At 47.0% G+C, this 60948-nt stretch overlaps 1 long non-coding RNA gene across 1 annotated transcript; it reads right to left on the reverse strand.

Moving 5' to 3' along the window:
- Positions 1-41296: 41296 nt before the first annotated feature.
- On the reverse strand, positions 41297-60651 carry LOC115892755. Its single transcript, XR_004052641.1, has 5 exons — positions 60372-60651; positions 54297-54379; positions 50754-52152; positions 50372-50497; positions 41297-49572 (listed from the first exon to the last, which is right to left on the reverse strand). It is a non-coding gene; the product is annotated as an uncharacterized LOC115892755 (long non-coding RNA).
- Positions 60652-60948: the final 297 nt, after the last annotated feature.

The following is a 60948-nucleotide window of genomic DNA, read 5'->3' on the forward strand; positions in this document are numbered from 1 at the left end:
CCACCACCAGGTCATCAGAATTCAAAGCCTGTGTCCGGACAACAGGGACAACAGGAAATGCTCACCGAGCACCTCCTCTGTGCTTCTGGCTGTGCCGAGAGCTTCCTGTGTCTTACTCCAACTAATATTCATCCCATGATGGAGGCACTGTGGTTGTTCTCATTGCACAGATAAGGAAACTGAAATTCAGAGAGGCCCTCCAATGACACAGAACGGTGCTGAAATTCCAGCCCGGGCAGTGTGGCTCCAGTGCTAACCATGATTCCACACTGAGCCTGTTGACACCCTCAGCATTTATGCCTAATGGGAGATTGTTTGCCTGCATTTCACGCCTTTGAACCACCTCCGATTTCTGCATCGCTGTGGCGCACCGTTTCACGCAGGCTAGTAACACTTTTTGCAAGAAGCAGCCAGAAAACGACTCCACTTTTCTGCCTTAGGGACTTCTCCAAAGATGCAGAAGCAGCTCAGTTCTCCACTAGGTGCAGCCAACAAGTACAAAGCACTCACGTCCCCAGGGCTGGCCCTCTGCTAGGGGATGAGGAGTTGAGGGATAAATGCCCCCATCCCTCAGGGAGGCAATTCTGAGGCACATTCTGCAGGGCTCCTCAGAGGACGTCTTGCAGGCTAGAGTCCCAGTTTCCTCCAGTGATAACCAGCTACACATGCCCTCATAAGGTAGCCTGCTTTTCTTCCTCATCTCCCCACTCCCTCACTCCTGCTTCCTGCGTCTCCTTCCAATCGACCCTCCTGCATCCAAGCCCTCCTCTCAGGCTCCACTTGGCAGGGATTGCAAACTAACACAGGACACCACCTCAGTTAAATATAAGAAATGCAAGAAATAGGACCAGCTAAACAAAGACAAACTTTGGGGAGATTGCATGGTAAGGAGATGAAAAGGGGGTCTCTCTCTCTCTCTCTCTGTGGTTTTACAGACACCTCTTTTAATGATTTAGCAAGATAGTTCCTTGTTTGTAACACATTTCTATTAAAAATAGAATATGGCATTAAGACTGGGTATGGCGGCTCATGCCTGTAAGCCCAGCACTTTGGGATGCCGAGGTGAGTGGACCACTTGAGGGCAGGAGTTCGAGACCAGCCTGGCCAACATGGTGAAACCCCATATCTACTTAAAAAATACAAAAAATAGTTGGGCGTGGTGACATGTGCCTTTAATCCCAGCTAGCAGGGGAGGCTGAGACAGGAGAATCGCTTGAACCTGGGAGGCAAAGGTTGCAGCAAGCTGAGATCCAACCTGGGCAACAGAGCAAGACTCAACTCAAAAAAAAAAAAGAATATAGCATTAAAATGGGAGTATTTGGGCCTCTATTGAGGTAGTCTGCATTTATATATAATTTAGAATAGGATAAAAACAGAGCGATAATTTTAACTTCACTTTGTTACAATAATATGGTTTCTCTTATTCTCTCCAATTTTATTCCTCTATCGAGAACTTAAGAACTTTGGTCAATGCCTTTCCCCATCCAGAGAAGTGCTGGGGGAAATGTGTCTGTCTTTCTTTGCACCTTTGACTTTTTCCTAATTCTGCTAATGACAGCCTGACTCCCATGAACCCTGACATCCAGTTGGTGGCATCGCCAGTCCTCAAAAGCCAGAAACCACCTCTACAGAGGTGACTCCATCTTAAAACAGAGGAAGACTCCATCTTAAAAAGAAAAAAAAGTATATATATAAATATATATATATATACACACACATACACACACACACTTTATATATATATGTGTGTATATATATGTGTGTGTGTGCATATATATATATAGCTACAAAGAGGAACCAGAGTAGATTTGTTGAGTACAGATACAGAAGAGCCACATTCACCTCCAGATTTGCTCAAAACTGCACAGCAAAAATATGACCAAGTCTCTAGGAGCCCATCTGAGCCTCAGTTTTCACATCTTTGAAAAAGAGATAATACTATTCACCTCAGTGCGTTGTTGTTGAGATCAATAATCATAAACACTGTTTGGATGCAGACCCCATTCAAAATTTGATTTTACAAATATTCTACAAATGAAAATGACTACTGGTCCCACTAGTAGAAGTAATAGTGATAGTGGTAGCAATAAAAGTAGCAACTGCAGAGGTGAAAATAGTAATCGTAGTAATAGTACTTATTGAAACAATAGTAGCAGTCATAGTAGTATTTAGTAAGAGTAGTAGTTGCAGTAGTATCAGGTCGGTGCAAAAGTAATTGTGGTTTCTGTCATTACTTTTAATGGCAAAAACCACGATGACTTTTACACCAACCTAACAGTAGCAAGCGAGATATTGCTATTGTGGTATTAATACCACATGATATTAATAGTACTAGTAATGGCAGTAGTAACAGAAGTAGTATTAGTAGTGATAATAATATGGCAGTAGTAGCAGAAATAGTCGCAACAGTAGTACTGGTAAAAATAATAGTGACAGTAGTCACTGCAATTAGTGCTAGTAGGAATGGTAGTTGATGTAGCAATAGCAGTCATAATAAACAGAGTTACAGTAGTAATTAGTAGTAGTAGTGTCGATAGTAGCAGTAATAGCAAACAAAAGATTCAAGTGCAATCATTTACTAACGAAGTGCTCCCGGGAAAATCAGTAAGAGAGTGAGATAAGCAGGACGGGAAACAAAAAAACACTAAGTAAGGATGGGACGTCATGGATCAGCCTCAGCCTGGTCCTGCAGGGAACTCAGGAACATAAATTGCACATTAGAGTTTGACTTTCCTTGAAGCAGAGGTTAGGCCCCCACATCTCACACTAGTCAGTCAACAGCTCTGGGCATCCCAGGGGGGCTGTAAACTCCAAGGCACCTGCTAGCCATAAGCAGAAAAGCATACCAGAGCAGAGACGGGTATGTGGCCCTGGTAAAGGCGATAGGAGCAGATCTAGGTGGACTCCAACATGACTGTGCTACTAAAATGTCAGAGGGACTTAATGCACAATAGACATTGGTATTGTGGGAGAACCTACCTTGAAGGCGATTACAATCTAGAAAGACAGCGCGTGTGCACACAAACACACACATGGACTAACGGCAATCTAGACCCACTGAGGCCACGGTACAAGATCACATACACACTGGTAGACTCATTCTCTCCTAAGGATGACAATTATAATTCTAGTTAACATTTATTGGGTACCTACTATGTATTAGGCATCGTGCAATGTATTGTATCATCTCATCAATTCCTCTCATAGATGGAAAAACTGAGGTTCGAGAGGGTAAGTAACTTGTCCAAGCTCCTGCACCTAAGAAGCAGAAGAGCTGGCTTCAGACTCAGGAATACTGTGCTCAGAACCTGTCTCCCTAAGCACCAGCCAGCTCCCCAGGCCCCCCAGATACACCCATGTGTACACACATGGAGACTTCCACCAGTGAGCACATGTCTAACAAGATGATAGTCGAGGCCTCAAGAATTCAGAAGAGCAAGTCCTCACTAAAGTGGGTAGAGGAGTACAGAAGGATTCTGGGAAGAGGTGACACGTAATAGTAATTTTTATTAGTGGTGTGAATAGCAGTAGTAATAGCAAGCAAAGATTCAAGTGCAATAATTTACTAAGCAAGTGCTCCCAGGAAATCAGTAGGATTTGGGCCTTGAAGGATGTGTAGGAGCTTTGAAGGATGGGCCTGGGCTTTGAAGGATGTATAGGAGTCTGGCCAAGCAGAAATAAGGAGACAGAGCTAGGGGTGGAAGGAGGGGAAGAGGGAAGGAAATGGAAGGTGCCAAATAGATAAAAATGTGGACTCTGTGTGTGACCTCAGGTAAGTGGCTTAACTCTTCTGAGTCTCAATTTCCCTTCTGTGTAAAATAGGGAGGAAAGTAGATACCACCTTCCCAGACCTGCTGTGAGGATTCAATGAGCTAGTGCATGTAAAACACTTGGCACAGATCCTGGTGCTCAGTAGGTGATCAGTTTCAGGCACGATTTTATAACCACAGTCACTGTTACTACCAATGGCTAGGATTGGGACAGCCACCATCTTGTCGCCTCTTCCATGGCTTCTCCCCACCTGAAGCCTCCCTCCTTTGCCTGGCCTCTGGGATATCCCATCCTCAGTCTCCCCAGCATTTATCTTTAGAAATCAAAATTGGGGCCAGGAGTGGTAACCCACACCTGTAATCCCAGTACTTTGGGAGGCCAAGGGAGGCAGATCACTCGAGGTCAGGAGTTCAAAACCAGCCTGGCCAACATGGTGAAACCTTGTCTCTACTAAAAATAAAAATAAAAAATAGCCAGGCGTGATAGTGGATGCCTGTAATCCCAGCTACTCAGGTGGCTGAGGCAGGAGAATCACTTGAGCCTGGGAGGCAGAGGCTGCAGTGAATCAAGACCGTACCACTGCACTCCAGCCTGGGTGACAGAGTGAGATCCCATGTCAAAAGGAAAGGAAGGGAGAGGAGAGGAGAGGAGAGGAGAGGAGAGGAGAGGAGAGGAGAGGAGAGGAGAGGAGAGGAGAGGAGAGGAGAGGGGAGGGGAGGGGAGGGGAGGGGAGGGGAGGGGAGGGGAGGGGAGGGGAGGGGAGGGGAAGAGAAGAGAAGAAAAAAGAAAAGAAAAGAATAGAAAAGAAAAGAAAAGAAAGAAAAGACAAAAAAGAAAATTGGGCCAGGCATGTTGTTGTGCACCTGTAATCCCAGCACTTTGGGAGGCAGAGATGGGAGGATTGCTTGAAACCAGGAGTTTGAGACCAGCCTGGGCAACATAGTGAAATCCCATCTATACCATAAAAATTTAAAAATTAGCTGGGTGTGGTGGCACATTCCTGTAATCCCAGCTACTTGAGAGGCAAGGCAAGAGGATACCTTGAGCCCAGGAGTTGGAGGCTGCAATGAGCCAAGGTCACACCACTGCACTCCAGCCCAGGCAACAGAGTGAGATCCTGTTTAAAAAAAAAGTTCCCTCATCACCATTTTCTGGGAGTTCACCTTCACCTCACTAATTATGAGTTTGGGGTCTCTGGCAGTGCTTCCAGAATGTGCCAGGTCCCGTGGTTCCTGCACTCCACCTGGAGCTATGAGAGAGCCGTCAGACAGTACAAGTTGTTATTACACTCCCACCACTCCCTGAAGATTGTGATTTCCTGAGGCTGGGCCAATTTTTCTCACCAGGGCTTCTCACTGCCCCCCACAGTGGGTTCCCAGCAACTCCAACCCCTTCTATATCACCCATGAGAAATCTACAACAGACGCTCCGGACTGTGCTTCTTGGGGTGAGCAGGGTGGGGAACAGCAGTCGCTCTATGTTAATCTTCCTGCCAGAAGGAGACTCCATTAGGTTCCTCCGGTCACCATAATAATAACTGCCCCGGATCAGGTGCAGTGGCTTACATCTGTAATCCCAACACTTTGGGAGGCTGAGACAGGAAGATCGCTTGAGCTAAGGAGCTCAAGCCTGGGCAACATAGTGAAACCCTGTCTCTACAAAAATAATAATAATAATAATACAAAAATTAGCCAGGCGTGGTAGCATGTCCCTGTAGTCCCAGCTACTCGGGAGGCTGAGATGGGAGGATTGCTTGAACCCAGGGGTGAAGGCTGCAATGAACTGTGATTGCACCACTGCACTCCAGCATGGGCAACAGAGCAAGAACCTATCTCAAAATAAACAAACACAAAGTACCCCAAACTGGAAGCCTTAAAACACAGAAATGTATTCTCTCACAGTTCTGGAGGTTCAGAGTCTCAACTCCAGGTGCAGGAGGGCCATGCTCCCTCTGAAGCCTGTATGGGAGAATCCTCCCTTGCATCTTCCAGCTTCCGGTGATGGCCGTCAATCTTCAGTACCCCTTGGCTTGCAGTTGCATCTCTCCAATTGCTGCCTCTGTTATCATGTGACTGTCCCCCTATGTGTCTGTCCTCACGTTATCTTCCTTCTTCTTATGAAGACACCAGTCATATTGGATTAAGGGTACACCCTACTCCAGTGTACCCTCTTCTTATCTAATTATATCTGCAATTACGCTGTTCCCAAATAATATCGCATTCTGAGATACTGGGGGTTAGAACTTCACCATCTCTTTTGTGGGACACAATTCAACCTATGCCAGAGACTCGGATACCATGTTTTCAACCATCTCCTATATCAGATGGGGAAACTGAGGCAGTCAAAAATAGTGGTTAAAACCCAAAGAAACCTGAGGTCCAATTCCAGCTGGGCCACTTACCAGCAGAGTGACCTCTGGCAAGTAAGTCGCCTCTCTGAGCCTCAGTTTCTTTGTCGATAGAATAGGGGTTAATAGTAATCATGCCTTATTCAAAGGCATGTGGTGAATTCCTGTTCTCAGCCACTGCCTGAGAAATATTCTGTCTTGCATTTTCTCATTTCCTTCTTTACCATGAGGGTCCGAAAAGAAATCACAGCTTCAGCAAAGCATAGGTAGATTCTGGTCTTTGAAGTCAAAATGACTTGAGTTTGCAAAATAGATGCTTCCTTTCCTAACTGCGTGAACTTAGGAAAGTGACTTCACCTCTCTGTAAACTAAAGAGAATACTAGTCCCTCCCTCCTAGAGTCAGTGAGAATTTAAACAATTGCACATGAAGCTCCAAGCAGAGAATGTAGTACATGGTGCTTGATCAGAAGTAACCACTGTTGCTGCTGCTGCCACTGCAGCAGGCACTGTCGGTATCCCACCCACATCCCCTTGGTAACCACCTACTGGACAGCTTCCTATTGCAAGTACCTGTGATCTCTGCTGTCTCTGGCTACCAGATATCATCAGCTCACATACAGGACATATAGAAAGTGTCAGGGGCACTTCACTATTCACCCCACCCCCCAGCCCTCAACCGATGGCTGATAGGAGGTGGTGAATCAATACCTCAGCTCCCTCACATCTTGGATGCAACAACCAAAGGTATGAGGTACACTCTACACAGCCTCCCAGAGGTCCCCAGCAGGACTGAGCCCATTGCCCACCATGTAACCTGCTCCTTCATATACCTGCATTGGGTCCTTTTCTTCCCTGGCTAACTTCCCACTCCCCTCCTGTGGATCACCTCCCCTAGTAAATTACCTGCACTAAAGTAATTGTCTCAGGGTCTGCTTCTGGTGGAACCCAACCTAAAACATGTATTTCTAATCTAAGCTTCAGGGCCCCTCTGTCCCTGGCTTTGTGTCTTTGGAGTCCCTCTGAAAGCACCAACCTCCTCCTCTTCCAGTGCTGTCTTCAAACTTCCATTCCCACCTCACTAGAGAGGCTGCTGGGTGTGACTGCTTCAGGGTGTTGGTGCCTGGAAATGCCAAGTTCTTGATCTCCATGAACTTTTCTTTTTCTCTTTCTTTCTTGCTCTGTGCTTGCTTGCTTGTTTTTATTTTTATTCTTTCAGGATCTCACTCTGTTACCCAGGCTGGAGTGCAGTGGCCGAATCATGGTTCACTGCAGCCTCAAACTCCTGGCCTCAAGGGATCCTCCCACCTCAGCCTACCTAGTAGCTAGGACCACAGGTGCATAGCACCATGCCCAGCTAATAATTTTTTTGTTTTTTTGTAGAGATGGGGTCTCACTGTGTTGCCCAGGCTGGCCTCAAACTCCTGGATGGGCTCAAGTGATCCTCCCATCTCAGCCTCCTAAAGTGCTGGAATTGCAGATGTGAGCTACCATGCCAAACACCACTCCCTCACCATCATGAACTCTTTTCTCTGCTTACCACCTAGCCTGAGACCCACACGAGAGAAGAGCCACACCCCAAGTTGGACAAATGCCCACTGCATGGGGCATCCTCCTTGTATGCGAAGGTCAACCTTGAGGTTTGCGGGTTTAGGTCAAGAGGGAACACGTGAAGCTCTGGAATCATAATTTTAAGACTTAAAAAAAGAAAATCAGTGGAGCCCTTTTTACAAAGTAAGTCAAGGGAGGAACTTCAAAATACAAAACAGGTAACTTGGAGCGGTGACCCTGACCTTCATCCTCAAAGCTGCCTCCTTGCTTTCTACTATGGCCACTGAGAGCTGGAGGAGGTAGGGTTGCCAGTTAAAATACATGACACCCAGTTAAATTTTAACTTCAGATAAACAAGGAATCGCATTTAGTATGACTATGTCTCATGCAATATTTGGAATACACGCATGCTGAAAAAATTATTCATGTTTATTTGAAATTCAAATTTAACTGAGCTTAGAGTTTCATTTTCATTTGTTTATTTCTTTGTTTTTGCTAAATCTGACCACCCCACCTAGGATCCCCTGATACTGCTTAAAACCCCTTTGTCTGTGACTGTCCCTTAGATGGGCCTGGACTCTGGCAGTCAGATTCCTCCAAGACTTTTTTAAAGGGCCCACCCAGGAGAGGACAGGGATGTGGATGATGTCTGCATCCCAGTGGGGTCTTGGTCACCTTGAAATGGAGCAAAACTAGGGTAAATTTGAACTCCAGGCCTCTGGCTATGAAAACCAGCCTGACCCCTCTGGAGGTCACTTGATTCTTTTCTTTTTCTTTTTCTTTTTTTTTTTTTTTTTTTGAGACAGAGTCTCGCTCTGCCCCCAGGCTGGAGTGCAGTGGCCAGATCTCAGCTCACTGCAAGCTCCGCCTCCCGGGTTTACGCCATTCTCCTGCCTCAGCCTCCCGAGTAGCTGGGACTACAGGCGCCCGCCACCTCGCCCGGCTAGTTTTTTGTATTTTTAGTAGAGACGGGGTTTCACCGTGTTAGCCAGGATGGTTTCGATCTCGTGACCTCGTGATCCGCCCGTCTCGGCCTCCCAAAGTGCTGGGATTACAGGCTTGAGCCACCGCGCCCGGCCTGTCACTTGATTCTTTTCAAGCGATTCTCCTTAGCTGTGATTGCAACATCCTGGGACACAGAATGTAGAAAGAAACTGGATGCCTGAGGCATCACCATCAGCCAGCATGGTGCTAGGGGAATGTTTTTCTCTGTACCAGGTGGACTTGATCATGTGGGAGCTAGAGACGGGAAAGTGGGAGAAGTTGAGAAGTTACATGCATGTGAATGTGCCTTCTTTGGCAAAACATTGGAATGTACTAAGAACCACATACCCCTCCCCACTCACAGAGGACACAAGGAACATTCTGACTGAGGGAAGAATTTTTATGAACTCCTCATCTAAGAAGCATACCAATGAGCCACCCATCCACTCCTCCGCACATCCGTCCATCTATCCATTCGTTCATTCAACAAATATTTGCTGAGCACCTATTACGTGCCAAGTTTTATGCTGAGTGCTGGGCATACAAACCCTAAAAGGGACATACCTAGTCCTGACCCCACGGATTTCCCCTATGTAATGGGAAAAACAAAGAAGGATGTAAGCACCCCAAAATATAAATAAACTGATTACAGAGTACAAGTTCTTTGCAGGATTCATATCCTGTGATCCTTAGTTCACTTTTTATTAAATTTAAAAATGCTTTTGTTCATCCCCGTCTCCATTTCTGCCAGTAAAATTGAGCTCCAGGAACCAACTTTTTTGTTATAATATCAAACAGTGACATCCCAGGGCCTGGCCTTAACAATGTAAAAGGCTTCACAATTCACAGAGGAAGTCTCAAAAGACGATGAAGAGGAGAGTTCCTCTCCCCTGTAGTGACCATGGGGCAGATATCTTGCTGCTTCACAAAATGAGCTTCAAAGAATTCGATTTGATAAGATGCGAAATTGAGAACATTCTTAGGAACGTGCAGTCTCATTTTTCAGTGCCATATGGAGGTGTGTGTGAATATCTATAATTGTTAAGCAACTGGACCTAAAGTACACTGTGAGCAAAGGGGTCCTGAGAAATTCCTAAGAGTTTAGAAATTCTTAAGACATTATTTTCATGTCCTGTGAAAATAACGTTCAAAGAGAGTCATGGCATTCTCATTGATTACCTTACCTGACAATGGGCTGCCTGGTAATCATTGCAGTGAGCATCTCTGTGCTATCCAGACAGAAGTAGGTGTGGGAGAGTAGAGTCAAATCAGAAGAGGAGTCACTGACACTTTCTTCTTCTCCCTCGAGACTGATTGGGGGAAAGACCTATGACTCTAGTAGATTCCATATTTTTAATAAAAAGACTAGAAATCTAGCTCTCTAAATAAATAATTTTAATTTGGTGATTAGGGAAGATCATCTCTGATGAGATGGCAAAATGCTGAAAAGCTGAGACCCAAAGTTAAGAAATTCATCCGTAAAGAGTAGGAAGAGGTTGGGCACAGTGACTCATGTCTGTAATCCCAGCATTTGGAAGACCGAGGTGGAAGGATTGCTTGAGCCCAGGAGTTCAAGACCAGCCTGGGCAACATGACAAGACCCTGTCTCTCCAAAAAAAAAAAAAAGGTAAATTAGCCAGGTGGCACACGCCTGTGGTCCCAGCTACTCAGGAGGCTGAGGTGGGAAGATCATTTGAACCCAGGAGGTTGAGGCTGCAGTGAACTCTGACCTCACCACTGCATTCCGACGTACGTGACAGAGTGAGACCCTCTCTTTAATAAATAAATAAATAAATAGCAAAAATAAAATTAAAAAGAGAGAGCAGGAAAAAGAGCATTACAGACACAAGAAACAGCAAGTACACTCCAGCCTGGGTCACAGAATGAGATCCTGTCTCAGAAACAAAAAAGAAAAACAGCAAGTGCAAAAGCCTGAGACAGGAGTTAGGTCTTGAGCATTTGAGACACCTAACAAAGACAGCAGAAGTGGAACACAGGGAGGAAGCACGCGGAGATGAAGTGGAGAGGTCCATGGTGGTCAGCATTCAAGGCTTTGTGGAGCATGCATTTTGTTCTTCTGGTGATGAGAGCAAATAGATGGCTTCAAGCCAGAGAATGAGCTTTCACAAAGCAGGCTCAGTCGTGCAGAAAGATCAGAATGCAGGATTGGTCACTGTTGGAGCTGACTTTTCATTCTGCGTGCACACTGTGGCTCAGCATAGAAGGAGTTACCTTTTGACTTCTCACAAAATTACCGGCACTTTGTAAATAATCTGACTCCCCTGGTCCAATAGAAGCAGAAAGAAAAAGTTTAAAGCCAAAATAATACAAAACAAAAAGGAACCTGCTTACCCCTGAGAGCATGAGCATGAGGGACATGTTGTCTGCTGCCAGCATGGAGTGGGAAATGAGTTTAGAGTTGGCCCTCCACAGAGGGGATTTGTGGTTCCTTGAAACTGTCAAATAAATCACCCACATTTAGTAACTGTAATGTTGTTTGAGTATTACCTTTGACGGATTTGTCTGACACTCCAGGCGTCTTATTTCCCCATCCGTCAAAGTCCCACTCACCATTACACACCCAGCTGAATGGCTAAAGTGGAAGAAACTGACACCACCAAACATTGGCAGGGATGAGGAGGAACTGGAATGCTCATCTATTTTGAGTGGAAGTACAAAATGGTACAACCATTTTGGAAATTTTGTAGCAGTTTATTAAAAAGTTAAACATATTTGTCATGTGGCCCATAAATCCTGCCCTCAGAAATTTACCTAAAAGAAATGAAAACATATCTTCAAAAAATCTTGTGCAAGAATGTTTATAGCTGCTCTACTCGTTATAGGCAAAACCTGCAAATATCTCAGATGTCCATCAATAGGAGAACAGATAAACTGAGGTATATTCATAGTATTCAGCAATAAAAAAGAAATGAGTGGTCCAGCATGATGGCTCAAGCTTGTAGTCCCAACACTTTGGGAGGCCAAGGCAGAAGGATTGCTTCAGCCCAGGAATTCAGGACCAGCATGGGCAACATGGTGAAATCCTGTCTCTACAAAAAAATGCAAAAACTAGCCAGACATGGTGGCCTGTGTCTGTAGTCTCGGCTATTTTGGAGGCTGAGGTGAGAAAATGGCTTGAGCCAGGGAGATTGAGGCTACAGTGAGCTGAGATTGTGCCACCAAACTCCAGCCTGGGCGACAGAGTGAGATCCTGTCTCAAAAAAAAAAAGAGGGGGGAGGGGAATGAGCTATTGACATATGTTACAGCATGAAGAAATATCGAAAGCATTATGCTAGATTAAAAAAAAAACAAATGGAAAGGGTACATGCTGTATATGATTTCATTTACAAAAAGTTCTTGAAAAAGAAAAACTAACTTAACAGTAATAGAAATCAGATCAACGGTTGCTTTTGGGAATGAAGGAGTTACCTGGCACAATGAAGTTTTCTGTGGTGGTGGTGATGCCTTGTTCTTAATAGAGATATGGGTTGCACAAGTGTATGCCTTTATCAAACTGATGTAACTGTGTACTTGACATTAAGAATTTCACTGAATATAAAAGATAATTTAACAATTAACTCAAGATAGATTAAAGACTTAAATGTAAAACCCAAAACTATAAAAACCCTGGAAGACAACCTAGGCAATGCCATTCAGGACATAGGAATGGTAAAAGATTTTATGACAAAGATGCCAAAAGCAATTGCAACAAAAGCAAAATTTGACAAATGGGATCTAATTAAACTAAAGAGCTTCTGCAAAGCAAAAGAAACTATCAACAGAGTAAACAGAAAACCAACAGGATGGGAGAAAATTTTTGCAAACTATGCATCTGACAAAGGCCTAATATTCAGCATATAAGGAACTTAACCCAATTTACATGAAATAAACAACCCCACTAAAAAGTGGGTAAAGGACATGAACAGACACTTTTCAAAAGAGGACACACATGTGGCCAACAAGCATATGAAAAAAAAAAGCTCAACATCACTGATCATTAGAGAAATGTAATCAAAACCACAGTGAGATACCATCTCACACCAGTCAGAATAGCTATTATTAAAAAGTCAAAAAAATAACAGGTGCTAGGGAGGGTGCCAAGAAAAAGGAATGCTTATACACTGCTGGTGGGAGTGCAAATTAGTTCAACCATTGTGGAAAACAGTATGGCGATTCCTCAAAGACCTAAGAACAGAATTACCATTCAACCTAGCAATCCTATTACTGGATAGATATCCAAAGGAATATAAAGTTTTCTATCATAAAGTCACATGCACACATATGTTCCCTGCAGCACTATTCACAGTAGCAAAGACATGGAATCAACCTAAATGCCCAACAATAATAGGCTGGATAAAGAAAATATGGTACATACACTCCATGGAATACTATGCAGCCATAAAAAATGAGATCATATCCTCTGCAGGAACATGGATGGAGCTGGAGGCCACTATCCTTAGCAAACTAGTCCAGGAACAGAAAATAAAATACGGCATGTTCTCACTTCTAGGTGGGAACTAAATGATGAGAACACATGGACATACAGAGGGAAACAACACACATCAGGGCCTATCAGAGAGTGAGAAAAGGGAGAGGGTCAGGAAAAATAACTAATAGATTCTAGGCTTAATTCCTAGGAAGTGAAATAATCTGTACAACAAACCCCCATGACACGAGTTGACTATATAACAAAACTGCATGCGTGCCCTTCAACTTAAAATAGAAGTTTAAAAACAAAGAATTTCCTTGAATATAAAGGGTATCTCATTTTTAATGTAAAAATAAATAAGATTCTATTACCCTGGGCAGTCTTCTCTACCTTTTTGGTGTAGTACTACACCTCAGAGTTACTACACAAGGGGAGATAGCTGAGGTATTTATATACCAACTCCTATTAGTCATTGGATGAGGGCTGCTGGAAGTGGAGGTGTAATTCCTCAGCACCTCCAGCTGGCCATGAGTACCAGCAGAGCAAGCCCAGGGGGCAAAGAGCTCCTTTAGGGAAAAAAAAATGCAGAAATGTGGGAGTCAGACTGGCATGCATGAAACTGGCACCTACCAGGGTAATATGGGTGGGAACCCAACAGCATCCACCGCAGGCCCTGTTGTGTCTGCTCCTATAGCCTCCTGTGTGTATAACTGTACCCTAACAGTAGAAACAGCAATTAGAAGCTTGGGTTACAGAACCAGGAAGACCAAACCTCAGATTTCAGCTCTCTCACTTTCTAAGGGACATGTTGAGCAAATGGTGCTTCTTCCGAAAAATGGGGTTGATGCATTGTTGAGGACATTCAATGAGATAATCTCTGTTCTGGGCTTACCATAGCACGTAATATGAACTCTTATTATGGCACGTCAGAGAAACTCCAATAAACGCTAACAGCAACAATTATTTTTTTCTACTATGTTCACTCTATTTTCCAAAAAACAGTCAAACTCAAAATTCTTTCATGAAAGATTTTCTCCCTTAAATTATTTTGAAAATTTAATTGTTGAAAAGATAATACATTTACAAAGTTTGAAATCCAAATATTATTAAAGGATACACTGAAAAGGCTTTCTCCTTTGACATGCCAGCCACCCAGCTGCCCTCCCCACAAGCAAACGAGATTATCAGTGTGTTTGTGTATTTTTCCAAAGGTATTTGCAGATGGTAGTCTAAAACATTCTAGGTCTCCTTCTGTTTATCTACGGCTGAATCTAGTACATGATTCAGTGTTTGGTTTGGCATGAATAATATATGCAGGTTTTATTTTGAAAGCATGTTAGATTTACAGAAGAGTAGCAGAGATGATACAAAGAGTTCTTGGACATCCTTCACCCAGCATCCCCCAGTGCTACTATTTTACATAACCACAGTGCATTTATCAAAACTGAGATGGTGATGTTGGTACCCTGCAATTAACAATACTACAGATGTATTCAGACTTTACCAGTTTTTTTATGAAAGTGGATCTAATCCAGGATGGTGTGTTGCATATGTCTTGGCATCCCTTTAGGACACCAAGGTACCCAGTGCTCCTCATTTAAGAATTGCTAGCACAGAGGAGCATGGAGCACTTTATTGGTGTCACTACCACAGTGGGATTGGAAATTCAGGTCACCACCCTTGCTGTGTGTCCTTGGAAACTCACCTTTCCTCTCTGGGCTTTAGCCTCCCTTTCAGTACAATGCAGTAGTGAAACCCTATCAGCTTTTCTGAACTTGTGTGGTCAAAGCAATGTGATGAACTCCACACACTCTAACACCTCTTAGACATCCCAATGTTCATTAGCGTGTTAATGGTTCTGATAAGTCCTGCAACAAAACACCTGTTTTAATATCACTTAGCTCAGCATTGCTCAGGCACATTGGATTAGGGAGGCAATTTTTACCCTCCATATTTATCTACAGAAGTATGTTCTAGAGTAGAGCCTTTGGGGCATGATGGACTAAATGAAAATAAAGCCTGTTAACAGAGCCTCAGTTTGATGGAGATTCAAGAGCAAGCACACTGCCTAGAGAACGCTGGTCATGAAAATTTGGAAGGAGAGACACAAAGGGGAAGGCTGGCCAACAACTTGGCTGACTTTCCCTTGGCTTCCCAGCTCTTCTTAGCCAGCCCAGATCCTGGGCATTGTGGAAACCCTACAGAGCTGCATGTGGCAACCTCTTTGGAAGAAAACTTAGCAATGTACCTCAAATTGTCAGTGCACATGCTCTTGAGCTCAGTGATAATGTATCTAGATGCATCCGCACCTGAGCACAGAGGGGTCTGTGCAGGCTAATCACAGCCTCATGGCTTGAGGTGGCAAAAGACTGAAAATAATGGAATGTCCCATCATACAGGACTGATTACAGAAATGGCAGTCCATGCAGGCAGTGGAATTCCACACAGCCATTAAGAAAAAGAGTGTGTGTGTGTGTGTGTGTGTACATGCTCACATGCACCTCACATATACTCAGTCACAATGTACGGCCCATCTCAAGAAGGATAACATGACACTGAGAACCGTGGTTACTCCCAAATAGAAGAGCTGAAAGACCTGGAGACAGAGGAGGAAGAACTTGATTCTTCACTGACTCCTCCTCTGTACCTTCCTCCTCTGTACCTTCCTCCTCTGCACCTTCCTCCTCTGCACCTTCCTCCTCTGCACCTTCCTCCTCTGCACCTTCCTCCTCTGCACCTTCCTCCTCTGCACCTTCCTCCTCTGTACCTTCCTCCTCTGTACCTTCCTCGTTTTGTACCTTGCATGCATTGCTTACTTAATGAATTAAAATAATAATTTCAAAAAGAATGAGACATGGTTTAATTTATCTATAAAATGGAATACTGTACTAAATGCAGTTGTTTAAAAAGAAGGGAAAAAAAGAAAGAATGGGGAAGCTGTTTATGTACTGAAAATATCTACACATTTCAGTGAAAAAAAGCAAAATGTAGAAATATATATAGATTATATTATTCTTGAGTTTAAAAGAGTTTAAAATAAGATTATAGATACATTTTCTTGGATATATGTATATATGTAAAAAAATTCTGGAAGGATATTAAAAAGCTAATATAATCATATGAAACTAATCATAGTTATGGGGGACTGGCGTGGAAGCAGGAAATGTTTCACTCTATTCCTAGTCCTTCAAATATATTCAGATATATTACACCTTTATATATTTTATGTATTTGAACAATGAGCATATTACCCATTCAAAGTTACATAAATATGAATGCAGGAAATCTATATGGACAGATGCATAACAATTTTCCATATATAGGTAAACAGAAAAGGCAAGTTTACAGAATAGTATGTATAGTATCACTTGTCTACCAAAAAATGTATGTGTATATGTGTGTATGTGTTTATATACATTTATATACATACATATATATACATTTATAAACACACACACACAATTGAAAGCACACACTCTTCCTGGAAGAATTCAGAAAAAACTGCTAACAATGACTTCCCCTTTTGAGGGTACCTGGAGACAGACAGGGATTATTCACCCTGAAAAACTAGTTGAATGTTTACCACATATGTAAAATTTTTTTAATGTTTTAAAAACATCTGTGAAATAATGATCACCATAACAAAGTTTTTTGAGCAAAAATTTAGAAATAAATGTTTCTCCTTTGGGAATGAGAGGTATAAATTTCAGCCCATCCATACTCTAGAATCATCTTCAGATATGAAAATATTTGAAAAAGCAAATGTCAGCCAGGTGTGGTGGCTCACACCTGCAATCCCAGCACTTTGGGAGGCTGAGGTGGGAGGATCACTTGAGCCCAGGAGTTCAAGACCAGACTGACCAACATAGCAAGGCCTCATCTCTACAAAAAAATCGAAAAAAATAGCCTGTAGCCCTAGCTACTTAGGAGGTGGGAGGATCACATGTGCCCAGGAGTTTGAGGCTGTAGTGAGCCATGATTGCACTCCAGCATGGGTGAGAAAGCAAGATCCTGGCTCAAAAAAAACAAAAACAAACAAAAAAACAACAACAACAAAAAACTAAATGTATATTTATTTACACTGACCTGAAAAGAAACAATGTATTATTAAACAACGTATTATTGTGAAACAACATATTATTATGAAACAAAGTATTATTAAGTAAAATTTCAGAACCAAAAATATGATATAACCCAATTTTTGCAGTAAAGCCTCTAGGTACTTGTGTGTACACATGCATATATATTGTATTATATAAACAATATGTAGAAGATTCAAATCCTGACTCTCTTGCTTATTAGCTGTGTGATCTTGAGCTGGCTACTAAAAATTTGGGGGCCTCGGTTTTCTCACTTGTAAAATGGGTGCAACTATTCTACCAGCCTTGAATTAACTTATGTGATTATTCTAACAACTTAGAGCAACAGTCCTTAACCTTTTGGCACCCGAGACCAAGTTTATGGAAGAACTTTCCATGGACGGTGAGAGGGGGGATGGTTTCAGAATGATTCAAATGTGTTTCGTTTATTGTGCACTTTATTTCCACTATATTATATTGTAATACATAATGCAATAATTATTCAACTCATCATAATGTAGAATCAATGGAAGCCCTGAGCTTGTTTTCCTGCAATTAGACAGTCCCATCTGGGGGTGATGGGAGATAGTGGCGGATCATCAGGCATTAGATTTTCATAAGGAGCATGCTACCTAGAATTCTCACATGCACAGTTCACAATAGGATTTGCTCTCCTATAAGAATCTAATGCCACCGTTGATCTGATAGGAGGCAGAGCTCAGGCAGTAATGAGAGTAATGGGGGATGGCTGCAAATATAGCTGAATCTCCACTGGCTTGCCCCACAGCTTACCTCCTGCTGTGCAGCCGAGTTCTTAACAGGCCATGGACCAGTACTGGTCCACTTTCACACTGCTGTAAAAGAATACATGAGACTGGGTAATTTATAAAGAAGTGTAACTGACTCACAGTTCCACATGGCTGAGGAGGCCTCAGGAAACTTACTATCATTGCAGAAGGGGAAGCAGTCACCTTCAAAGTGAAGGGGGAAGACCGCTTTATAAAACCGTTAGAACTTGTGAGAACTCACTCACTATCACAAGAACAGCATAGGGGAAATCACCCCTATGATCCAATCACCTCCCTCCCTTCATACACGGGGATTTTCCATTCAAGATGAGATGTGGGTGGAGACACAGAGCCAAACCGTATCAATCAGGAAGTTGCTAACGTGTTTGATGTACATTACAGAGACAGGGAGCTGGTGGTGTTCACTGGCACACTCTACACTGATTACCCTAGAATGTGGGATTTGAGTGGGCCAGGAAGAACCAACACCTTCTATTTTATATACTGCTATATTGTTTGTTTGGTTTTGGTTTGTTTTTACAACAAGCATGCATTATTTTACAATTAAGCTAGAAGAAATAATACGAGAAAACAAATTAGTTGCAAGGAGGCAGACACTCTCCGACCCACAGTTGGGGGAGAGCAGGGGCTGCATGCAGTGTGACCATGCCTCCCATTTTGCACCCATAAAGCAAGGAGACAGGACCCAAGCAGCACACTGCGCATCCTGCAGCTAAATCTGTCCACCTTCCTCCCTTCTGCAAGACACAGGTGCCTCCAGAGTCAGAAATTACATCTGGGCTGTTCAGATTTGTGGCCACTCTCCCCAGTCATCCAGAACACGGGGAAATTCAGCCTCATGCCACCATTTTTCAAGCGCCACTGGTAAAGGAGGAGACATCAGCTCTGCACCCACCTTAGTCTGAGCACCCATCTCCATGGAAGCTGCTGGGAGAAACAGCATTTCTTCAAGGGCATTTGCAAAGGGCTTCAGTTAACAGAGGGCCTACAAAACCATTACCCATGAAATCCCTTCAGCACCCCCTAATGAAGATCCCCTGTGGACAGAACAAGAAAAGGGCTCCAAGAAGGAAAAGATGCACCCAAGGTAACACAGCTGGAAGGTAAAGGAGCCCACATTCAAACACAGATCTGTCCGTCCCAGTGCACATGCAGTTGAGGCCACACAGGAGCAGAGGTTGGATCCGCTGCATTTCAGAGAAACCATTCACTGGCTCAACAAAAATGGAACCAGGTGTTTCATGCCTGCTGCATGCCAGGCCCTGACCTAGACTCTGATAGCACAGAGATTTGTTTGCCATTCGACACAGGTTTATTTAACACCTACTGTCCTCCAGGAACTGGGCGAGGCACTGGGGCTACAATGGAGGACAAACAGGCATGATCCCTGCTGTCAGCGTCCCTGCTCTCAGATTCTTTTGCAAATAAGGGGAAACAGTTATTTATCCTAAAATGAAGGTAACTTAGTACCTTCTGAGGGGAGGTCCACAGAACTGATAACATGAATTTGAGTTAATCTGGGGAATCCAGGAAGGTTTCCCTAAAGAAGTGAAGCTTGCACTAAAATCTAAAGAAGAAGTAAAGAAGATGAAGAGGGAAAGAAAAGGCATCCAAGTAATTAAAACAGCATGTGCAAAGGCCCTGTGGTAGGATGCACCAAGGACCCAAAGGCAACCCTTTTGGCTGGACTAGAGAGATCAAGGGGTAGTGCCATGCAAAGTGACAATGAAAAAGGAGACAATGGCCAGGTGTGATGGCTCATGCCTGTAATCCCAGCACTTTGGGAGGCCGAGGCAGGTGGATCACCTGAGGTCAGGAATTCGAGACCAGCCCTGGCCCACATGGTAAAACCCCGTTTCTACTAAAAATACAAAAAATTAACCAGGCGTGGTCATGGGCACCTGTAATCCTAGCTATTCAGGAGGCCAAGGCAGGAGAATTGATTGAACCCAGAAGGTGGAGGTTGCAGTGAGCCAAGCTCATGCCATTGCACTCCAGCCTGGGCAACAAGAACAAAACTCCATCTAAGAAAAAAGAAAAAAGTAAAAGGAGACAATGAAAACCCATCCAGGTAAGGATCTGGTCTTCACCCTAAGGCAATGGGAAATCCTCGAAGAACTCTAAGAAAGACTGAAATGATTAGCTTCACCCTCTGGCAATCAAATTCTAAGAGAGGTATAAAGAAGTAATCACAACCAAAAAGATACACCTGAGACAGAATAAATTCAGGTAACTGCGCAGTCACCTAATGCAATTAGAGGGAGAGAAGCTTCTTAGAGGAGATACTCTAAATAAAACATTTTTTAAGCCCATCACAAAATCCTGAATCTGAAAGGTTCAAACTGGCTCCTTCCAACACAGGTGCAGGCCCATTTCAGAGATGAGGTCCAGGGACCCCAGTCTCATTGTGCCGGACCAGAGACCAGAAGCCACAGGACTCTCTCTGACTCCTTGCACAGTGCTTACAGGTTTGCCTGACTGGATTAAATTACTAATTTGTCCCTAAGCCTCAGCAACAAGCCAGAGGCTAAACAGGCCTGATGCAGGCAGAACCCTGGGCTCATCCCAGAGTCCCCAGAGTCTCTAACCCACCAGCGTGGGAGGTGAGACAGGTCTGGGGAGCTGAAAGCCTGTGCTTCTCCCGGAGAGAATCTGCTACTTCCAGCTGGAGAGCCCCCCACAAAGCCATCTAAGCAGCCCCGGGGGAGGTATTTAGGTAAGAGGACTCCAGGGAGCCTTCAGAGTAATTTTCAAGGAGGGCTGAGGCCAGTGAGAAAAGGGATTATTAGCTCTGCTCTCTGGAGGGAAGTTGATGGAGACAAGTCAGTGAGTGGGTTACTCAAAGGAAGGGGCATTATAGTCCCTTTCCTTCTAAGCAGAGGACATTCACGAGGCCTGGGGATTCAGACAGAGACCTGCTGAGGAAACCACCACAGCAGTGACAATAGCTCAATAAAAATAAATGAAGAACTCTTACAACTCAACAACTAAAAGACAAACAATCCCATTTTTTTAATGGACAGAGGACCTGAAGAGACATTTCTCCAAAGAAGATACACAAACAGCCAACAAACACACGAAAAATGCTCAATGTCATTCATCAGAAAAATGGAAATCAAAGCCACAGTAAAATCTCACTTCACGTCCCTATGAGTGGCTATAATTTAAAAAAAAAAAAAAAAACAGATAACAGCAAGTATTCTCAAGGAAGTGGAAAATTTTGAACCTTTATATATTGCTGGTAGAAATGTAAAATGATGCAGCCACTTTAAAAGATGGTTGACAGTTTCTCAATGACTTAAACCTACCAGCAACTCACCTTGTGTGTGTGTGTGTAGGCATATACCCAGAAGAACTAAAAACGAGTGTTCAAACAGATGCTAGTACACCAATGTTCATGGCAGCATTATTCACAGTGCCCAAAAGTTGGAAACAACTCCAGTATCCATCAACAGAAGAGTGGATAATCAACATGTGATATATACATTCAATGAAATATTATTTAGCCATAAAAATGAATGAAATACTGATACATGCGACGACATGGATGAACCTTGAAAACATGCTAAGTGAAAGAAGCTAAGCACCTATTGTACAATTCCATTTATATGAAATACCCAGAATAGTCAAATTGATAGAGACAGAAAGCTGATTAGTGGTTGCCTAGGTTTTTGGGGAAGGAGGCAAGGGGGAGTGACTGCTAATAGTTGTGGAATTTCCTTTCAGGGTAGTGAAAATGCTTATACAACCTTGTGAATGGACTAAAGGCCACTGAATTGTCCACTTTAGAAAGGTTAAAATGGCAAATTTTAGGTTATGTGTCTTTTACCGCAACTCTTAAAATCTAGGAACATAAATAAATAGATGGATTGGGAAACCTCCCAGTAGCACCTCGGCACACCCAGTATAAAATCCAAAAGACAAGCTCTTACCTACAAGGCCCCACATGAGTTTTCCTCCCCTCTCTCATTCAGCAACTTGCTGATCTTTGAACTGCTGATCAAGCAGGATCCCACTTCAGGGCCTTTGCTCCTTCTGTTTCCCTCTACTTGGCAGGCCAGGTCTCCACTCGGTTCACTCCATCTACCTCACATAGGCCATGGCAGATAGACTCAAAGGGGCTCCCAATGTCCCCCACCTCTCAGTATTTACCCATTTGTATAACCTCCGCCCTTACGTATGGGCAGGACCAGGAACTTGCTTCTAATCAATAGAATACAGTAAAGAGGACCCAGCACGGTGACTCATGCCTGTAATCCCAGCACTTTGGGAGGCTGAGGCAGGCAGATCACTTGAGGTCAGGAATTTGAGGCCAGCCTGGCCAGCATGGTCAAACCTGCCTCTACAAAAACACAAAAAAATTAGCCTGCTGTAGTGATGCGTGCCTGTAATCCCAGTTACTCAGGAGGCTGAGGCAGGAGAATCTCTTGAACCCGGGAGGTGGAGGTTGCAGTGAGCCGTGATTGCACCAGTGCACTCCAGCCTGGGTAGCACAGCAAGACTCCAACTCAAAAAAAAAAAAAAAAAAGAGAGAGAGAAAAGAATACAATAAAGGGGATAGGAGGCCACTCTCATGCTCTCATGACTACATCATATAAGACTGTAATTAATGCCCATCTTGCTAGGAGACTCTCCTTGCTGACTTTAATGCAGCAAGCAGCCACACTGGGGTGGGCCATGTGGCAGTAGCCTCTGGCCAACAACCAACTAGGCTGTGAAGGCTGCTTCCATCTTACAGCCAGCAAGAAACTGAGGCCCTCAGTCTTACAGCCCACGAGGAACTGAATTCTGCCAACAACCCCATGAGTTTGGAAGTGGATCCTTCCCCAGTTGAGTTTCAAGTGAGACTGCAGCCCCAGCCAACACTTTGACTATAGGTTTCAGATGAGATTCTGAAGCAGAGGACACAGCCTAGGTTCTTGGCCCCCAGACACTGTAAGATAATAAATACATGCTGCTTTAAGTTTGTGGCCATTTGTTACGTGGTGTTGGTGCACGGGTCCCTGTTCAAATGTCACCTCCTTAGAGAAGCCTTTTCTGAGTTCCCTTTCTAAAACAGAATTTGTCTGACACAGAAAGATAAATACTGCATGATCTCACCTATATTTGGAATCTAAAAGACTCAAAGCCTAGAGACATAGACTAAAATACGGTTGCCAGGGGTTGGAGGGACAGGGAAATGAGATGTTGGTCAAAGGGTACAAAGTTTCAATTAAGCAAGATGGATGAGTTCTGGAGATCTATGTATGGCAAAATGACTACAGTTAATAATACTATATATTTGAAATTTGCTAAGAGGGTAGGTTTCACCACAAAAAAAAAAAGACAATTATGTGAGGCGATGAACGTGTCAAATAGCTTGACTATAAGGATCATTTTACACCATATATGTATATTACAGCATCAAGTTGCAGCCCTTAAACATTACCCAATTATATTTGGGTATTGGTCAATCTATTTGTCAATTATGTCCAAATAAAATAGAATCTGTTCCACCATTACTTTCTACAGTTACCCTGACTTTTTCTCCATATCCCTTACTGCGACCTGACTCATTATATATTTATTTACAAATATATAATCTTGAGAGCAAGGACCTAGTCTGTCTGGTCATCTCTGCATCTCCAGTGCCTCTCATGGAACTTGGCACATAGCAGACATTCAATAAATAAGGAATGACTGAACAATCAGCCATCTTTATATAGGCTTCACTATGGGCACTTGCCTTAGTTGTCCTCACCATGACCCAACAAACTGGTATTTTTATTCCCATTTTATGAACGTAAAAAGTGAGGCTCAATGGTAAAGAATGACACACCCAAGCTCATATAGCTGGTAAATGGCAGAACCAACAATTAAATCCAGGTAGCCTCACCCAAAGGTCCACGTTCTTAACTGCCATGCAGGCAACCTCAGATGGTCACCAGCACCTTAGTTCCCATTTTCTTCCTTCTATGAAGGGGGTACTTTTATCCATCCTTGGTCAGTGGCAGGAGGGACTCTCCCCATCCCTTTCTCCCAGCCCTGCTGTCTGTGGACAGGAGCAGGTAAAGATCTTCAGAAGCCTTAAGCTTAGAAAAGATGAAGGAGCCCCTCTGCAATCCCCTGTGTAAACTGAAATTAAAACAATGCAAAACCGTAAAACACGAAATATGTGTATATGCTGATATTAAAGGAACTCTTTTCTAGATTTCCTGATACTGGTTGTTGAAATGCAACCGTTTTCATCCCTTTCATGACCTGACTTTCCTGGGGCTCTAAGCCCATCCTTAGCTGGCCTCCTGGAGGAGCTAGGTCTATATATGGAATTTTGAGTAAAGAAGGGAATGAGGGAAAGATAGAATACCCCCGGCAAAGAGAACAGCATGGATGTGCACAGGCTCTGGGGTAGAAATAATTATGGCAGAGACAAGGGACTGGAAGAAGAGTCTTAGACATCCGCAAAGTGCAGACACACTGTAGGCTAGAAACTGTGCTTTTACTTAGCCGTTCCACCTAATCTTCACCAGACCCCCATAAGGTAACTACAACTATCAATGCACTTCTACAGATGAGCAAACTAACACAGAGAAAGGCAACACACCTTGCTCTTTTGGCCATCTTAGGCTACATTTTGCGTGCTAACAGATGCCTTCAAAGGTCTCCGTGGCTTAGATAGCAACCATTCATTCCTCTGGAATGTGACAAACCCTTGTAGCTCTGTTTTTGCTTTTGCTCTCCCCCTCCTCCCTTCATTCCAGGATGAAGGTTAAAGAAGCAACCCCCTTATGGAAATCTGATAGTCTCGAGGCCAAGGTGAAAAGGGAAGGTGAGGCCCAACACTTGGGAAATAGTAAAAATTACCCATAGCATCACAAAAAGGGAAGGGAAAAGGTGACCACACAAGGGTTCTTACAGTATCTGCCAAAAAGTGGCACACATACCATCTCCACTCACTTTCATCCCATTGGCTGAAAGTCACCTGGCCAACCTGAAACCAGTTGGATGGGGATATGAAATCTCCTGTAGAGATGACCACATAGGAAAGGGTCCCCGTAAGGTCATATATTTCAGAAATACCCAGACAAGAATTCAAACCAAGGTGGATTTTTTCCACACATACATACATCCCCTGCTCCATTCCATCCCCTGGGCTAGGCACCTTAGAGAACTCTGTGCCCTCAATAACAGTAAAACTCTGTCCTTCCAAATCATGCCCTGGAAAGAGGAAGCTCCAGCAGAGGAGAAGCAGCTGGGCTAAAAAGATATGCTGCCTTCCCAAGATGCACCATGCCCTTGGGATCTTATATATCCTTCAAAACACAGCTCAAAAGGATGCTGCATTTCCAGGCTCCCCCAACTGAGCAGAAATCTCCCTCCCACATGCCCATCTATGAGCACTGTACGTTCCTCTCTCAAAGTTCCTGTTCCCCTCCACTGCACGATAATCTGTATACAAGTCTGTTTCTCTTATCAGACTGTGAATAACATGAGGACATAAGAATGGCATCTTGGCCAGGCGTGGTGGCTCACACCTGTAATCTCAGCACTTCGGGAGGCCGAGGCGAGCAAACTACCTGAGGTCAGGAGTTCAAGGCCAGCTGGCCAACATGATGAAACCCCATCTCTACTAAAAATATAAAAATTAGCCAGGTACGGTGGTGGGCACCAGTAATCCCAGCTACTCGGGAGGCTAAGGCAGGAGAATAGTTTGAACTCGGGAGGCAGAGATTGCCGTGAGCCGAGATCATGCCACTCTACTCCAGCCAGCCTGGGAAACAGAGGGAGAATCTGGAATCTGTCTCAAAAAAAGAAAAAAAGAAAAGAAAAGAATGGAATCTCATTCTGCTCTGAACACAGTGCCTAGATGAAGACACGCAGTAAAAGTCTGATGAATGAATAGATTGGCCAATGGATATATATGAGTGGATGGAGGTGGAGAGGGTGGAAGTCAAGTTTTGGAATTGAATTAGATCCCAGCTTTGCCACTTGCTAGCTGTGTGACTCTGGTTTATTTACTTAACCTCTCTGGACCTTTACAAAATAGAAACATAAGTGTGTCTCTCACTGGATTGTTAGATTGTCAGGAAATGGAAGGGTGCATGGTATGATCTGACTTTAAAGAGACTTGAATTTGAATCTGAACTCTGACACTACAAGGTGTGTGACTCTAAGAAGTTACTTGTGGCCGGGCGCGGTGGCTCAAGCCTGTAATCCCAGCACTTTGGGAGGCCGAGACGGGCGAATCACAAGGTCAGGAGATCGAGACCATCCTGGCTAACCTGGTGAAACCCCGTCTCTACTAAAAAATACAAAAAACTAGCTGGGCGAGGTGGCGGGCGCCTGTAGTCCCAGCTACTCGGCAGGCTGAGGCAGGAGAATGGCGTGAACCCGAAAGGCGGAGCTTGCAGTGAGCCGAGATCTGGCCACTGCACTCCAGTTTGGGTGACAGAGCAAGACTCCGTCTCAAAAAAAAAAAAAAAAAAAAAAAAGAAGTTACTTGTGCAGCATATCATCTACTTACCCCTCCTGATCCACTCTCCATCCTCCTCCAACCTGCCTACTCCCTAAGAAGTTGGTCTCTATTGACTGCATCAATAGGCTGTGTCCCTTCTTCCAGCCTCTTGTTAAGATCGGCCAATGGAGAGCAACCACAGAAGATGAAAGGGAGGAAGGAATTTGGTCAATCTACTTATTCCTCCATCTCCCTCCTTGCCAAGTCACTAGGGACTAGCTGTGTCCTTCAACCAAAGGTCCCAGCTTCTACTGGGCAGCCCTCTCCTTCTGTGTCTCCCAGCTCCTCATCTATTCAGAACCAGGGGTGGTAATCAAGTCCCACCATTGCTATCCCCAGGGAACTGCACTATTCCTGGTGGCTTCCCACATCCTGTCTTTGGAAGGCAGAAAACTCAACTGGTCACCAAGATTCTAGCTCCCTGGTGAACGCATCCTGAATAGCCCCCTCCCCTTGAGTGTGGCCTGAACTTGCAAATATGATGGGATTTCATACTGTCTTAGGTTGACTTCAAATTAATCAAAAGGAAGATTATCCTGGGTGGGCCTGGCCTAATCAGGTGACCCTGAGAAGTCAGAGAGATTTCAAGTGAGAAACAACCATTTGCTGGCCTTGAAGGAGCAGACGTCCATGCTGTGATTTGCCTGAGGACTGAGGGTGGTCTCTAGTAGGTAAAAGCAATCCCTGGACAACAACCAGCAAGGAAACGGGGACTTCAGTCCTGCAACCACAAGAAACTGAGTTCTGCCAACAACCTGAGAGAGTTTGAAAGAGAACCTTGAGCTTCAGATGGCAGCCCAGCCCCAGAAACACCTGGATTTCAATCTTGTGAGACTCTGAGCAGAAAACCACGCTGTGCCTGAACTACTGACCCACAGGACTATGACCTAATAGAAGGGTGTTATTTAAAGCCACTAAGTTGGTGGTTATTTTTTATGGAGCAATAGAAAACTAATACACTGTCAGCACCTCTTTGAATGCTACCTTTATTAAACTCTTCTTGAACCAGACTGATTTCTGTTTGGTTCTATCTATTTGCTGGTTTCTCTCTGTGCCATCTATTTGCTGCTGGGCTCTGATGAGTGCATCATTTAACCTCTGTGCACCTCGGTTTCCTCAGCTGTAATAGGAGATGATGGTAACAAAGCCATTGTGAGGATGCAGTAACATGGTGCATTTAAAGTGCCTTGCACTTTCTAAGAGTCCACCATGTGGAGAAAGATGGATGGACTGAAGCAACTTACTCTGACCAGACCCTCTTTCCACAATACCCAGAAGAATCCTCTGGGTCTTTTGGCCTTGTCATTGCGGCTGGAAAGTCAAAGCCCCGAGTGTGGGTGGTCCCACCCCTTCCTAACTCCCAGATGCCCAGTGCCTTTGGGATGAATACACCACCCTTCATGCTCTAATTGTTTTGACTGAAGATTAGTGGGATCTTAGTGCTCCTGGGGTGTAAAGAGCCATTGTGAATGGTTATGCATGCTGAATTTAACCCAATTTCCAACACAAGGGCTCGTTCGTTCTGCAGAGAAGCCCATTTAAATGGCCTCAGCACTGCTCCCTTCAATCCCCTGGTGGCTGAAAGGAGGCGAAGCAGAGAAATGGGAAACTCCTCTTCTTAACCAAATGTCTCAGGAGGGCTTGTACCTGGGGACCAAGTTTGTTAAGAGGCAGATCTCAGAGCAGTGGAGAAACAGCTCTGAGGAGAAGCAGCTGGACTGCTGGCACTCAGTATCCACAACTGTCAACCAAAAGTGGCTGTGCAGGTTTTCCTACTATGACCAGCTGCTTTAAATCTCTCTCCTACCCTGTTATCAATGTCCCTATTGGTGGGCAGAGGACCACGTCCCCTGTTCAAAGATGATTTTAAGAGACTCACTCATTTACTCAGACTCTATGTGGGGGATGTTGCAAATAACACAGATACTATTCTTGTCTTCAGGGAGAGAATAGTCCAATGCTATAAAATGGTAGGAAGGGCATGAAAAAAATCACTAGATTCGTGATACTAGTGTATAATTATTAAGGGAAAGAGTTGGTAAGCTCTCTGGGCAGTAGACCTTGTAAAAACAGGTATTACACCAAAAATAGAGAAAGAGGGACCTGTGTTTGTTTAACTTTGATAAACTCGTTCAATGAAATGTCATGGGTGTCTTTGTTGCGGACCTTTTAGTGCCTTTACTGTGATAACGTGCCTTGTGAATCTCTAATCCAGCTGGTTGTCAGGATTCTGTCTGAAGTTTCTCAAAAGGACTAACATGCCACAGGAATGAGAATCCCCAGAAGTCAGGCTCATGCAACGGCAGTGTTAAAAGACCTCCCGGCCGGGCGCAGTGGCTCACGCCTGTAATCGCAGCACTTTGGGAGGCTGAGGCCGGCAGATCACGAGGTCAGGAAATCAAGACCATCCTGGCTAACATGGTGAAACCCCGTCTCTACTAAAAATACAAAACATTAGCCGGGCGTGGTGGCGGGTGCCTGTAGTCCCAGCTACTCGGGAGGCTGAGGCAGGAGAATGGTGTGAACCCGGGAGGTGGAGCTTGCAGTGAGCAGAGATGGCGCCACTCCACTCCAGCCTGGGCGACAGAGCAAGACTTCGTCTCCAAAAAAAAAAAAAAACAGACCTCCCAGGCTGATTTTTGATGGTCAGCTAACTTGACCTAGAGATTAGAATTTGGGACTATAGGAATTTCCCACGGTTTCCTGACTCCTGAATATATCTGTTGGTACCTGCTGAAACTCTTCAGCATACATATAAATAATTATATTTATTTCCCTGTTGTAATCCACTCCTCACTGGAAAACCTGCTGGGGGAATCTCAGTTCAATCCAGATGTGTACATTAAGGGGAGCCTGGTGCACCTTTCCCCACCACTAGCCCAGTGTGAGAAGACAAACATCCCTGAGCGCTTCAGAGCAGATCATGCACCTTGGTCCACTGGGATTTCTCCATTGCAGAGCCTCTGTTGGAAGATCTGGTTTTGCCCTGGGTTTTCCTAAGGATGGAATGGCTACAGGGAATCCACTAATGAGATGTCTCCAGAAGCTGGAGCTGGGGCTGTCTGGGTGGGTCCTGGGAGTCCTGAGGCAATCCAAAAGCAATGAGTGGGTTCTAGAAGGAGATGGTCTTTAAAGGTGGGGGAGACTTGGCCAAGACTCAACTCTTTGTTCTGTCTGTTCTATACAGGACTTCAAGAGGCTGACCACCAATCTGATGGTTGTCTTCTTCCCACGGTCCCCACTGGCTACCTCATTATCTTTCAACAGCCTCATGCTGATATCTACAGCCAAGCAGCACACCTCTTTTTAAGAGACAACATGGGGTGCTCAGCAATCACGGAATTTGCCAAAATAATTACATACAATCCCCAATTCTTCTCTGGACAAGTTATCCAACATATCTGAGCCTCGGTTTCCTCATCTGTAAACTAATAAAATAAAATCTACCTCCCAGCCTGGTAAACATTAAATACATGACATTACAAAGCACCTAACACACAGTAGGCCTTCAATAAATGTGAGTTATTTTTTCTTCCTTGTTTCTTTCTTCCCCCAAAAGGTTTTGCATCTGAGAGTCAGCAGAAGGAGAATAGTTTTTCACTGGCCTGCAGTGTGACATTAGACATCTCTTGGGTTCGGCCGGGCGTGGTGGCTCAAGCCTGTAATCCTAGCACTTTGGGAGGCCGAGACGGGTGGATCATGAGGTCAGGAGATAGAGACCATCCTGGCTAACACAGTGAAACTCCGTCTCTACTAAAAAATACAAGAAAAAAACTAGCCGGGCGAGGTGGCGGGCGCCTATAGTCCCAGCTACTCAGGAGGCTGAGGCAGGAGAATGGCGTAAACCCGGGAGGGGGAGCTTACAGTGAGCTGAGATCCGGCCACTGCACCCGAGCCTGGGCCACAGAGCGAGACTCTGTCTCAAAAAAAAAAAAAAAAAAGACATCTCTTGGGTTCTAAATTCATTGGTATACTTTTGGTTGAAAGTAACAGACTCATTCAGATTAACCCAAGCATGGGAGGTCGGGGGAAGAATAATTATTATAAAAATGCAGGGATAACTCAGAGAGCCAAGGAGCTAGAATGCAGTCAGGTTTCAGGAGGGGCCTAGAAACAGGAACTGAGATGCACCAGGAAATCTAAGATGTACTTTCCATGTCCCTCATCCTTTCTCCTCTCTCAGCACCACTTTCATTCATAACTAGTTCCCTGTTTACAGTTACAAACAATGGCCATCAAGTCCCCTAAATACTCAAGCTGGCCAGTAGGATCCTTTCTCTTAAATCTAATTCCATATTCCTAAGGAAGATCTATATTGGCCCAGCTTGGGTTGGGCCCTACTCCTAGTCCAATCAACAACATCTGGGGTAGAGCCAAGAGGCTATCATTGGCTTGGCTTAAGATGGGCTCTACCCCTTGTCCAATGAACACTGTCCACAGGTGGAGCCGTGAGGCTTTCATTGGCCCAGTTTGGGTTGGGCCCTTCTCCTAATCCAATCAACCACATCCAGAGGTGGAGCCTTAAGGTTTTCGTTGGTGTGGCTTAAGATTGGCTCTACCCCTTGTCCAGTCAACAGTGTCCACAAGTGGTGCCATGATGCTTTCATTGCCCCAGCTTGGGCTGGGCCTTACCCTGGTCCAATCAACAACATCCAATAATGGAGCCGTTGGCTTGGCTTCAGATGGGCTCTACCGCTAGTTTAATCAACAGCAGCCAGGAATGGGGCTATGTTACACAAATATGGTGGCTTCTACTGTAGCTATGTGGATGGAGAAAGCAAAGGACAGTCTTCAGAAACGGGGAGCTGGGTGTGCCAAATAATAAGTGACTTGCTGAAAGCAACGGTAAATAATACCTGCCCTCAAGGAACTCGTAGTTCCAAGAGAGTTTCAGACTCAGAGACAGATAAACACCATTCCTACTCAGAAAAGGCCGTTACATGGGTGTGACCCAGAGACATCCACATAACCAGGGTTTGATGGGAGAAGTTCCCAGAAGCTGCACCAACTGCCACCCCAAAGCCACCCTAGGACCTGATAAGCTAATTAATCACAATTATTATTGATGGCAGTGCCAATCCACCTGCTCGTGTCACAAGACATTAGTTATTGCCAGGAATGATGAATCCCAGGATGTAGAACATGCTAAAAATATTAATCTACCAGTGAAAATGATTTTAATTGGATTTCGCCCTTGGGGTTGTGTCAGGGGCCCGCTTTCAATCAGACTTCTCCAGTCAGCAAAGCAGACCCCAGCCTTTCAAATTGAAACTGTGATTCGCTGGCAGAGGTTAATAGAAATGTTGGGAAATAAATAGGTTATTGATTGATCATAACAATCAGCTGGCTCCCAGCTTACCTCGCTGACCTCGCCCACCCAATTTTACGGCAAACTCGGTTAGCATCTAATTATAGATCACTTTTACAATACTGTGTATTAATGAGAAGATTATACAGTGGGGCATAGGGGAATTCTTACCAGAGAAGTTTCCCAGTGGCAGAAAAATATGGTGAGACCTCATGTCCAACATGGGGACCATCAGCGAGTGTGGGGGATTCTAGGAGGAATAAAGTGACTCTCCCCACATCCCGGTCTAAAACCTCATTCATTCAAGCAACACACATTTATTGAGTGTAAGATTTGCACAGGGGACCATGGTATATGGTGCTGTATCCGATGCAGTCCCTCTGCTTAGGAACTCACTCTGTAATGCAGTGGTTCTAAAGTATCTGTGAGTCCAAGAATCACTTGCCGGATGAAACACAGATTCAGCCAGACATCGTGGTCACACCTGTAATCCCAGCACTTTGGGAGGATGGCTTGAGAACAGGAGCTTAAGACCAGCCTGGGCAACATAGCAAGATCCCATCTCTACAAAAAATAAAAATAGCCAGAAATGCTGGCCTGTGCTTATAGTACCTGCTATTCAGAGGCTGAGGCAGGAAGATCCCTTGTGCCCACGAGTTTCAGGTTACAGTGAGCTATGATTGTGCCACTGCACTCCAATCTGGATGACAGAGTGAGATCCTGTCTCAAAAACAAGCAAAGACACAGATTCCTGGACCCACACTGAGATTCTGATTCAGAGGGGTCTATAGTTTTAACCTGTTCCACCTTGAAAACTAAATGATGTGGTTGGAGGGCCTCATTTCGAGACACATTGGCCTGATCGGGAAGAAAGATCCACACAAAGAAAATTACAAATCAGTGTCTTGGATGTTTGGATTAAAGCTTATCCAGAGTCCAGCCAGACACAAGGAAAGTGAGGTCAGCTGAACCTGGAAGTCTTCATAAAGCAGGTGAGGTTCAAGCTGAGTAGGAATATCCAAAGTGAACTGGAAGAACAGTTTGCCCTCATAAAAGGATACTTTTAATGAGCACTAATGGTGTGCACAGCAGTGTTCTCTGCCCCACCAGGGAGAGAAGGGGTGTCTGTCTACTCTCTTTCAAGGTACTAGCAACCTGGCTGCTTTCTCAATTCCAAGTGGCATTTCACCATGCACAAACCCTTTACTGGTTATTTTTTTTTAAAGAGACAAGGTCTCACTCAGTCACCCAGGTTGGAATCAGTAGCATGATCATAGCTCACTGCAGCCTCGAACTCCTGGGCTCAAGCGATCTTCCTGCCTCAGCCTCCTGAGTAGCTGGGACCACAGGTGTGCGTCACTATGCCTAGCTAATTTTTTTATTTTGTAGAGACAGGGTCTCACTGTGTTGCCCAGGCTGGTCTTGAACTCCTGTCCTCAAGCGATCCTCCCACCTCAACCTCCCAAAGTGCTGAGATTACAGGGGAGAGCCACCATTTGTTGAACGAATATGGAGAGGCGGTGAAGGTGGCAGAGATGGGAAAACCGGGTACAATGATTTGCCATAGGTCACACAGCCCTGGTACATCTAGAGAAGAACACAAGTCCAATGCCAACACACTGCGGTGTTGCTGCCACCTTATTTGTGGGGACAGCCCTTCTGAAAAGGATGGAGTTGTAGGGGAGCTAGGGCACAGTTAGGATTGGAGGGTCTGAACCAATGGTTCAATCCCAGTTTTTAACATAGTGCTGGGAAGGCCTCACTCAGGCAGTCAGGCTGGGCTTCTGAAAGACTTTCAGGACGCTGAAGTGAGTCTGTGAAGGTAGATCCTCACCTCAGAATTAAGGAAGGACTGCCTTTTAAAGAATAACAGACAGAAGTGTCTGGAAGTCACGGGCACAGGGTAGCAGGGCCACAGCGGAGACAGAGGAGCCTCAGCCCCACAACACCTGTGTGGATGGTGTCTTTGATAAATGCATTTCTCACCTGGACTCCTCCACGGCCTCTGCCCCAGGCTTCCTGCTCCCCCGTCCCCCTCCAATCCATTCTGTACCCAGCAGCTGGAAGCCAGTGTTTACAGCATAAATCAAAGGGTGTCACTCTGCAGTACAAAACCCTCCGATGGCTTCCAAATATGCTTAGAGTCAAAACAGATTCCTTATTGCGGCTCAGGATTATCCAACCCCGACTTGCCCCTTCAACATTACATCCCACCAGCCTCTTGTGCTCTGGCCTCACCTCTGTCCCTTCAGTATGGAAGCTCATCCCCACCTCAGCGCCTTTGCCCCTGCTGTTCCCCCGCTGACACTTTCTCCTAATGTCGTATGGCTGACTCCATCTTAACAGTTCAAATGCCACCTCCTCCGAGAAGCCCTCCCTGACCACCACCTGATCTTGCCCATCCTCCACTCCACCTGGGCCACCCTGTCCCACTGTCCCGCCGTACTTCTTTTCATAGCAATAAACAGTGGTAGAAAGGATTTAACTTTCTTGTTTCCATGTTGAATATCTGTCTCCCCCACTGGACTGAGAATTCCATGAGGAGAGATATTTAGTTTCTTCTCGCTATTCTAGGTGCCTAGCACAGAGCCTGGCACATGGACAATGGCCTATGCATATCTGATCTACTGCTGAATCCAAATCTAAAGTCTAGATGGGGGAAAAAAAATTAACAAACAGGACCGCTTGCCCAGAGACCAAAGCAGTGAGCAAACTCACTCAGGCTTAGTCAAGGAGGGTGTTATGCATAGGCAGGATGTAGTGACCAGAGGGGTCTTCTCCTGGGCTTATGTGGGGAAAACAGGGAACAGTCTAGGGAAAGACAAATGAAGGGCTCAGAGACATAGCACTGGAGGTGGATGAAACTGAACCCCGATGATTTATCTTATTCTGTACATCATTTGTATATCAAGATTCCCGTTCTCCCTATGAAACTGCGAGGCTGGTGAGAAAGTTGCCACAGCTGTCCAAAACAGAAGGCTGGTGGTTTGCACTAGGGCTAAGTCAGGGGGGTAGAATAAAGTGAGAAGAGATATTTAGGGCCAGACATGGTGGCTCATGCCTGTAATCCCAGCACTTTGGGAGGCTGAGGCCGGCAGATCACTTGAGGTCAGGAGTTCGAGACAAGCCTGGCCAACATGGTGAAACCCTGTCTCTACTAAAAACACAAAAATTAGCCAGTCACAGTGGTGGGAGGCAGGAGAATCGGTTGAACCTGGGGGGCGGAGATTGCAGTGAGCCGAGATGGCACCACCGCACTCCAGCCTGGGTGACAGAGTGAAACTCCCGTCTCAAAAGAAAACAAAGAAAGAAAGAGAGAGAGATTTAGGAGGCAAGATGACAGGACGTGGACAATGACTGCGACACAGATTGAGGAAAGAAAGAAAGATGATGGTCTGGTTGCTTTTTCAAGCAGCCAGAGAGAGTGGAGCTCTTTCCTGAGATGGAAAATGCTGGAAGGGACTAGGATTTGGGGAAAAAAGATCCTGAGTTCAGCTGAGACAGAAGCAAAGTTGTTTGTTCAAAGGAACTGTATCCTTGTTTATTGCTGCATAATGAATCTCTCCAAGACCTAGAGGTTTAAAACTACCATCATTTTGCTCAGGAACCTGCAAATGGAGCATGGCTTGGTATGGACAGTTTGTCTCTGCTCCATGCAGTATCCACTGCAGTGACTCAACTAGAGCTGGATGACCCACCTTCAAAATGATTCCCCCATAGGATTGCCGGGAGCTCAGCCAAGGCCATGGGTGAGCGTCTTGGTTCCTCTCCATGTGAGCCTCTTCAAGCTGCTTGGGTTTCCTCACACCATGGTGGATGGGTTCCAAGAGTGAGTACTCTCCTCCCTCACTTTATGAGCTACCTTTGGAAGTCACTTAGCATCGCTTCCACCAAAGTCACAAACCCACCCAGATTCAAGGGGAGAACAGTCAAAGTCACATTATAAGAGGCGTGTGTGGGATGGGAGATATTGTTAGCCATTTTTGTAACAATAATAATTTCTGTTTATGGCACTGGGAACATGGGGGTCTTTCACCCTTGTGAAAGGGGTGATACAGAGGCTCAGACAACTGACGTGACTAGTCCAAGATGACACAGTATGGGAATCCAGATTTGACACTGGATATGTACCACCTCCAGTTGGCTCAAACAAGAGCCAGCTTCAGTTTTCTCTGTACTTCAGTGCCCAGCACAGGGTCTGGTCCCGGATCCAGGGGTGCAGGTGCTGGGCAAGAGGCTGAAATCAAAGACCGTGAGAGTCCACGGGGCCTTCATCACTCCAGCCTGAGAACCTGGGAAAGCGTCAAGGCGGTTGAGGCCTGACCCCAGTGCCAGAAGGTGATGTCTGATATGAGCTCCCTGGTGGCCTGGCGTCCCTGAGATGGCTGGGAAAATGCCCCCTCAGCCCTGTGCCTCCAAGACGTTCTCTTTCCTGGGGCCTGGGCTGGAGGCTCTGTCACATTCCTTACATTCCAGAGCTTTCCTCTGAGAGGAAGCCTCCTTCACACAGGAGAGGCCTCTTGAGTAAAGATTAGGAAACCACTAGTGTTTCAGGCAGAACAGCACCAGCTCCCCACAGGGGTCTCTGTCCCCCTGGCTACATGGCTCTGCCCCTGTTGTGGGTTCTTTGCAGGGGAGGATCTGTTTACAGGCCATGGGCCAGCCAAGAGATGACTGTAGGGACTGGGCCACCATGACTGTAGCTTCTTGGGTGCTCACCCCAGGCAGGCTCAGAGTATAAAGAGGCCAGAGCTGCCGGCCAGCTTGCTCCATGACTTGGTCCGGTTGCTCCGCCATCTAACCCTCAGACCACTCCGCCTTCCCGCGACCCTGTTGGCGGTCATACCCGCCCAAGGCCAAGAGAAACCTTCAACACGTGAAATAGGAATTGAGATCCCATTACGTGTGGACACTTTGCGTATGCTCTCTTGTCAAATCCCGGTAGCTTCATCGAAAGGGACACAGTTGGGCCAGGCATGGTGGCTCACACCTGTAATCCCAGCACTTTGGGAGGACGAGGTGGGGGGATCACCTGAGATTGGGAGTTCAAGACCAGCCTGACCAACATGGAGAAACCCTATCTCTACTAAAAATACAAAATTAGCTGGGCGTGGTGGCACATGCCTGTAATCCCAGCTACTCGGGAGGCTGAGGCAGGAGAATTGCTTGAAACCAGGAGACGGAGGTTGTGGTAAGCCGAGATCATGCCATTGCACTCCAGCCTGGACAACAGAGTGAAACTCCATCTCAAAAAAGAAAAAAGGAAGGGGACACAGTTATTCCCATTTTACAGATGGAGAAACTGAGGCTCAAACAGGGGAAGTCATCAGCCCTAAGTCACATAACCAGTGAGGGGTGGATCTGGCTACTCTCTAATTTGCCTGGACACCACCCACTAGAAAAGCCCAACTGGCTCTTGTTTCATTCATTCAATAAAATGTTGTAGACTCCCAACTTTGTGCCAAGTGCAGTACTGGGTACCCAGGGTACAACTGTGAAGCAGGCAGGCATCGTCCCTGCCCTTGTGGTGCTCACAGTCAGGGGAGCAGTAAATGAGCAAATAAATACGAAATCACAAACTGTGCTCAGATCCCCGAGGGCAATGAACACCCTGCAGGGAGAAAGAGTGACAGGAGAGAGAAACCAGCATAGAGAGTAACTGGGTTCGATCCGACAAGATGGAGTCAGCATTTTGGGGTGATGCAGCCCCATGGGTGTGGGGACCACCTTGAATCCAGGTTTCCCCATCCTCCAACAGTGTGTCTTTGGGTGAGTTTCTTCACCCCTCTTAGCTTCAGTGCCTCCCCCTATAAAACGGGGGTGGTAATGAAACTTGCAAACTGTTTCTGAGCACTTCATGCATCAATGTGTCCAAACCATTCAGCACAGAGCCTGCATGAAGCAAGCACTCAGAAAACAGTACCGGCCACATGAAGTCAATCCAGGTGAATGAAGGTGTGTTTGGAGGTGGGGAGAGAAGGAACGGTTTTGCCTGCAGGAAGAGCTCACAGCATCAGCGAGTTCTTGGAATACTCTAGGCCTCAGGTGGTTGGGGATCCTGCATTGCTGAAAATGCCAGTGTTATCAAAATAGTGACCCTTGCCAAGAGTGGCAGGGTGGAATGGAAGCCAAAGTCGTAATTTGCCCATTTTGTGGAGGAGTAAGCTGAGGCTTAGAGAAGGGAAGTCACTTGGCTTGGCCTCTGTTAAGAAAAGGAGCCCTCGGTCGGGCATGGTGGCTCACTCCCAGCACTTTGGGAGGCCGAGGTGGGTGGATCACAAGGTCAGGAGTTCAAGACCATCCTGACCAAGATGGTGAAACCCCGTCTCTACTAAAAATATAGAAATTAGCCAGGTGCGGTGGCAGGCGCCTGTAACCCCTGCTACTCAGGAGACTGAGGCAAGAGAATCGCTTGAACCCAGGAGGCAGAAGCTGCAGTAAGCCAAGATCGCGCCACTGCACTCCAGCCTGGTGACAGAGTGAGACTCCAAGAAAAAAAAAAAAAGGAAAGAAAAGAAAAGCAGGAAAGGAGGAGGGAGGGAGGGAGGGAGGGAAAGAAAAGAAGAAAAGGAGCCCTCGGCAAAAATGAAGGGTGCTTTTCCAGAGTTTCTGTCCTCAGTTGCATTCTCTCCAGTCCCTATCCTTGTCCCACCCATGCCAAGTCCTACTCAATGCCCTAAAACTCTGTGATTTCCAGAGTATCCCAGAGAGCATCCAGCCCCAAATGCCCTGAGAGGAACTGAGTTTCCAAGAATAAGCAGCGGGGGTTTGGTGCAACACCGCCAGTCTCCTGGTCACTCTTATGAACTACAGCTCTGGGTGGGCCACGGAGCACCTACAAAGCGGACAGGACTCCCTTCCAGGAGCTACACGACATTGATATGCAACAGACGTGAATGCAGAAGCAGATATCAGAATGCAACACAATCTGTCTTCTATTAAGCCAGACATTAAAGAGATTTACCCAAAGAAAGTAAAACAATGCTGTCTTCTCACTAAATTTATTTTGTTTTGGAAAATACGGTTATTCGTAATAAAGCATGTGTTATTTTTGTTAATATGCAATGGGTTTATTATTGTTATTGTGATTTTCCCATGAATTAATAAACAAGTCTTTTTAAAACGCCTCTGTTTTAATTTACAACATGGCAGAGTCTCCCTACAATAGTTTCCTTCTCCTGTTCCTGTCCCCCATCCAAATCTAATTTTCATTCACTGCCTCTCCTGGGCTGTGCACTCTGCAGGAGTGATGCCTGTCTGCTGTGCCCTGGGCAGCCAGCATTGTATGTGGCACACAGTAGGACTCAACAACATTTTGAGGCCGGGCGCAGTGGCTCACGCCTGTAATCCCAGCACTTTGGGAGGCCGAGGCAGGCGGATCACGAGGTCAGGAGATGGAGACCATCCTGGCTAACATGGTGAAATCCTGTCTCTACTAAAAATACAAAAAATTAGCCAGTAGTGGTGGCAGGCGCCTGTAGTCCCAGCTACTCAGGAGGCTGAGGCAGGAGAACAGCGTGAACCCGGGAGGTGGAGCCTGCAGTGAGCCGAGATGGCGCCACTGCACTCCAGCCTGGGCGACAGTCAGACTCCATCTCAAACAAACAAACAAACAAACAAAACTTTTGCCGAATGAATGAAACAAGGGCCAGTTGAGCCTTGCGAGTGGTCAGTATCCACAATGCCTTTTTAAAAAACACCTGCAACTGGCCCTGGCTGCCCAGAACACTTCTCTGAGATAAAGGCTGAAAATGCACCCAAGTTCCCAAAGATAGGTAGGCGGTCAGCTAGCACTGTGTGTCATATGGCAAGAATGTAAAGGAGCCTGAAGCCAAAATGTTGAGAACTGCAGTGATAGAGTGCTGTGGACAGGGTGGTCAGGGGAGGCCTCTATGCACAAATGATGTTCAGCTGAGAGCCACCAAAAAGTCCGCCATGTGAAAAGCAGAGGGACACACATTCCAGGTGATGGGAACAGCCAGTGCAAAGGTAGGTACCCAGGAGAGAACAAATAGGTGCAATGGTAAGAGAAAGGCCAGCAACCTCGCATCCCAGAGGCTAGGGCAGTGCCCACTGTACAAGAAGGACTCAGTAAACAGCTGCTGGGTGAACAGAGGGAGGGAGAGGAGGAAGAGAAAGGAGGACTGGGAGGAAGCTCTCTTCTTTCTAGGGGTCTTGTAGTCCTTTGAGGGCAGGGGGGCTCACAAGTTCTGCCAACCATGGGAGATTCCCAACGCTTCTTACCATGCCTTGAACACTGCTGCACAGACCAGCCTCCACTTCTTAGCTCAGTCTGTAACCTCCTCTGGAGTGTCCACCCTGCCCCACCCCAATATCCTCTCAATATCCTCATCTCCTACCGAACCAGTCCAGTGAACCTTGGAGGAGCCACTCCAAAATGCCCTGCACCACCATCGCTATTTTCTCCTAATTGATTGACTATTCCCTATCCTTCAAGGCTCTCCTCAAGCTTCGATTCTTCCAGAAAGCCATCTCTTACTGCCCCTACCCTCACCCCACCTCCCCCTGACCTCCTTTCCAACAGTGCACCTCTGGCCCCCCAATGCCATCATCCGGTGATAACACAGAATGAGGTTTCAGGGAACACTTGCAGGGCATCCAGCCCTGTCTCAGCTCTGCAAGAACCCTTGGGAACCTTCACAATGGCCCTATGAGGTGGGAGTGGTCTCCCCATTCTACAGAGCAGATGGAGGCTCAGGGGAGGAGAATCATCCCCAAGATCTCACAGCAGGTGTGTGGCAGAGTTGGGATCCAAACCGATGTTTATCAGTAGTCTCAATCCTAACACTGACTCCAAAGTTCTTTTAAAACCTGGCCGCCCAGAACACTATTCTGAGAAAGAGCCTGAAAATGCACCCAAGTTCCCAAAGAGAAATAGGCAATCAACTTGCAATGTCTGTCAAGGCTACTGAAGGGAAGAGCGGCAATGTGTGTGGCTTATATTTGCCAGTCCTTCTTGACCACACACTAAACTCTTTTTCTCTGTCACCAAGGAACTCTTTGCCTCCCCAGTGAAATATAAGATCCCTAGCAATAAAAACCTGGATATCTCAAAGCACTGCCCTAGGCACAAAGAAGGGTTATTTTTAAAAAATGCCACCAGGCACGGTGGTGCAAGCCTGCAGTCCCAGCTACTCGAGAGGCTGAGGCAAGAAGACTGCTTGAGACCAGGAGATCAAAGCCAGCCTGGACAACATAGTAAGACCTCATCTCTAAACAAAAGAAAAGAAAAATAAGTACCAATGGTGATAACGGTTGCACAACAATGTGAATGTACTTAATACCACTAAGACGTTCACTTAAAAATTATTATGCTGGTTAAGTTTTATGTTATGATTATTTTACCAAATTAAAAAGTAAAATACCCCATTATATTGACTTCCAGGGTCACTCTTGAGGAAAGGCTGACTCCCTGAGCCAACCCCTGCTCCTTGAAAACACGACTGACTGCCCCCCTTTCCCCTAAACAGCACGTCCCTTCTGCTTCATACGCTACAGTCAATGTTTCCAGTGTGAATTGATTTTTAATAACAAAATGTTATTTTACACAGAAGCAGCTACATTCATGGGTGAAAACAAAAATCCAGCTGACACTCCTTTGCTGAATCCAACTAAAAATCTGATTTTTAATCTACAGAGAAACTTCTGCCCACACATTCAGCATCCCCTGGAAGTAATGACATGGAAAACAAACATATTTTCTGGTCTGTTAAAGTAAAACAATGGGTCCCTGGATAGACTCTCAAGAGGGCCTTTGTTGGGATGGAAGCAAGTCCCCCACCCTGAGAGCATCCCCCAGCTCAATATGTCACCATGTACGCCAGCATAGCCCTCACATTGGGTCCACAGCACAACCTATTAAGGATTATGACACTTGTTCAGATTCGGAGGCCAATTCCTCAGCTCTAAGATCCTGCTCATAGCAAGCTTGATGTTCAGTAGACTCAAGAGCAGACTGAATGAGGGAGGGATTGAAGAGAATGTGCCTGCTTGGGCTCAGCCTCCTCTAATATTGTCAAGATGCACACACACATGCACGCACGTGCACACACACTCCTAGAATCTCAAAACCATCGCCAATCTCTACGTTGGCCTAGTCCCAATCTTTCTGCCTCTGGGAACAAAAGGTTCATTACCTACCAAAGCATATTTTTCCCTCTCTGGGACCAGGATCAGCCTCTTGCAAGCTTACTCCACACTTGTATCTCCCCTTTGCAGTCATGCATGACAAATAGGCTCCCTCCCCAATGGAATTCTCTTGTAGACTTGCAGCCTATGACTGTGTTTCCCCTAGTCTTTCCTCCAGGGGCTTCCTACCACCACGGGATGACATGTTTTCAAGATTGCTCCCCTTCCGAGCCTTTACTGTCGCCTTGGTCCCCTTTACTTTCCAGTCAGTGCAGAGCTACCTCCAACGGGGTAGGCATGTATGGATTCCGTTCATCAAAAGGTGGACCAAAGGGTCTTCCTAGTTTCAAAAAGTTCTGCTCAGTTGTGGCCAGTTCTGCTAAAATGTGGCCAGACCCCATTGCAAACTCTTCTGAGTTCCACCTGGGCTGGAAAAGCCAAATGGCCAGCCTAAAACTCAAATCCACTATCTCCCTTTCTCAGATCATATCCATGACTCCCCAAGGCCTAGGGCTAAAATCTAAACTCCTTGGCAACCAGACCCGGCACCACGTACATTTCCCCTATCTCTTGCTACATTCCACACGAATCTTCCAGAACCTCTTTGGATCCTCTCTGATCTCCAGAAACTGGTGTCCACTACTCTCACTGCCTGGAACTCAACCCCACCCACACTCCACCCAGCCAGAGCTCAGCTTAGATGCCTCTCCAGAAAGCCACCCCAAGGTAGATTAGGTGTCTCTCTGTCCCATTCCACCCCCCTGTACCCACCCAACACACTAGAATTAAAGCTCCTAAAGACCAAATGGTGTTTAACTACCACTACACCCCCAATGCCTGGCACATGACTGGCACAGAGTAGGTGCACATCAATGCTGTCTGTCTCCTGGGTGTTCCCAAGTCCCCTGACCCATCATAACACCATCTCACTGAATCACTATCTACTTCACCAACTCTCCCACTAGGCTCTAAAAGCACAATCAATGATGAAAAAGCCCAGGTGCAGGTCCCAGCGCCCAGAGCAGTGCCTGACACATAGTAGGTCCTTAGCAGCATCAAATCTTTGCAGTTAAACAAAGAGGGGTTTCAGGAATAGGAGGTGTTTCTGAGCTTCCTGCTTTGAGTGAAATGGGGTAAGGCAGCCACTAGAGGGTGGCAGGCAGGCACTTCCTGGGTGTAGACTCTACCCCATCCAAGGTCCCTGCCAGCAGCCAAGGCATCTTCTCAGAGCTCTTCCTAAGACATCTTTTCTCTCTTGTGCCTTCTGCAGCTCAAGCCTCTGGATCACCCTTCGGCCCTTACTGTCAACTACAATTGGTTAGCTCTGAGTCCACAGTTACCAGAGAAAAGGGCCCTCAGCACGGGACTAGGATTCAATGACCCAAGTAACCTGCCTATAAGGCCTCCAAGCCAGCCTTTGACCTATCCCTAAATTGATCCAATCCTCCAGGCCCTGCCTTGAGCTGTCTTCTCCCACAGACTCTGACTTCCAGACTGAGCCAGCAAAACCTTGACCTAGTGCCACCTCTTACCTGCACCTGGAATCCCTGGCTTATGCTCCCTGTCCCTCTACTCCCAAAGGGCGTTCCCTCAGTCTAAAGAGATCAAAAGTCCCTTCCAGAAAAAATCCCGTTTCCTCGGTGCAGCTAAATTGCACAGAAGAGTTCATGCTAGACGAGCTAAAAGTTAGAAGAGGAAGCTCAGATAGTTTATACTACTAACATGTAAATGACTGATGGAATTATAACCCTTCTGAATACTCTGATCTAAAACTTTATGTCCTAGAGCTTCCAAAACACAAAGTCCCCAAACGAAGACTCTAGGCCTTGGCCTGGGGACGGGTGACTCTATACAAAATGGCATGTGCTCTGTAGACACCAGACAGGTATTTTAAGGTTTATAAGAGCTGCATCTACTTGTGCAAACTATTGGAGCTATAAGGCTATATTGTTTAAAGAACTGAAACCAAATCCAGATCACGAAGAGTGAAGACATGCCCAATGGCTAAAACCTTGCAAGACTGGCTATACTTCTGACCCCAACTTGGTGGGTACCACTGCTCTATCAGGCCTGGTCCACACTTGAGCCCTGGCACCTCTTTTAGAAAACTACCATCTTTACCGACTTCTGATTGCTCTGACTCTGAGTAGCCACCACGTCCAAAATTATCTACACTTTTCCCTGTGCTAGTCAAGTTCAAACCTGTGTTAGCCCCTTCCCAGCCATGCCAACATCCAAGCTGTTAACAGTAACAAGGAATGTTAGACCTGTTGTTAGTCAGAAAGAAATCCACAAGCCATTAGTTTCTGCTGAAAGGAACAGACCAGGAAGGCAGGAGTTAGTAAAGGTGAAGGAAAGGTTAATTAGGAGCCGGTCAGGGCCAGGCCAGGAGCCTGGAGCCCCCAGACAGACCAGGTTGGTTGTTAGTGGTCAGCCCCTGGGGCAGTCAGGGTGAGGCAGGGATTAGCTGGGTGAGAGCAAGAGTTAGTGCAAGGGAGCCAGAGATTAACCCAAAGAAACCAAGGTGCCTACTGGAGGTGAGGCATGAAATCACCCCCAGGTGTGGCCCTGGCTTAGCCGCTGGCGGGCTCTGGGGGAGGCTGGCTGAGGCAGGGACGTGGGTGGGAACAGAAAGCCAGGGATGCATTCCTGGCAGGCCTGAGCAGCTGCCGGAACCCTGTGAGCCCCAGAAGTTCATTTCTTGCTCCCCACTTCTCTCTCCTGCAAACTCCGAGCCCGGGGTACAGTTGCTTCCCCCTCCCAACCCTCCTTTTCAACAGCACAACTAATGCCCTCTAGCTTCCGTGCATGGAATGAATCTTTCCCAATGACTTCCGGTCATGGCCCCACGTCTACTTCCGGTGGGGGAAACCCACCTCTCTCAGCTCCAGAGATGGAAGAGGCCTCTCTAGCTGACTTCCTGTGTGGGAAAGAGCCCTCTCACTGACTTCCGGTGTCAGAAATGTCCCTCTTCTCAGCTTTCAAATATGGGAAGCGTTCCTCTGACCAACTTCCTGTGTACTAAATACTCCACTCAGTGGTTTTTAGCGCGGGAAAGACCCGCTTCATTGACTTCCGGTGTAAGAAAGGCTCCGCTTTCTGAATTCCGGTGTGGAACACGCCCCTCTGCTAATTTCCGGTGACGGGCACGCCCCCTCCTGCCTTCCTCGTGGGACACGCCCCCCTCTTCCTTTGCAGGACAGCTTCTATCCCCGTCACTTAACAATGGAGAAGATTCTTCCCCAGCTTCCTTCCAGAGAAGGACACAAAAGCTCAGAGCTCCACAGTCTAGAGTCTTAGACCCCCAGGCCTCCACACTCACGTCCCAGAGGTTTCCCTGGTCCCACCTACTCCCAGTGGCAACCAGACTTCTGCACAGAGGAGAGATGTCATACTCAAGAGTCCAGCCTCCCCCATCCACAGGACCACCTCCTCCTCCTCTGAGTCTTGTTAATAGGGCCATCCCCTGCCTTAGACCTGGCCCAGTGGACTCTGATCTTACAAACAGCCAATATGGGGCAGCAAAGTGGGACATCTGTATACAGGGCCAGTAGTTCCAAGTCATCTGCTTGCCAAAAGTAGGGGGACCAGCCCCCCGGGGGAGCCCAGAGCTCGGCAGGGCTGGGGTTAGTAAGAAGAGAAAACAGTGTTAGTAGGGGCTGGGTTAGTAAGTCAGAGCACAGCATCAGCGGACAGGGCACCTCAGCAGACACACACAGGAGTCGCTAGGAGAAAAGGAAGAACGCACGCAGGTCCGTTAGTTTGTTAAGGGATGATCGGGGTGCAGTTGAGGTACCCCGGGGTTAGACGGGTTAGTAATCAAATAAAAGAGCTGCCTACAGAAAAGAAAGCTGAGACGGAGGAAGAATGTGGGGAAGTGACAGTCAGGGATTCAAAGCAAGTGTCTTGCCCCAGGCAGAAGGATCTGTGTGCAGAACACCCAGAGAGGCCAGGGCCTAGGCAGCAGACGTGTTCAACCAGGTTTGGGGGGCCTTCCTCCACCCTCATACTTTTTTTAAAAAAATATCTGCCATGTGCCAAGACCCTTATATTCACGGGAATCCTCACTGCAACCTGTGAGGTATCAGAACTCGCATTCTACCACTGAGGAAACTGAGGTTGAGAGAAGTGAGGTGACTTACTCAAAGTCACCCAACAGGAAGTGGCAAAGTTGGTGAGTCTTATTTGCATTCCCTGTCCTGGAACGTGGGTCTGCACAAAGATCCCAGCCCGTAGGCAGAGCCTTCTGGAGCCTTGGCTGCCCCCATATCTCAGCCCCTTGAAAGGCCCATGAGCTGCATGGTTAGTAGGATCTGGCTGCGGGGGTGGTTAGTAGGGCATGCTCGGGCCCGGTTAGTGGGTTAGTTGGTTGGCAGAAGGCCAGGCACCTCGCCACACGCCACAGCGTCCCGGCTGAGCCCTGGGTTAGTAGGTTAATCACACCATGCAACACTGCCCCGGCCCCTCCAGCTGCAGCTCCAGAGGCCTCCCGCCCCCACCAGCCGGGGAGTGGGGCCTGACCAGGGCAGGGGGTCTACCTCTAAGCCCCCCAGCCCCATCAAAATCAACCCTAACCACATGGACCCTGCTCGAAAGCATGTCGCTTCCCTATTTATTGGCTGTGGGTCTCAGAGCACCCCCTGCAAATATTTCAGCTCCCTTGAAAATGGACCCTACTTGTCCTGGATAGAAACCCCCTGCCTGGTTCTGGTCAGCCCCTCCCCAGAGGGCTGGATCCTGTTACACTCTGGCATAGACACACGCACACCAGCATCTCTCTGCAAAAGATCTGACACCTGTGCTCAGTAGGCATCTCTTCCATCACCGACTGTCAGGCCTCTAGTTGCTCCAACTATTGGCCTGCCCTCCCTGATTAAAAAAACAAAAAACAACAACAAAAAAAAAACTGCATCAAGCTGGCCTGGCTCCTGGAACCAAGTTGAGACTCCCCACACCCTCCCGGTTGGCTTCCTTTTCAGCCAATGCTACAAAGCAGCTAAGTGTACCCTAATTATACCATCTTCTATCACTGCTGTACTTTTCCCATAGAAACTCCGGCCTAGCATCTCCCACAGTTCTAAACGATGTTCCATGAGAAATGGATTCTACGGCCATAAAAGTCAAGGAACACTTCATCCTATGCCCTGTCCCTGAGTGTTTGAAATTTTGCAGTAGAATGTGAACCTGCCTTTTTTTTTTTTTTTTTTTTTTTTTGAGGAGCAATGATGACATTTCCTAGAACTTACTTTGGGAATTTAGAGGGTCGGGTCTCATCTCAGCCAGATCTTTCTCATCCTTCAAGGCTCTGGTTGGTACAGCGTGCTAGGAAGCTGTTCCCGACTGCAGCGGCCCTCTCTGGGGTCTGTCTCCCACTTCCCAACACTCAGAACTGTGCCTTAATAGACAGTTTTATGGCGCTGTCCCAGTCTCTGACTCTCCACGTGAGCTGGTTTTATCCCATCCGGCATGGCTGTGAAATCCTAAAGGTTCGAACCCTGGCACTCTTTACCTATGTTTCCCCCAAATGGCTAGCACGGGAAAGGACCCAAAGTAGGTGCTCAGTGCTGATGAGAGAGTAGAATTCAAATACTCCAGGAAGCATTGTGAGTTACTATGGAGGCCATGAAATGCTGCCACCTCCCCAAGCTGATTAAAGAGTGATATTAGGAAAATAGGTAGGGAAGGGCTAATCAGAAATGCCTCTGGATCAGAAGATGCTAAGTTTTGAAGTCCAGAGGGCCAAAAAAAAAAAAAAAAATAGATAAACCCTAAGTCTATACTCCCAGATGGATAGGAGCATTTACTGAGTATCTGCTGGGAGTCAGGCACAGTGCTAGGCATATGATCTCACTGAATCCTCCCTGCACCTGACAGGCAGGCACATGCCTTCCATTTCACAGAGCAGTGGAGGCTCAGAGGTGAAGTAACTTGCCCAGGGTTGTAACCCAGGCCCTTCTCAGGACACGGCTCTCCCAGGGGCTCCACCTCCCCACACTGAGCCCAGCCAGTTCCATATGTCCTCCGAAGCACTCCAAGCCACCCCAGCATGGTACCTGCCACTCTCAGTGTCTGCTTCCCATACTTCTGCTCCTCTTCCCCATCCCTGGGTGAGGGGCAGGAATTCTGAAGGGGAGATGGCTCTGACTTTCCATGTTTGCGGTGACCACCCTGCTAAGGACTGAATGGAGTCCCCTCCCCCAAATGCATATGTTGAAGCAGTAGCCTACCATGTGACTGTTTTTGGAGATGGGACTTTTAAGGGGTTAAGGTTAAATGAGGCCATAGGGTTGAGCCCTAATTTGATGGTATTAATGTCTTTATAAGAAGAGGAGGAGACACCAGAGCTTGCTCGTGCTCTCTGTCCCTCTCCACAGAGAAAAGGCCATGTGAGGACATAGCAAGAAGGTGCCACCTGCAAGCCAAGGAGAGAGGCCTCACCAGAAACCAACTCTAGCACCTTGATATGCACTTTCCAGCCTCCAGAACTGGGAGAAAATAAATTCCTGATGTTTAAGCCATCCAGTCTGTGGCACGGTGCTGTGGCAGCCCAAGCCGATGAATAGTACACACCACTCCCCTTTCTGGGAAGAAGGACATCTGGCTTTTAAACTTGCCTAAGGGAGGCCACAAGCTGCTCTCTTGCAGACACTGGGACTGTCCCCTCTGGAGGGAGCTGGAATTGTGAATTACGGGGCCTGTCCTGCCACCTTCTGCTCCCCAAGAACACAATCCAGGAGCAGTGCAGCTAGAAGCAGGGATCTGATTGGAGAAGAGTGTCCTGAGATTGGGCTAAGGTGACCCCTCAATCCTTTGGGTAAGACTGGTTCCCTTTGGACCGCAGGAAAAAAACCCAGGGCCGCCTGTCTCTTCCTAGTGAATTTCCCTGGCCTAGATCTTATCTCTCAAAGACCTTCTCTTTTCAGGATGGTGCACACTCAGTCCCTCTAGCTGCCCCTCCCAGAGTTCAACAGCACAGGGGGAAGGCTCCAGCTCCTCCCAGATCCTGACTGTCTCCTCTTTGTAACCATCAGGGAGAGGAAAATCATGGAAAAGCCCCACCAAGGAAGCCCCACAAAATGACAATTACACACAGAGCAAATGGAGACAAAGGACTCCAGCCAGCGGCACCCGAGGAACTGTGTCTGCCCTCTCCCTGACAGCCCCTCCCTGACTTCCATCATGTTCCTGTCCCCATCCTGTAGGGTCCTTTGAGACCCAGCCTTGGGGAGAGTGTGGTCAGTGGGGCCTTGGCCCAGGCCAGGCTCTGTCTGGTCACCGGCAGAAACGCAAGGAGGAATCAAGTTCACATGAGGTCAGGAAAGGGCCCCCAGATCCAGACAATAGGGCCCAGCAGGCAGAGCCCAAGCAGGTGAGGAGGGAGTAGTGGGCTGCCAGGCCTCCCTCATACCCCTGGAGTCATCCTCCAGTGCCAGATCCAGTCGTCCACTGAGCATCAGCCAGTAAGAGCTCCTATCCATGGGAGGCTCCATCCCAACAGGTGAGGAGGGTGAGATCTTCAGGGAGTCACCCAGGGTGCTAGAAAACCACCGGAGTCTGCCCGCTAAGTTACTGTGGCCAGAGTCCAGGGTCACCCGAGGTCCAAAGAGAAGGCCAGGCCAGGAGTCCTGGAGATGCGGCCCAGATGGAGCCACCTGGGGGGGAACACAGCGAGTGAGGATGAAGCCACAGCCTCCATCCCCAACTTCCCACATCCCCCCCAGCCTAATTCTGCATCTCAGGGGACGCATGTTCAGAGATCCCCCCAGTCTCTCGCTCATGCCCCCAGCACACACACAGGGTAGAAGTGAGGGCTTTGGACATGAAAAATTTTCAGAAGAAACTTAGGCTAGGCACGGAGACTCCCACCTGTAATCGCAGCACTTTGGGAGGCTGAGGAAGGAGGATCACTTGAGCCTGGGAGTTTGAGACCAGCCTGGGCAACATAATGAGACTCTGTGTCTACAAAAAATAAGCCAGGCATGGTAGCGTGCACTTGTAGTCCCAGCTACCCAGGAGGCTGAGGTAGGAGGATGTATTGAGCCCTGGAGGTCAAGGCTGCAGTGAGCCACGATCATAACACTGTACTCTAGCCTGGGCAACAGAGTGAGACCCTGTCTCTGAGAAAAAGGAAAAAAAAAAGTTGTCTAAAAAGAGGAAGCAAGGAAAGCTTAGAATACCCCACCAGGCAGGGTTAGCTCAGGGGACCAGAGAAAAGCAGTAAAGGGAGCCCATAGCAAGCTCCAGGAGCCTCATGGGCAGAGACGGGGCAAGGATTTGAGTGGGTGGGAAGGACCTTCAGAGGCCTTTGATGGCTTCAATTCATTTTACAATATTCCCACTGGGAGGATCTCTGCACACCACCACCCCAACACACACACACATGCACACACATGCACACACACGTGCATGCACACACACACACACACACTGCTCCCAGGATGAGGAGCTCACCCCCTCGCCGAGACTGTAATAAAGCGTGTTCTGAGATGAAGATCCGAGCAGATGGGATCATGTCTCTGCGTTCACTTCTGCATCCCCAGCATCTGGCTCGGAGAAGTTGCTTGGTCCATTCCAGTGCTGAATGAATGAACATGCTGAATTCTCTGCTCGAGCTCACCCACAGTGGTCTTGATTCCATCCCACCCACCCCCCACCAGGACCACACAGAGCAAGCCTTCCAGCCACCTGGTTCCCTGGCCATCTTCTCATGAGCAGGAATGTTCTGGGCCTGAGGAGGGGGCACAGGTGGGAGGACAACCTACCCCCATGAAACCAAGCTCCATGTGCCCTCCCTCCCTTCCTCCCTCCCTCCCCACATCTCTCTTAGGTTTACCTGGCAGCATCCAGCAGACACACGGGCAGTCCAGGCTCCCAGCTCCTTCCTTCCCCACACAACCCCACAGGCCCATCCTGGAAGACAAAAGAGCCAACCACACCGCAGGAGAAAACCGCACCCAGGCCCCCTCCCCAGGCCCAGGCCTTGCCAGAACTCCCTGCCGAAGAAAGAAGGACCAGGAGCCAGTGAGGCTGGGCCCAGGCACCCCACCCTCTACCTCCCTTTATTCCACCCCAGAACATCCTTAAAAGGTGAGGGGAGAGAGGTTCCCAGGTTCCCTTCACTCACTCCCTGTTTCCTGACCACAGCAGAATGCGACCCGGGAGAAAGTAGGACAAACTCAGCAGCTTGGTGACAGCTGAATTGCAGCTGAACAGAGAGTCAGGAATCCAGAATTCTGACCCCAGCTCTGCTCCTGCCACACCGGGTGGCCCTGGGACTCTTCCTGCCTTGACATTCACTCAAGGTGCACAATGATCACCCATTGTTTGAAGCAATGGATGGGGAAATGGAAGGGACCCTGCTGCCCAGCAGTAATTTTTCTGCTCCCCCTCCTTCTCCCCTGCCCTTTCCTGATGCCCCATGCACCAGAGGAAGTTCAGGGAGCCAGAGGCTGGAGTAGGACTCTTTTAAGACCACCCTGTGTCACCAGTCTGGAGAAGACCAGAGAATGACCACTAATCGTGACCTAGGACCATCTGCCAGGTTTTGCCTTTAGTGACAACTACGCTGTCTTCATCAACTGACAGACCTGAGTCAGGATTGTCAGGGAGCCATCTCAGCATATCTTCAAAGCTTTCTGTCGGCACCTGGGAGTGGGGGCATGAGTTCAGAACTGGAGGTGAACTCAGACACTTGCACTGAGAAAAATGCATCTAAAGTCACACTGCTAACTCTTCACTTAACTGCAAGGCCAAGGAGCTCTAGCCAAGGTTTATAAATATGATCACAAAACACCAAAACTGAAAAGGGCCAGTTCACATTACCAGGGAGTCCCCAGCCTCCTCCTAATAGCAGTTCTACAAGTACACAAGGTGAAGTCATTTAACTCAGCCTTCAAAAGTTCCAGACAGTGACGTTTATAAAATACTAGCCCTAATGCCAAATGTGGAGTGTGAAAATCACCCTTTCTGGGACCCCACAAAATGGCGATAAGCTCTTTCTTTCTTCCATAGACGTAGAAAAGAGAATGAGCTACATCACCCATTTCCCCTCCCACTTTGGGATTCTAAGATACTACACTTTCTTGTACAGACCAGAAGAGGGCAGACTGGTAGGCTATGGCCTGGTAAGTTTAAATACTTATCTGCAAGGATGCTTCTCAGGGTGGTTGTGAACGTCCTGAAGAACCTGGAAATTCCCTTCTCTCTCCTCTGTCCCAGGAACTTGCTGCTCTCTGTAAATAGACCCTGGGCTGCTCAAGCCTGGCTTGATCCACAGGGACCCTTTCCCCTGGCTCTGTGGACCTAAAGTCATGATATTAGTAAGGTGATGGAGGTTTCAAGGGACCTTTAGCTAGCTCCTGGGTGAAGCTGACACCGTCTTAGAGTGTACAAAGGAAGGCATGGGCTTTGGGGTCAGAGAAACCTGGAGGAAACTGTGGCTCTCTAACCCCCACGTACTTAATGTGTGACTCAAAGTTAATGATTTTCTTTCTCTCTTTTTTTTTTTTTTTTCCTGGAGACAGGATCTCACTCTGTCACCCAGGCTGGAGTGTAGTGGTGTGATCTCGGCTCGCTGTAACCTCCCCCTTCCAGGTTCAAGCAATTCCCCTGCCTCGGCCTCCCAAGTAGCTGAGATTACAGGTGTGTGCCACCACATCTGGCTAACTTTTTTATTTTATAGTAGAGACAGGGTTTCACCATGCTGGCCAGACTGGTCTTGAACTCCTAACGTTACGCAATCCGCCAGCCTCAGCCTTCCAACGTGCTGGGATTACAGGCATGAGCCACCACGCCTGTCCAAAGTTAATGATTTTCAAAGCTTAGCCAGTGCCTGGCACACAGTACATGTTCCAAAAATTATTTTCACCACTCAATGATTTAAACTTTAAGTAAATCTGTGTGTGATATTTATGTTCCAGAAAGATGAGCCATATTTATCCTGTAGCATTATATGTATATAGTGCAGTTAGGCAGCACTGACCAAATTAAAATCCCCTGTCTTGATGAATGGAAAAGCAAAGTCTGATTATCCACACAACGGAATCTACTCATCAATAAAAAAGAACAAACTATTAATACACATTACAACAAGGATGAACCTTAAAAACATCATACTGAGGGAAAGAAGCTAGGCTCAACAGAACACATATTGTATGATCTCATTTATACAAAATATCCAGAAAAGGAAAATCTACAGAGATGAGAAATAGATTTGTGGTTCCTGGGGTTAGGGATGTGGATGAACAATAAATGGGTATGAGAGATCTTATTGGGGTAACGGAACTGTTCCAAAACTGATTTATGGCGAAGGTTGCACAACTTGGTACATTTATTAAAAATAATTGAATGGGTGAGTTATATGACATTTAAACTATGCCGCAATAAAACTGGACAGAACAGGAATTGAACTACTGAGACATGCAACAAGAAGCATGAGCCTCAGCTAGGCTCGGTGACTCACACCTATAGTCACAGCACTTTGGGAGGCTGAGGCAATCACTTGAGGTCAGGAGTCCAAGACCAGCCTGGCCAACATGGCAAAGCCCCGTCTCTACTAAAAATACAAAAATCAGCCGGGTGTGGTGGCACACAACTGTAATCCCAGCTACTGGGGAGACTGAGGCAGAAGAATCACTTGAACCCGGCAGGCGGAGGTTGCAGTGAGTTGAGATGGCACCACTGCACTGCAGCCCAAATAGCACAGTGAGATCTTGTCTCAAAAAAAAAAGGATGAGCCTCAAAAGCATTCTGTTCAGGAAAAAAAAAAAACAACTGAACACAGACACTTCCATATATATGGAACATAGAAAAAAAAAAGAATCCAATCTACTTCTGAGAAAGCAGGTCAGTGGTTTCCTGGGGCTGGGCCTGGGGCTGAGAGGGGATTGACTGGGAAGGAATACAGGGGAATATTTCAGAGCAATGAAAATGTTCTACATCCTGATTGTGGCAATGGTTACACAGGTGTACACACTTGTCACAACACATTGAAATGTGTGCTTTAAATGGGGGCATTTCCTTGTATGTAAATTATACCTCGATAAGGTTATTTTTGCAAAACTCATTTATATGTGATGAAAGAGGACTGGAACTAAAAAGTGCCAGATCAAAGGCTGCACAAAGAACTGGTTGTGGACACCAGGGACTCATCATCTCAGCTCTCACTAGACTACACAGACCACCCACTTCAAGTCAAGGTCAGTTGGGAAAGCCAGGATTGAGGAACTGGAACCCAGAGGGTCATCAGAGGTCTCTCCCACCTCTAAGATTCAGGAGGTCTTGGGATATATGGATTTCGTGATGGATCTGACCTCAAAGCATGAAGCTGGTCTCTACCAACCAACCCCAGTGGACACAGGAAGAGAGGGAAGATCACCTTGGTTACTCCTGTGATGCAAACAGGGTCATGGTGGTCACATGAACGTGTCTGGAACCACGTGGGTGGACAGATGCCTCCAACTGTCATCAAGAGAAAAAGAGACAGGAGTAAGAGAATAAATACATACCCGTGGGTACAGTGGAGAACAGACGCTAAGGTCCCGTTTCAAATCACAGTGTTTCCCAAAACTGATCTCCTCGAATGCAGATCAAAAGCAAAACAGGAAACAAGGAGGTATTTTGTTCAGGCCAGTGTCAACCAGTACATCCTAACGTGGGTTTTATGGTGTGGACTCCAGTGCTGCTCTGCCATTGGCAAACTGTGTGACCTTGACCAAGTCCTTCAAAGCAGTGAGCCTCGGTCTTCTAATCCACAAATTAAGGATAATAACAGTGCCTACCTCACAGGTTTGTCATGAGGATCAAATGAGAAGATGAATGAGGCTTAGCTTGAATTCCACCATTTTCTTACATCATTATTATTGTCATCACTGATCACACAGTTCATTACCACCACCCATGAAGTATTCATTTTTCCCCCTAAACAGCATGCACTATTCTTAATAACGGATGGGCAGCTGCCAGGGAAACATACATTTGTTGCATTTTAGATTCCCTCTGGGTTTTTGGTCTTTTTCTCTGACTCTGGCGTAAAATCGCTACTCAGAGATCTGAGACATGCAAGAGATGTTGGCCCAAATTGCCTTGGATGAGCCAGCGCCCAGAGATAACGGAAGCTCCAGGGAATGATGAAACTGTGCCACGTGCCTCGCAGGAGACATGCTGGGGGACGCGGATGCTTCTGCAGCGGAGGAGAAAGCACTGTTTCTTTATGAATTCAAACACAACGTCCACAAAAGAGGAGATTCGGAATTCACATCTCCTTCAAACAAGGGAACCCCGGAGGTGGAGAGAGAGGAAAGAAAAGCAAGAAGAAGGGAAAGGAAGCCAAACTAACATTTATTAAGAACAGATCCTAACTGGAAGTGTCTTTATCTACATGGCAAAACAAGCTGGGTTTTGTTATCCCCACTGTACAGATGAGGAAACTGAGGTATCTAAACAGGCCTGTTGTACCCCAAAGGGGCAGAAGGCGCGTTCAAATAGGGGCAGGGACTGGGAGCAGTGGCTCACACCATAATCCCAGCAGTTTGGGAAGCAGAGGCAGGAGAATTGCTTGAGGCCAGGAGTTCACGATCAGCCTGGGTAACAGATGGAGGCTCTGCCTCTACAAAAAATTCAAAAATTAGCTGGGCGTGGTTGTGTGTACATGTGCCTGTGGCTATTTGGGAGGCTGCAGCAGGAGGACCGCTTTAACCCAGGAGGTGGAGGCTGCAGTGAACCGTGATTGCTCCACTGCATTTCAGCCTGGATGACAGAGCCGATTCATGCATATATACATGGATCTATATAGATCCATGTATATATGGATTGAATGAGAAAAGATCCAAGGAAGGTATATGTAAACTGCAAACTTGATGGCCATCTGCATTACTATTACTGTGAGAAAAGTGGCCAGTGATTGATAAATCATCTCTGTTCAGTTTATTCCGGTTGCTTTCACAGTCTGTAGGCAAAAGAGTTCACTCTTAGGAGAGTGGCAGAGTGGAGTAGTTACAAACACATGTTTCAGAGTCAAACTAGACACTATTTGAAATCCTGTCTCCACAGCTAATTTGCTGTGTGCCCCTGGACTCATCACTTCACCTCTCTGAGCCTGTTTCTCACCTGCAATGCCTAATTCCCTGCCTTATGGAGTATCCATGAGGCAGCACCAGCAAGAACCTTGGTAAGTGGTAACAAAGTGGTAGTTAGGGTTAATTAGTACTCATCATCTCCTCCACACCTTTGAGTACACCATAGCTCAGCACCCCCGTCCCTTCCATGACTCATCCGGTAGCTTCCAGAGGGGCCCACCTGGCACCACAAGGGATAAGGGGACACCTGCCTCATCTGATCTGATCAGAGTGGAATGGGATAGGGAGACAGATGTCACTCTCAGCCAGACTTCGCCTCTGCCCCTGAGAATCTCTGGCTATTGTTCTTCCTCAGAGCTGGAGCTGACAGATGAGTTGGGCCTCAGAGACAAGGGAAGGGATCCTCTTGAAACAAAGGACTGGCCTACAAGTTATTCACCAGCCCATTGAATCTGCACAATGGACCCAATGCCCCAGAAACACACTGCTCAAACAGGCTAATAATCACCCAGGAGACGAACCAGCAGCCTCAACAGAAATAAAAGCAAATCACTAAGTATCCATACAAGACTCAGGTGCTACGTAAGTGAACTCAGCTGGGACCCAGGGGGTGCACGATAGCATTCGCTAGCTTTATTAAGCACCTACAGGGCGCCGAACATGCACTGGTTCATAGCTTCATGGCCGCTTTTTAAAACCGGGATTGTGATTTCCACTTTACAGATGAGGAAACTGAGGCTCAGAAAAGGGAGATTACTCCCTGACTGAAGTGGACACAGGTGGGAGAAGGATTTGTACACGGACTTGCGTAACTCTCAGCTGCTTCTCTTTCCACCACTCTGCACTGCCTTGATGAATAAGTAAGTTCAAAGAGTGTAATCCTGCCCTGAGAAGAAGCATGGATCACAGCCAGAGAAAGGACCTTAAAATGAAGACACAGAAGAAAAGAAAAATTGGAAACAACTAGCAGGACCAACAATAGGGAACGGACAAAGTAGACTGTGTTTATCTCCTGCATGAAACACTGAAATCTCTAATGATTTCGGCAAAGGTCGTAATAACATGGACAAACACATATGATGTAACTTTTCAAAAGCAGTATACATATAATGCAATTACTTTTCTTTTTTTTTTTTTTGAGGGTCTCCCTCTGTCACCCAGGCTAGAGTGCGGTGGTGGTGTAATCTCTGCTCACTGCAACCTCCGCATCCTGGGTTCAAGCGATCCTCCTGCCTCAGCCTCCAGAGTAGCTGGGCTATAGGCACATGCCACCACGCCCAGTTAATTTTTGTATTTTTAGTAAGATAGGGTTTTGCCATGTTGACCAGGCTGGTCTCTAACTCCTGACCTCAGGTGATCCACCCACTTCAGCTTCCCCAAGTGCTGGGATTACAGGTGTGGGCCACCACGCCCAGCCAATTTCAATAATAGAAAATATACCAGAGACAGGCCGGGCGCGGTGGCTCAAGCCTGTAATCGCAGCACTTTGGGAGGCTGAGATGGGCAGATCACGAGGTCAGGAGATCAAGACCATCCTGGCTAACACGGTGAAACTCCGTCTCTACTAAAACATACAAAAAACTAGCCGGGCGAGGTGGCAGGCGCCTGTTAGTCCCAGCTACTCGGGAGGCTGCGGCAGGAGAATGGCATAAACCCAGGAGGCAGAGCTTGCAATGAGCTGAGATCTGGCCACTGCACTCCAACCTGGGCGACAGAGCGAGACTCACTCTCAAAATATATATATATATATGTATATATATGTATATATATGTATATGTATATATATGTATATATGTATATGTATATATGTATATATGTATGTATATGTATATATGTATATGTATATATATGTATATATATACACACACACACACCAGAGAGAAATACACGAAAATGAAGTTTTCAGGCCAGTCATGGTGGCTCATGCCTGCAATCCCAGCATTTTGGGAGGCTGAGGTGGGCAGATCACTTGAGGCCAGGAGTTCGAGACCAGCCTGGCCAACATGCCAAAACCCCAGCTCTACAAAAAATCCAAAAATAAGCTGGGCATGGTGACACATGCCTGTGATTCCAGCTACTTGGGAGGCTGAGGCATGAGAATCACTTGAACCCAGGAGGTGGAGGTTACAGTGAGCCAAGATCACACCACTGCACTGCAGCCTGGGCAAAAAGTAAGGCTCTGTTTCAAAAAAAAAAAAGAAAAGAAAAGAAAAGAAAGAAAAAGAAAATTGAGTTTTCTACTTTTTTATCGTTTATAAATCTTCTACAATTATCATGCATTTTATTAAACCTATTGAATTTGTTTTTTAAAATCGGCAAAAATTATAAAAATTCTCATTTATTTTTATTCATTTATTTTAGAGACAGGGGTCTCACCATGTTGTCCAGGCTTTGCTTGAACTCCTGGGCTCAAGCCATTTTCCTGCCCCAGCCTCCCAAAGTGCTGGCATTACAGGTGTGAGCCACCGTGCCCAGCCCAAAATTCTCATTTTTAATGCAAGCATAGAGAAGGATTCTCCTAAAGCTGGCGATAAGGAGTTATGGTTGTTTTGGGGGACTCTGAAGATCATCACTCTCCTCTGTTAAGGAGTGGGGTTAAGGCTTAAAATAAGTAAATTTCAGAACAGTTTTCAATGGCAAGGGTCACTAAATAGTAAAGGCGGGCATGGGGGGCATGGAAGGTGTTTACATAAAATGCTTTCAACATGAAATTAACCAAACTTAGAGTAGGATCAATTCAATGCCACCCAAAGCTAGGAGCTGGCAAAGTGTCCAGAAATGGTTTGCCCAGGCTACTGGATGATTCTGCCTAGAAGGGTGAGGGGCGAGGTGGGAGCACTGTTCCCTCAAGCAAGGATCTGCCCACCTGCAGGATGAGGATGAGGAGGTCTGAGTAAACACCAGATACCCAGCCCCACCCCAAACCTGCTGACTCATCCTCCTTGCCACGTGGCTCAGACATCTGCGTATTGGAAGCAACGCCCCTAAAGTCTGAGAACCACTGTCCTCAGGTTTCCCTGTCTGTCAAGTGGAATTACTCATCCCTGCCCTCCGTCTACCCCCGCCCCCCTCCCTGGGCCATCGCGGCGCTCCCAGATGCTCCCAAAAGGGAATGCGCTTTGCAAAGCACTGAGTCCAGAGCGAGTGTTCTGCTTTGAGCCGTGCTCAGTCCCAGCCTGGCCCCGAGAAAAAAACAAAGCCGTTCCCTCAAGTTCTCTCGCAGTCGTCCCTCTCATACTTCCTCCCCTCCCGCCGCAGCAGGTGGGGGCGTTTTCCCCGCGGCGGCACTGCAGTGGGGTGTGCGCGCCAGCAATCCCAGGCGCCGGGCAGCCTCGGATCCGGAGCCTGGGATGAGGGTGGGGAATCCAGGGTGCGCCCCCGGGGCCTCCCCTTGCACAATCCCAGAAACAATTTCTCTGCCCCAGGGCCCTCCGCTGGAAGAGGAAAGTCTGGTCCCTTTCCTCCCAAATTCCCAGCCTCTCCAGGGAGTGTCCTGGAACAGAGGAAAGGTGGAGAATCGAGCTGGTGGGTTCCGGGATCTTCCTAGACCCTTTAGGAGATGCAACGTGGGCTTTAGAGTCCTGCATATCTAGATTCGCAATCACTGGCTGTGTGACCTTGGGCGTGTCGATAACCCTCTCTGAATCTCCATTTCTTCATCTTTAAAATGGGGTTGTTTCTTACCACTTCGTGGGACTGTTGTGATAACGCTTGCAAAGCACCAAGCAGGTCCCTGCCTAGAGTAACCTCTCCATAAACTGATGTCACTGTTGTTTTCAATGAGGGTGAGTTACCAGCCCTCTCCATCCTTTTGGAGCCAAATTTGACGCCGGACATCTGGGATTTGAGTCCCAGAAGTGAAGGAATGGTAGGCTCTGGGGGGGGGGGGGGGTGCTGGGTATGAGGGAAGGGGACCTCAACGACCCTGCCCCGCCACCTCACCCCCACCTCCAGTTCCGAGACTCTCTGGGCTCTGCCCATGGCTTGGCCAGTTAATTGCTAACCTGGTGGGCAGAGAAGGTTCGCGGGTCCACCTCCCAAATCCTGTCTCGTGTCGTCGGAAGGGAAGGGTCTTTGTTCCCCTTCATAATCATGATTGCAAGACCCCCATTCGCACTGGACTCCCAAAGCATCCTCCCCTTGCCTGACCTCACCCCCGATCCCAGCCAGAGTCTTGACTGTGTTTGACAATTACAGGCTGCAAAGCCTCTTCATCCATCCAATGCGGGACACTTCAGGCGGCGTTTGTATCCCTGAACCCAGCCCTGGGACTCTGGGACCTGCCCTAGACCCCAGCCTCGGGGAATTAGGCTGTTCCGCATTCGGAGACAAGGACGCTTGGGAAGGAAGACTGCTAGGATGGGGCGACGTCTTACCTCGGGTCCGCGGTCCTGCGGCGCGAGTGCAGAGGGCTCTTTGTGCCCCGGCTCACAGCGCAGAACTGGGGGAGCCCCTGCAAGCGCCTCCCATCTCAAACTCCTCCCCGCACTCGTCCGCAGCCTCCCTCCCTCTGGTCCCCCGAGCGCAGCCGGCGTCGTCTTTGTAGCTGCTGCAGCGCCCATGAAATTTTAATGCGGGAGCGGCTCGCGGGCGGACGTGCCCCACCCCCGGCCCTCACCCCCACCCTCCCGCCTCCTTGCGCCCTTACAACCCCACACCCAACCCCTCCTTACCCAGCCCAGAGTCCTGGCCAGGAAAGCGGGGTGCGGCCGGTCTTGGAGGGAGCACACCGCCGCCCCCGCCGCACAAAGGGGCTAGCAGGCCGGCGCTCTCAGCCTCCCGCATCCCCACCCGCGGCGCTGTCATGGCAACGCTTGCCCGGCCACTTTTGGCCGCAGAGAGCTCAGCGCTGGAGAGGCGCGGGGGCGGCGCGCGACCGCGGACCAGGGGCGCAGAAGCCTGAACCCCAGAGTAAGAGGACAGAAGAGGCTTGTCCTGGAATAGTGCCAAGGG

The sequence above is a fragment of the Rhinopithecus roxellana genome, chromosome 13, assembly GCF_007565055.1.
Source record: "Rhinopithecus roxellana isolate Shanxi Qingling chromosome 13, ASM756505v1, whole genome shotgun sequence".
Taxonomy (NCBI): domain Eukaryota; kingdom Metazoa; phylum Chordata; class Mammalia; order Primates; family Cercopithecidae; genus Rhinopithecus; species Rhinopithecus roxellana.